General features: G+C 45.3%; 1 protein-coding gene across 2 annotated transcripts; it reads right to left on the reverse strand.

Annotated features, from left to right (window-relative positions):
• Nucleotides 1–9,842: 9,842 nt before the first annotated feature.
• PEG3 (paternally expressed 3) lies at nt 9,843–43,110 on the reverse strand. 2 transcript variants are annotated; one of them, XM_039219023.1, is made up of 10 exons: nt 42,963–43,110; nt 38,238–38,323; nt 27,640–27,716; nt 24,694–25,168; nt 24,027–24,116; nt 23,144–23,293; nt 22,950–23,059; nt 18,775–18,877; nt 17,681–17,773; nt 9,843–17,512 (listed from the first exon to the last, which is right to left on the reverse strand). In XM_039219023.1, exons 4-10 carry the CDS (start codon nt 25,085–25,087, stop codon nt 13,467–13,469), a joined length of 4,986 nt encoding a protein of 1,661 aa, XP_039074954.1. In that variant the 5' UTR covers nt 25,088–25,168; nt 27,640–27,716; nt 38,238–38,323; nt 42,963–43,110; the 3' UTR covers nt 9,843–13,466. The 2 variants fall into 2 exon arrangements, with proteins under 2 accessions (XP_039074954.1, XP_039074955.1); XM_039219024.1 differs by lacking the exons at nt 38,238–38,323; nt 42,963–43,110 and adding an exon at nt 30,077–30,108.
• Between the last annotated feature and the right edge of the window lie 28,979 nt (nt 43,111–72,089).

The raw sequence follows: 72,089 nt of genomic DNA on the forward strand, positions 1-72,089 counted from the left end.
GAGTGAGAGAGTTCTTGATTTGAGTGTAAGCATTTCCCGCGCTGCTACAACGGTTTGCCTGGGGCCGGGGATTCAGGAGCCTGTGTTTGCAGTTCCTGTTGTTTCGGATTTTCTGCATCTCTGTCCGCATCCCTGGGCCTTCCCCCCAGACCCTTTTTCCTGTACCTTCCCCTCTGCCCAGTGTGTGGTCCTGAGCCAGACCTTCCAGTCAGAAGGTGGAACCTAGATTTTGGTTCAAGTAACAGAGACACTAAGTCTGCCTACCCTGGTCACTTGCAGAAACACACACACACACACACACACACACACACACACACACACACACACCTGTGCAGAAACACTTCTACCTACGCACTCAGCTGTCTGTGCAGGATGGCTCCTCTGTTCATCATCATGGGCCTGAAGTCAGTTCAGATGGACCCCCAGCCATCCGAGGTACGAGACTTGGTCTTCAGTTCAGGTGTCCAGCCAGCTACCAATCAGGGCTTCTGAGACCAGAGAGACAGTGGGTATTGGAGGAACAGTGGTTTCTAGAAGCAAGAGTGGTGAAAACATCCAATGGGATAAACTACTGTCTGGAGAAAAGTATGTCTCTCTCTGTTCCAGGTCTCCCATATCGATTCCTCTCCTTGGGGTCAGTCCCTTCTGAGGTGGCCGGTGTCTTTTGTATATGCCCAGAGGTAACATCTATCTATCTATCTATCTATCTATCTATCTATCTATCTATCTATCGATTATTTAACTTATCTAATTATATTTTAAATTTATATGTATTTAGTGATATATGCTATATACATGTGTGTATATAAATATAGTTTTTTCCATCTGCCCCTCTCTGCCCCAATGTTTTCTTAACATAAATGGTATCCTATCACATAAACTCTTTTGCCTGTATTTTATTTTATGATTTTTATTCTTATTTATTTTTAAGTTTATGTATTCATTTTGAGAGAAAGAGAAAGAGAGCGAGCACAAGCAGGGGAGGGGCAGAGAGAAGGAGAGAGAGCATCCGAAGCAGGCTCCGGGCCATCAGTGCAGAGCCTGATGCGGGGCTCGATCCTACGACCGTGCAGATGCTTAACGGACTGAGCCACTCAGGTGCCCCTATTATTTTTTTCATTTAAGTAATCTCTATATCCAAAATGGGGCTTGAACTCACAATCCTGAGAGTAGGAGTCACACACTCCTCTGACTGAGCCAGCCAGGTAATCCCCCTCCCCCTCAGTGTTTTCTTTATTTAACTAACAAATGAATATATTTTGGAAATCTTGCCATATCAGTACATACAGCACTGCCTCATTTTCTTTTCTTTTCTTTTTTTTTAAACATTTATTTGTTACTGAGAAACAGAGAGAGACAGAGCATGAGCAGGAGAGGGGCAGAGAGAAGGGGAGACACAGAACTCAAAGCAGGCTCCAGGCCTGTCCAGAGCCCGACACAGGGCTCGAACCACACAAACTGTGAGATCATGACCTGAGCTGAAGTCAGATGCTTAACCAACTGAGCCACCCATGTGCCCCCAGCACTGCCTCGTTTTCCTAAATGGTGGTAGATTATTCCTCAGAATGACTTTATGGAATGACCTCTTTCACCAGTCTCCAATGGGCGGACATTCAGGTTGCTTCTGGTCTTTTCTTACTACCAGGAATTCTGGTGCTTGGGAAACGTCAGGATTTATCAAGCAGCGTTATCAACAACGGGTTGGCTCTACTATGCCCCAGGCAGGAGAGGGTGTCCTGTGGGCAGGATGCTGGCCGGGCCTGGGACATCAGAGTGGCCACAGAACCATCCGTGGACAGCAGCATAGTCTCAAAAGCCTCTGTTGGCAGTTGGACCCCTACTGCCTTTGGGGCACGGGAACAGCTCCTGTGCGGGTGGACTTGGCGCTGACTGCGGGGGCTGGAGCTGCCGGGGAGAGCTTTCTCTCCCACACTCAGGGCACTCCTAGGGCTTGCCTCCCGCACACATTCTCTGATGCCTCTGAGCGCTTGGCCGCCAGGGAAGGCCTCCCCGCGTCCTCCCCGGGCCCCTCCTGCTGCTGGCGAGGGAAGGCTCTCTCACCTGCCCGCCTTGCTCTGGGAGCCCCGCTGGTGAAGCTGCTGTGTTCCCACAGGTGGGAGCCCTTTCAGAAGTGCACCCCGCACCGTTTACAGGGGCGGGTCTGGGTCCTCTGATGGTGCTCGGGAGGGCGGGAGTTGCATCTGAAGGCTTTCCCACACACCTCCAGCGGCCTGGCTTCTCTTCCGTGTGGATTATTTCATGCTCTGTCAAGGGGGAGCTGCGGCCGAGGCTTTGCACACTCACTGCACCCGTCGGGCCTGTCCCCACAGCGCACCATCACCATCAGTGAGAGGGAGCTCCGAGCTCTGCCGGGGGGATTGCCCACACTCCTCACACTGGAAGGTTTCTCCCTCCGTGGGTTCTGTGGTGGCTGCTCCGGGGTGGGGGGGGGGAGCTGCTGCCGGAGGCTTCACCCCTTACATCTGTGGGGTCTCTCCTGGGCTGGGCCTGCTCGTACTCCATGAGGAGGAGGGTCTGGTTGAAGGTTTTCCCGCATTCTTTACATTTAAAGAACATCTTCCCCCTTGTGAGTCTTGGATGAGTGTGTCTCGTGAAGCCAGGCACCTGTGTTTTTCTATGGGTATCTCTTTTTGGGGTCCTTTCCATGAGGGTCCTCCTCGTTGTTGGAGGGTGACTCCAGCATCTCTTCAAGGCCATGGATTCATGCCTCTTCTTTCCAGGCAGAATTTTTTCGCATGAATCTGTGGCCTGTCCTTGGTTTCCAAAGCCTTTTCTGTCCTAGCACCCCGGGCACCCATTTTTGTTGCTTTCCCCCAGAATGGCCTCTTAGAAGTGTCTGGCTTTGCAAATGACATCTTCAGCACATCCCTTGTCTTCTGGTCTGAAAGGGATTTAGAATGTAAAATCTCTCTTTTTTTAATGCCATTGTGGTTTTTTTTTTTTTTTTTTTAAATCTTTGGTTGAAGGGTGCTTGGGTGACTCAGTCAGTTGAGCATTTGACTTCGGCTCAGGTCATGATCTCATGGTTCCTGGGTTCAAGCCCCACGTCGGGCTCTGTGATTCAACTTGGAGTCTGGAGGCTGCTTCAGATTCTGTGTCTCCCTCCTTCTGCCCCTCCCCTGCTCACACTCTGTCTCTCTGTCTCTCTCTCTCTCTCCCTCTCAAAAATCTATCAACATTAAAAAAATTATATCTTTGATTGAAAAGTTTTGCTGGAGTATAAAATACATATGAAAAAGCACGCAAATTATAGTATATGGCTTGATTAGAATTCACATTGTGCCACAAAAAAATGGTAATTATGTGAAGGGATGAACACATTCACTAACCTTATTGCTTTAACCACTTTGTAGTATATACATGTATCAAGTTATCATGTTACACACCTTAGGCTTCCAGTGTTATATCACAATAAGCTCACACAACTATATCTTAACAAAGCTGGAAAAAGGAAAGAAATCTGTGGTATTGGTGTAGTGCTGACTTCGTAAAAAGAGCTCAGAAGGGTTTTTACAAGTTCCTTTGTGTGTGTGTGTGGGGGGGGGTGGTTTAAGAAGGATCAGTGTGAATTCTTCTTTAAAATTTTTCTTAATGTTTATTTTTAAGAGGTAAGAGGGGCAGAGAGGGAGGGAAACACAGAATCTGAAACAGGCTCCAAGCTTTGAGTTGTCAGCACAGAGCCTGACGCGGGGCTCGCACTCATTAACTGTGAGATCATGACCTGAGCTGAAGTTGCTCACTTAACCAGCTGAGCCACTTAGGTGCCTCCTATGTTAATTATTCTTTAAATGTTTGGTAGAATCACCAGTGAAACCATCTGGTTCTGGAGTTTCCTTTGTTGGGAGGTTTTTGATTAGTGACTTTATCTCCTTATTCATTACTGGCCTGCTCACATTTTTTATTTCTTCATGATACAGTCTTGGTAAGTTGTGGGTTTCTAAAAAATGCATCCGTTTCTTCTAGGCTGTCCAATTTATTAGCCTGTGATTGCTCATAGTGGGGTCATAATTTTGTTTTGTAATTCTGTGCTCAGTTGTAATGTTTCCTCTTTCCCTTACAGTATTATTTACTTGAGGCTTTTCTTTTTTTCCCTTAGTCTAGCTAAAGTTTTGCCAATTTCGTTTATATTTTTAATTACTAGCTCTTTGTTTCATTCATCTTTGCTATTGATTTGTGTTCGGAAAAGATATGATGGCTTCTACCTTCCTAAATTAGTTAAGCCTTGTTTTGTGATCTAACATATGAAGTACCTGAGGAGATGTTTTGTGTGCACTTGAGAAAAGGGTATATTCTACTACCGCTGGATGAAATGTTCCCTGTGTCTAGGTCCATTTGGAGATTGTTGAACCAATCTGCTGTTTCTTTATTTTCTGTTGGATCGATCCACTGTTGAAAATGAGGCACTAAAGTACCCTACTTTTATTGTATATTGCTGTCTCTTTCTTCTTTAATTTCTGTTAATATTTGCTCTGTTTTTAGGGACTTTCATGTTAGGTACATATATAATTATTATATTTGCTTGGTGAATTAATCCCGTTACCATTATGTAATGACTATCTTGGTCTCTTGTAACTGTTTAACACTTTGTTTGTTTTGAGAGAGAGAGAACAAGCAGGGGAGGGGGAGAGAGAGGGAGAAAAAGAATCCTAATCAAGCAGGCTTCATGCTGTCAGTGCAGAGCCTGATGCGGGGTTTGAACTCAAGTACCATGAGATCATGACCTGAGATGAAACCAAGAATCTGTCATGTTGACTGAACCACCCAGATGCCTCTCTTATAACAGTTTTTGACCTGAGGTCTACTCTACCTGATAAAGAAATAACCACTTCTACTCTCTTTTGCCTACCATCATTTACATGAAATAGCTTTTTCCAACCCTTCAATTTCAGCCTATGTGTGTCCTTAAACCTAAAATCTATCTCTTGTAGGGAGCATATATGTGGATCATGTTTTTTTTGTTTGTTTATTTTGCTTTTGTGTTTGCTTTTTTACCCACTCAGATATTCTATATCTTTTGATTGGAGGATTTAATCCATTTACACTTATTGATAGGTTAGGACATATTATTGTCATTTTGTTAGCTGTTTTCAGACTTTTAAAAAATAGTTCCTTTGTTCTTTTCTTTGTCTTTTGCTGTTTTCCTTTGTCAATTGATAATCTCATGTGGTGGTATATTTTTATTCTGTTTCTTTATATTTTTGTGTACCTGCTATTTTCTTTAAATTTTGTGTTTATCATAAGACTAAGAAGCAACATCTTATAGTTTTAACAGTCTACTTTAAGCTGATAACAGCTTAATTTTGATTACACAGAAAAACTGTATGCTTTGACTCCCTCCCCCACGCATTTTGTGACTGATGGCACAATTTACATCTTTTTATATGGTGTATTCATAAGTTATTATAATTATAATTATTTTTAATGCTTTTAACTTTTATACAAGAATTTAAAGCGATTTCTGCACCACTGTAACAGTATTTGAGTATTCTGTATTTAACTGTATACTTCTCTGTACTAGTGAATTTTAAATATTCATATGTTGGGACTCCCGGGGGGGGGGCGGGGGGCTCAGTCGGTTAAGCAGCCGACTTCAGCTCAGGTTACGATCTCTCAGTTTGTGGGCTCAAGCCCGGCCTCAGGCTCTGTGCTGACATCTCAGAGCCTGGAGCCTGCTTTGTATTCTGTGTCTCCCTCTCTCTATGAAACTCCACCACTCATGCTCTGTTTCTCTGTTTCAATAAAAAAAAAAAAAACATAAAAAAATTAAAAAAATATTTGTATGTTTTCATGCTAATTGGTGTCTTTTTTTCATTTCAGCTTGAAGAACTCTCTTTGGTATTTCTTGATTTATTTTTTAGTTTTTTATTTTTTAATGTTTATTTTTTAGACAGAGAGAGAGAGAGTGCCAGCAGGGGAGGGGCAGAGAGAGAGGGAGACACAGAATCCAAAGCAGGCTCCACGCTCTGAGCTGTAAGTACAGAGCCCAACGTGGGGTTGAACAAACCGTGAGACCATGACCTAAACCAAAGTCAGATGCTTACCCGACTGAGCCACCCAGGCGCCCCTCTTTGGGCATTTCTTGTAAGGCAGGTCTAATGGTAATAAACTCTCTCAGCTCCATCTGGGAAAGCCTTTGTTTTCCCTTTCATTTCTAAAGGACAGCTTTGGCAAGTATAGTATTCTCGATTGGCAGTTTTTCCCTTTTAGCGCTTTTAAGCTGTCACCCCATTCTTTTCTGGCCTGCAAGGTTTCTGCAGAGAAATCTGCAGACAGTCTTATCAGGGCCATCTAGTTTGAGTCAAGTTTCACTGCTTTCAAAATTCTTTTTTTCTTTGGCTTTGGACAACTTGATAATTTTTTTGTCTTAGTGTCAGTCTTTTAAAATTCAACCTATTTAGGGGTGCCTGGGTGGCTCTGTTGGTTAAGCATCCGACTTTGGCTCAGGTCATGATCTCACAGTTTGTGCGTTCAAGCCCCACGATGGGCTCTGTGCCGACAGCTAGCTCAGAGCCTGGAGCCTGTTTCAGATCCTGTATCTCCCTCTCTCTCTGACCCTCCCCTGCTCACGCTGTCTCTCTCTCTCTCTCAGGAATAAGTAAGACATTAAAAAAAATTAAAACTCAACCTATTTGGAATTCTATGGGCTTCATGAATTTGGATGTTTATTTGCTTCCCCAAATTGGGGAAATTTCAGCCTTTATTTCCTTAAAATGGCTTTCTGCTCTCTCTCCTCTCTCCACTCCTTCCCCGACTCCTCCCCTTCTCCCCCCTTCCTGGGACTCCCATAATGTTCATATTTGTTCATTTTATGAAGTCCTATAAATTGTTTAGGTTTTCATCACTCTCATTCTTTTTGTTTTGACTAGATCATTTTGAAGGACTTTGTGTTAAGTTCATTGACTTATTTTCTTCTGTTTGATTAAGTCTGCTTTTGAACTCTACTCACAAATTTCTCAGTAGTTTTTGTATTCTTCAGATTCAGTATTTGGATGTTGGTTGATTTGTTTTTATGTATTTGCTGATGTTCTGCTTGTTCATGTATTGTCTTCCTGATCCCATTGAGCTGTTTGTCCCTGTTCTGTTCTCACTAGGCCTTTTTAAAAATTATTTTTTTCCTGTAATCTCTATCCCCAGTGTGGGGCTTGAACTCACAACCCTGAGATCAAGTGTCACATGCTCGTCTAGTTTCCCATTCCAAGGCCCAACATTGAATCCAAAGTATCCTACATTTCCCGCAGGTTTATTATCTCCAATGCATTCTCTGGCATCAACTTCTATTCCAGTTGCCCTTTTGGATTGCAAATAACTAACGCTGGGCAAAGAGAGCAAATAAGGAATAGACTGGAAGGATACTGGGTAGCCCAGACAATCAGCAAGTTCTCAAGAAGGACAGTTATCGGAACAGCTATCTCTGTACAGGAAGTAATAACAGCGCTACCATTGGAATGACTTCTGCATATCCTTCTGCTCTGGGAGCCTAACAGACACCAGGGTCAGCCTTTGATTGAGGAAGGGGCACTATGGAGAGTAGTCTCTAGCAAAGGGAAGGGATTTTTTGTTTGGTAAAGAAGGTTAAAAATACAGAGGTTCTTAGGGAACCCCAAAGTAGGCAGTTTGGCCAGGATCCACAAAGTACTGGGGTGGGGGGTGGCATCAGGAGCCAAGTTTCCCTCCAGCTGTATGAGTGTACTCCATGCCTGCTTGTCAGCACATCCAGCCCCCAACCTATGACAGTGGGGAATAAGCTTAGGAATTCCCTGGGCCTGCACCAGTGGGTTAACAAGCCATAAAGAATTACAAAGCCATAGGATGCTCTCACCCAAGCTTGGGTGAACAAGATTAGGACTCCAGGATAGAGCAGGGTGGGGGCAAAGGTCCCCAGGATAGAGGGGGGGCAAAGTCTCTTCAATGGGGGGGGGCGAGGCCCAATACAAAAGTATAGGAGGTAAGCAAGATTAGGCATTCATGGCAGAAATGCCCCCCACCTTAGTACTATAGCAGAAAGCTGCTTTCACAGGAAGGAAGGACCAAATTAGACAGACCGCTGCAGGTGATGCTGCCCAGAGAGGAGCTGATTAGCAAAAGAAAGATGCCTTGTTGACCCCGAGGTTACTGGCTCTGCCTTCTCCCCTAGGCCAGCTAAGATGAACAGACACAGCGCCTCCTGCCTGCTGTTAACAACCATCTGCCCATCTGCCGAGCACCAGGATTTAGTTTTACATTGACCCAAACCCCTAACCGTTAATGTTCACAGATTCATTGTCTCTTTGTGCACGCCCATCACGTTTGTAAGCCTTCTGATCTTAATAAACATGGAGCAAGGACCCTTATTCGGGGCTCTTGTCTTTTCCCATCTAAGGGACGTTAGCCATCTCTTGTATTTTAACCCTGCATCTGCTTTCTTGCTGGACAAAATGAACTTTAGACTTAGAGTCTACAACATATGACCAATGAGGTAGCCCTTGGTCTGACTGCACACTGGGAGCCCAGGAGCACCAATCAGCTGAGACCAGGGGGTGAGAGGAGTCAGATTTCCTGGGATAAACATGGTGGCTGGGATATGGTTACTTCTACAACTAACAAGCAGTGGAAGAATTCCTAAACAGTGTAAGTGCTGGTCAGGCAAGCCCAAATAACCACTTAATTCCCTTCTTTTACTTCCTTTTTAATATACTCTTCAGGAAATCAGTCTTTCTTAAAATGTTTTATTTATTTCTGAGAGAGAAAGAGACAGCAGCATGAGCAGGGGAGGGTCAGAAAGAGAGGGAGACAGAGAATCCAAAGCAGACTCCAGGCTCTGAACTAGCTGTCAGCACAGAGCCTAACACGGGCCTCGAACTTATGGACTGTGAGATCATGACTTGAGCCGAAGTTGGACGCTTAACTGACTGAGCCACCCAGGCACCCCAGGAAATCACTCTTAAAGAGAACTGACCCTCTCACCGTGAACTACACTGACCCCTCACCATACAATGGCCATCGACACTGTGACCCATGGGTCAGACATCACAAGAGATAACCATAGTTCAACAGGCTTTCATTTTAATATAAATAAGTTTCTAATAATATGAAAAAACCCCGAGATTTTGCCACTGTCAAATTCTACAGGTAGAATTAAATGAAAACTGTATTTTTATATTCTAAGAGTAGAATCCAATCATGTGACATGCAGATTAGAAGGGATCAAGTATTTAACTATCTCCTGTGTGTCATGGAGTCAAGGACAACAATTCCAAATTGGGCATGATGCAAACCACCGTTGTAACCAGCGGCGATCCAGTCAACAACCTGGCCAAAAATCTCTAGTCCTGGTGGAATTATAGCGTGCTTAAAAACTACCTCCCCAATTTACCGGGGATGATACCCTACCAAACTGCCGGAGATGTTTCGGTGGTAAAGTCAGGTTCAAATAAGGGAAGTGACTTCCCTAAAAACTTTTAACCTCAAGGAAGAGCTGGGAATAGACCCTTTAAACAGATTCTAAACCATGAAGTTAACATTTTTATGTTAAGGAATCACTCTTGTGTTTTTTTTTTTTTTGAGAGAATCTCTTTTTTGAGATTAAAAACTAAAAATGCTGACCCAAGTAACTGAAATAGTTGTGGTTATCAAATTAAAAAACATGTAAGTGCAGTTAAAAATGTGGAATCATGTACTATTAAAAGGAATTGTTGATATATGCAAAACTTAGAAATGGAGTATGATTTGTAAGCCAAACTTAAAGGCCTAAGGAGGCACTAAGCTTTTGGACTTATAACAAAAAACTGTATTTACCAACCCCAAACACTTAAACTTGACAAAAGAGGGGACTGACCAATATCTTATTTTTAACTTTATTTTTATTGTTGACACTATTACAGATAGATATAACAACCACAACCATATTAACAAACCAAAAACCTGTGCACAGAAACAAGATGAAGAAAATATATCAAGATGTTAACCACAGTCTTTGGATGGTGAAAATATGGGTGAGTTTCTCTTCTACATTTCTGTAACTTCAAAGTTTCTATAATGAACACATACAGTGTTTATAATGGTATATATGTAATAAAGGTGGATTACCAATAACACTGTGATAAAGACCACTGGAGGAAACCAAGACAAAATATTCCACCATAATCCCACAACAACCATACAACTATTTAATTGTTTTCTGTATTTCTTCCCATCTTTGACTCTATGTATACCTATCATCAACACCCTAATTAGAGACTGGTGCACAGACCAAGATGTTAACAGCAACTGTTGCTGGCTGTTGGGAATATGGGTGAATTTCTTTCCTTCTAATTTTACTGAATTTTCCAAAGTTTGCTATGAGTATGTATTATATTTGTAATGGAGAAATACATACACAAGATTTAATACCAAAACACCAAAGGCCATTCAAGGAATTTGAGACAAAATATTTAACCATAATCCCACAATTACAACACTATTTTAATTATTTTCAATATTTTTTTCATTTTAGACTTTATGCATACATATTTAACACTGTTATAATCACAAGCTTGTGCACTAAAACAAGATGGAGGAAACAGATCAAGATGTTAACAGATCAAGTAGTTGTTGGGTGTTGGGTATATGGATGACTTTTTCCTCTTTTCTAATTTATTGTATTTTCCAATTTTTCCTCTGGGTATGTATTATGCTTGTAATGGAAACAAACATAATAAACTTTGTTATAAGAACATTATCATAAGGAATATTTGAAAACATTAAGATGAAAGTGTTTAACCATAATTCCACAAAGGTAACATAACAGCTATTCTGAATACACGTTTTGACACAGTTATAATCGTAAGCCTGTGCACAGAAATAAGAACAAACAAGATGCTGAAGAGTATGTATCTGTCTTTGGATGGTTGGAATATGGAATTTTTTTCCCTCCACTTTTCTGTATTTTCCAAGTGTCTGATGATGTGTTCAAATTATGTTCACAATGGAAACATGATTATAAACTTTTTAGTAACACTACCATAAAGAACATTCAAAGAATTTGAGAAAATAATGCTCAACTATAAGCCTACAACAACAACAACACAACAGCATTTGACTATAAGCATACATTTTTAATCAGTTATAACTGTAGTATAAATATAATTCTGTGTCCTGCATTTTCCACTTAATATTCCGTAAATATATTTCCACATTGCTACATAACTCTTGATTATCATTTTTAAGCAGCTGCATACAGTCCATGAATACCTTCACGTAATAATCCTCCTACTGTTTTGGCATTTATTTCGTTCCCAATTTTTCACTAACCTGAGGTTGGAATGGACACCCTGACATTTGACAAGTTGTTTTCTGAAAAGGTTCTACCAATTAATACCTCCAACAGTGATCAACCTAAGTGCTCCCCAATAACATCAACGCTGGTTCCCATCTAAAGGGTCCCCCTCCTGTGCTGCGGGGCCTCGATTCTCCTCAGTTTTCTTGGATGTCCATTCCAACCTCACGTCCTTCTATGCAGCTGGCCGTCACCTACACCAAAAAGGCCCCTTCTTCACTGCCCAGGACATCCTGCTCACTTCACTCCCACCAACCTGGCCTTCCAAGCCCTGCTTCCCACGTTCCCTTCTGTCTGCTTCCTCATGCTCCTAGATCTGGAGATGTATTAGGGCTTCTTTCTTTGGCTTCCTCACCTCTGCTTTGTGCTCTCAACCTATAGCCTCCCTGGACTTTGGCATTCCCTACAGCTGTGACACACGATCCCAGAGCCCCTAACCATGCGGATCTAGGAGAGGAGAGGAGGATTTAGACACGTTCCCCCAGCACGTAGATTAATTTTGCTTGCTCAAATTATCTGCTCTTGTCTTTTGTTCACTTAATCTACAGATCCGCTTTTAAGGTTTTTTTTTTTTTTTTTTTTTAATTTTTTTTTCCAGCCAACTCAAAGCCAAAAAATTTAATAGTCACTATGCAAGGGGAGGGGAAGCAAAAGGAGCACAGGTGGTCCACAGAACAGGACACAGGAAACCTCAAGCTATGAGGTCAATTTGTGATTGAATGGAAAACTGAGGTGATTCGACAAACATGACACTAGTGGATAGCTCAGAAATACTTAGAAGGGCTGCAAGAGGGAGGAACAGATGGTAAGGAAACAAATTAAGGCTGCTGGGGAACCTGAGTCCATGTTAAGCTTAAGTTGACTGTAAAGAAAGCTTTTTTGTTGTTGTTGTTTTTGTTTTTTAATTTTTTAAAATTTAAGTTAGATGGCAGGGGGAGGGTGGGGAGGCAGGGGGGGGGTGGTCTGACAGGTGAAGACAAGAATTCAGGTAAGTGATAGAAAGCTCTAAGGATACCAGCTCCTGGGCACCCAGGGTGCAGACTGACTTGTGGCAGTTCACACTAATGAAGCCACGATGCTACTTGTCACTTAAGGCAGGAAGCGCACAAAGGAAGTGATGGAAGTTGTTAACCTGCATCCTTATTTACAATATGAAAGCCTCTCCCTCTGGTTCTCAACCGTCAGTAGGCACAACTGTGATCTAGTGATGGTTGCAACCCACTCTTTAAAGGCAAAAATGTAGGGTTTATAGGGAAAAGCTTCAGCTTTTGTAAATTCATTATCAAACACACATCAGGTTGGTTACAAAAAAACAACAACAACAACTAGTATTTTAGCATGAGAACCACTGCAAGGTACAATATGGCAACCAACTACTTTGGGTCACAAAAGGCCAATCCACATATCGTAAAGGCTTACACAGCATTAGGTTCCAAAGTGTCGGTGTAGACAAAATGGCTGAAAAGGAAGTTCAAAGCACTTCCCTTTTCAAACAGCAAAGAATAAAAGACATTTTACCTTTCATGCTTACACTTTCACAGGAATACTTAAGGGTAAGGAACAACACACAATTACTCGAAACAATACCGATGGGGACCAAATAATGCACAAGAAGTCTTTCTCAGAATCTAAGATGCTTAGAAATATATTCTAATTTGTTGCTCTCTTCCTCCTCCAAAAAAAAAAAAAAAAAAAAAATCTGAGTACCAGATAAGGTACCTCTGCACAGTAAACTGTAGCTGTATATCATATTAAATCCAAAGGTAGGTGATTACTGTTTTGCTACGATATGCTATTTTATATACACTGCAGGGAGCATTATATATAGGTTACAGAAATGTCATTTACAGTGGACAGGGGCAATTTCTGTGGTCTCAAAAAACCCTAGGGTTTTCCCTCAACATGGTCACTCAGATGCAAAGTATGTGCTATAGCTCTCCCACATGCACACACTGGTGTCAAACGGGAGAGGTGAGACCAAAGCAGTTTCCACCTTTGGTTTCTTTTAAATCTGAGTTGTCTGATGTTAAAAGTCAGGTGTGTACGTGCCAAGGTAAGTTTCTTCTGACATTGTTATGGATTGGTTTGAACTGTCTGGTTTAGTAAAGGTCAAGTTCTAAGTGAAGGTTTCCTAACCTTTATTCTTATGTTCTCAGCCAGTGTGAGTATTCTGGTGTCTAGCGAGGGATAGGCGATCACTGAAAAGCTGCCCACAGACATCACATTTGAAGTACTTGTCATCGGCCCTGTCGTTGTCACTGGTGCTGGAGCTGGCATGTTCAGTGTAGCGTGAGCTTTCCCCATAGACACTTCCAGGCTCAAATATTATCACCCTGGCGTGGGTTTTCAGGTGCTCGCCATAAGCAGAGTTGGAAGCGAAGGTTTCTCCACATTCCCTGCAGTCATAGTATGGTTCCTCAACCTGAATCTCTTGATCTTCACCTTCTTCTTCTGGGTCTTCGATCCCTGCCCCATCTGGCTCATCGGCGTCTCCCTCTGGCTCTTCAGCTCTTTCTTCTGGGTCTTCGATCCCTGCCCCATCTGGTTCATCAGCATCTCCGTTGGGCTGTTCGGCCTCCCCGTTGGGCTGTTCGGCCTCCCCGTCTGGCTCTGCGGCCTCCCCATCTGGCCCCTCAGCCTCTCCATTGGGCTCGGCAGCCTCCACATTGGGCTCGGCAGCCTCCACCTCGGGCTCAGCAGCCTCTACCTCAGGCTCAGCAGCCTCTACGTTTGACCCCTGGATCCGCAGAACTTCTCGTGGAACGAGGACATTGGCTTCTACCTCTTGGGCTCCTTCTTCTTCCTCTTCTTCAAGATGAAGCTTCTGATGCTTGTTGAGAACGGTGTTATGAATAAAGGACTTCCCACAGTCCTTGCATTCATAGAATGGTGAATCTCTTTTTGGGGGCTCAGTAAGAAATGAGGTGTGAACGAAGGAGGCCCCATAATCATAGGGCTCATCTTTCTCATGAATTCTCATGTGCTCCCTAAGGTCTGACTGATTGAGGAAGGTTTCTCCACATGTTTTACAGTCATAGTGTTTCTCTTCAGTTTGACTTCTCTGATACTCAGTAAGGGCCAAGCCTGGACTCACCGCATCTTCACTTCTCTGGCCCTGCTCTGGAAAATCCTCTCCAGTGTGAATTCTCATATGCTCGCTGAGGACAGAGGCATGAATGAAGTCTTGTCCACACACGTGGCACTGAAGGGACGTTCCTGCAGTGGGATTCTTCTGTGGGGCATGAGGCCTCTGTGGGTTGATGACCAAGGGCTGCATAAAAGGCTCATCATACCTTCTTTGGCCATAAAATTGATCTTGCTCATGGATTTTCTGATGCTCAAAAAGGAATGAACTATGAACGAAGGATTCCCCACACGCTGGGCATTCATAGAGCTGCTCTCCAATGTAATCTTTCTGATACTCGCTGACAGAATGGGTGTGGATTACAGAATGGGTGTACTCACGACTATCGATGAGATACTCTCTGCCATGAACTTTCTGATGATCCTTTAGGTCTGCGCGGTCTGCAAAGCCCAGCCCACAGTCCTTACAGCCATAGATCGCATCTTCAGCCTCGTCCTGCTCATCTGGCTCATCTGGCTCACTCTGCCGAGGCTCTTCTGGCCGAGGCCCACCCAAACCTATGCCCTGAATAACGGTGTCTCCAAAGAGCTTCCGACCATGGAGTTCCTCTCGGGCATAGATTTTCTGATGTGCACCAAGGGCTTCAAGGGTAGCAAAGCATTCCCCACACTCCCTACATTTGTTGCGCACTTGCTGTTCAGCATAACTTGTCTGCGCTTGCTCTTCATCATAACTTATCTGTGTTGGTGGCTCCATGTAGCTCGTTTGTGCCATTTGCTGTGCGTAACTGATATGCACTGGTCGTACAGCGTAACTCATGTGCCCTCCAGAGTAACTTGTCTGCGGTGCTTCACTGGTGTAACTCATCTGCACTGGCTGCTTGATGTAACTTGTTTGTGCTACTTGGTCAGAGTACCTCATCTGTGCTGAGTATCCAGCGTAACTTGTCTGCGGCTGCTGTTCAGCATAACTGGTCTGAGGGTCAGTAGAGACTAAGCTGCGAATGACAGATCGTTCATAGTTTTTACTTCCAGAGGGCTTCTTTCTATCATGAATCTTCAGATGCTCAGTGAGTTCATAGCTACGAACAAAGGATTCTCCACACTCTGGACATTCGTAGAATTTCTCTCTAGGGCGAAATGCTTGATGGTCACCAAAACGCAGGGAGTGAATGACAGAGGTCTCGTAGTTCCTACGCTCAATGTTTTTCTTCTTTGAACGGGCCTTCTGATGTTCGCGGACAGTTGAGGTGGGAGCAGATGATTCGCCATCCTTCTTAAGTTCATTGGATCCCTGACTAGTTGGATTGTTCTGAGGTTCCATATGGGATACACTTTGTATGACAGAGTCCTTATAGTTGCCATTTGTACCTCCTTCATTAGGGTTCTCTCTGGCAGGAGTTGTCTGCTGCTTATTATGACGGTCTGAGACAGAAGTGGAGGATTCACCCTTCTCATCAACGACTTCATTTCGACTGAAGCTTTGGGGAGGTTTGAAAGCAGCTACACTATGGATAACAGACCTCTCATATTTCTTTCCTTCGGAGGTATTCTCTCCAGCATGGACTTTCTGATGTTCGGTAACACTTGAGCTTTGAATGGTAGACTCTGCAATCACTTTTGGTTTGCTGGGCCCCACTGTACTGTGACTCTTCTGAGCTTTAGCAAAGGCTAAGCTATGAATAACAGACCTCTCGTATGGTTTCCTCTCATAGACATTTTCTTGAGGGGGAACCTGCTGGTTGTCATCAGGGTTAGAGCTAATGGTGAATGCCTTCTCGTCCTCATCCTCTTCAGGTGGCCTCGTTATAGTATGACTCTTCTGAGATTCAGTGAAGGGCACACTATGAATGACAGACTTCTCATACCCCCTGCCTTCAAAGACATTCTTTCGAGAATGAACTTTCTGATGCTCACTGAGGTCTGAGCTTTGCCTAAAGGCATCCCCACCATCTGTAAAGTCATAGAGCTTCTCTTTTGGGTACGTCTTCTGACGCCTTTTAAGGGACTGACCAGGAATAAAGGTTTCCTCACACACTTTACCCTTACTTTCAAAGAGGTTTCCTCGAGTATGGATCTTCTGATGTTCTTTCAGGGATGAGCTATGATGGAAGGTCTCCCCACACACCTTACATTCATACATTTTCTCTTTACCATACCCTTTTGGAAGATCACTGGGTGGTGGGCTGGGTTTAAAGGCCTCCCCACGCTCATTATCTTTGTCATCTCTACCATGGGTTTTCTGGTGCTCAATCAGGGCAGAGCTATGAAGGAAGGTTTCCTTACACACCTTACATTCATAGAATTTATCTTTCCCATATATTTTCTGGAGCTCACTGAAGGTTGGGCTAGGCATAAAGGGCTCCTCATACTCCTCATCATTACATTCTGCAAGATGCTCTCTAGCATGAATTTTCCGATGTTCAGCAAGTGCAGCACTCTTATTGAAAGTTTCCCCACACTCCTTACATTCAAAGCGTTTCCCTCCAGCCTGACTTTTCTGAACCTCACTGACAGCCACACTATGAATAAATGATTCACCATACTCATAGAGGTTCTCTCTAGTATGCATGATCTGATGTTCGACAAATTCGGAAATCACATTGAAAGACCTCCCACATTCATCACACACATAAGCCATTGCCCCAAAATCAAGTGGGTGAGACTCGGTGAAAGAGGGGGCACTAAGGCTGCTCATGCTCATGGCTTTTCTCATTTCACTACATTCAAAAGGTCTTTTCCTTGCATAGCCTTTCTGCTCATGCGCTGAGCCCTTCCCATCTGTGTCAAACTGATAGCGCCTTTTCCTTTCAAGAACTCTCTTTTTGGAAACAACACTCGAGTTAAAATTAAAGCCTCCCCCAAAGCCATTCCCTTCATAGCCCCTCTCCTGAATCACCGACTCCCTCTTGTTGAACGAAACTTCTTTCCAATCATTGTCTGGCCTTCTGGGGAACCTCTGGGACCTATCGTTAGATTCCCTTGCCCGTCCTGATTTGGAGTTGCGCGAAACGTCCTTGATGAATTTTTCCATGATCACCCCGTGGGAAGATTCGTCTTCACAAATTCCCCGCCGATGGGTTGACTTTTTGGTTTCAGGCATAGATTTTAGACCTGAAAAGAAACCCCAAGGGTAAATACTCCCTAATTCCTGCACCTGTAATAGTGAGACTTCTGTGATGATGGTGTGAATATAAAACATAAGAGATTTACCAATATGTACGTATGGCTCCCATCTCACTAACTGAAGTGGCCACTAAGTACAATCTGCCTAGTGCTTACCTCGACTGGTGCTCGGGTAGGCACTTCTCTTTGACCTCGATGAATGGCCTTGTGTCATGTGGGAGTGGCCGTCATCTTCTGCAAGCTGAACACCTGTTCACAAGAATGATACGACAGCTTATGTTTAAGTTGGGCATAAGACTCGTCACCATAAGATGGTGCCTACCTTCCTTGGAGCCACTAAACAGGAGGTGATCCACACCCACCTCCTGGAGCGTCTTCTATGTGCAGTCCCATGTCCTTACTGTCCACCCCTCTGCCCATTCTAGCCTAAATTTTAATTAATTCTCCTGATTCCACCTAGAAATCTGCACAGAGACTACCACGAGTCCTGAAATTCAGTGCATCCTTTTTAGTCTTCACCTTCCTGTAATCAACACTTAAATCCTGACACCCTCCTTTTCACTGGCTTCCAGGATTCTCTTCCTCCTTCTTGATTCTTTTCCTCTGTTCTCCTAATACCAGAGCTCCTCAAGGCTCCACTGCCTTGCAAAGCTCTCTCCCTTCAATGCCAGCCAACTGCCCACTATGCTAGCCAACTTCGAGGAAAGTCCAAACTGGAACTCAGGATCCCATTCTAAGTGTATATGTAAAAATCTTCACTGCCACCTCTCCAGAAAAAGCATCAATTCTTGTGGTAAGAGACATCTCCCCAATCTTCCCGACCTTGTATAATACACTCAACATACCCAAAGCCAGAATGATTTCTCAAAAACACATCTCATCGTTTATTTCTCTGCTAAAAATATTTCAAAGGCTTCTTATCACCCTTAAAATCCAAATAGGGGGCGCCTGGGTGGCTCAGTCGGTTAAGCATCTGACTTAGGCTCAGGTCATGATCTCAGTTCGTGGGTTTGAGCCCCGCATCAGGCTCTGTGCTGACAGCTAGCTCAGAGCCTGGAGCCTGTTTTGGATTCTGTGTCTCCTTCTCCCTCTGACTCTCCCCTGCTCACACTGTTTCTCTCTCTCTCTCTCAAAAATAAATAAAACATTAAAAAAAATTAAAATCCAAATAGATTAACACGGAATCTAATGTCCTATAGCTTTAAGAGTCAGGTGACAAAGAGCTCCAGTAACTGGGTTTCTCTGCTTACCCAGAGACAGCAGCTTACTGTAGTTCTCCATGTTGTCCTGAATCGGGTTCTGAGGCTTCCTGTCCTCAGTCAGATTCACAACATCCTGGTATGACACGGCATCCTGAAATACCAAACACAGACCTCTTGATGGAGTCCTTCCAGGGGCGCCCGAGAGAGAACGCTGGCAACACGGGTGCTACACACACACAGATATGTAGAAAGTGCGCACAGTGTCTGGGGTTCTGAGTGATCCGGGGCAAGTTTTACTACGGACCTACTGCATACCTACCTTGGTGCTATACTGTGAGGAAGATCCAAAAGACGTATGACACACAATCCTTGCCCTCATGCAGCTTATAATTTGGTTGGAGAGAAAAGACTCATGAAACAATTAGAGAACAATAAACAATAAAGTGGGGTACAGATAATCAGTGCTAAATGGTAGAGGGACTTCGGCGGGGCCTTAAGTGGTAAGACTCTGATGCAGAGGAAAGGGGTTGGTGGTGTGAGAGCTTCAACAGGCCAAACATGGACTGTGTGGCATGTGCAGGGATGGAAGGAAAATGTGTTTCAGCAGATGTCTGGTCAGGAAGTGGGACTTAAGCCACCCTCAGCGGTCCCACTGTGTCATGTGTTCACCTTCACTGCACACCATGGGGACATGCTGTACTCTTCCAGGCACAGAGATATCCCAAATAACCCTGATGGAACCCCTGATGGAACCCCTGATGGAACTGAATGCCTTCATTTTACAGCTGCCTTTCCCACTTAGTGGACACGTCTCTAGAAGTCATTTTCCAAGTCCCTGGATTATTCATAAGAGTCTTCTATGCAGGATCTCACAACACCTTTTCTTACTGATGCACTAGGACATCAGCGGTATCAGGGAAGCGTGGTCCCGGGGAGCACAGCACCGAGGCCTGGAGACAGACATAAGGATGGACACAACCTATGGGACGCCCACAGGTTTGGGAGCAAGAGAAAACTCAAGGACCAAAGGGGGACTGTACCATTTCTGAGCCATGCAGCCTTGGGAACAGAAATCTTTCTAAGCCTCAGGTTCTTCATCCGTAAAATGGAGAGTCAGCATCAACCTGCCCAGCAATATCATGGGGATTTTCTGCAATGTGATATGTTGCTTAAACACCAAGAAGAGTTATGTAAAGAAAATGTAAATTACTACACTACTATATAAAAGACATCTTGATATTAAATTGATTACAGCTCCTTGCTGGGAAGTGGCACAGACATTACAGCCGTGTGAAATGCAGAAACAAGAGTGCACATGTGCACACACACTGGGATTTCAGAGGAAGGCCTCATTGATGCAACTGCCAACATCCAGTGATGGAACGCAAAAACCACAACCAAAACTCAGCAGACCTTCAAAAACGAAATTCTTTCTAGGTCTGGGCTGAGAAGGCCTAGAGCAGCGCACAAGTTACAGAAGCTCAGGAGGCTCTGCGAACTCGGGACAACGGGCACCCCGTAGAGTGAACGGCTATCACTTTAGCTGGTTGCCCAGCTCCTATCTGGCGACAGCGCGTCCTGAGTCCCAGCACTGGTGTATTCTACTATGAAGGGAAGACCGGGGGAGGGGAGGATGGGGGGACACAAATGCATCCACAGTTAAAGGAAGGAAACCTGGGCTCCTGACCTGAAGCATCAACAGAGAAGGTAGATGAGGTCAAGAACTTGGGAGGTTTAGGGAGTCAGAAGAGTCACCGTCCCTGGTGTTGACAGACCCCATAGGCAAAGGCAAAAGGGAAAGGCTACTTTTCATATTCTTCTCTCTGCCTGAGTAAAGTAAGAGCATGTTGAATTGTGAACTACACTGTTCTATGAAAGAAAAATGATGATTAAAGGTGAAGTTAATCTCCCTAAGTGGGTATCTCTACAGCAGCTGGTTACTATGGATCTGTAGCCAAAACGGCACCTCAACTTGCAGAAGCAGCCACTGAGTGTCCCTCAAACGGGTGCTGCCTGGAAAGCAGCACGACTCCGACAGGTAGTGCAGAGAGTTACGCACATGCTAACAGATGACTCCCTGTTCTGGGCGCCTCGCGATACCATTCGTCTGCGGTGGCCGCCAGCCCACAGGCCAGGTTAGTGGCGACCTGTGGTGTCCAGACTCTCCTCCGACTACAAGGACGAGGAGCCAACCATCACCGGGGTCGAGGAAGGGTGTTTAAAAAGCAAAATTAGGGGCGCCTGGGTGGCTTAGTCGGTTGAGCGTCCAACTTTCGCTTGGGTCATGATCTCACGGTTTGTGGGTTCGAGCCCCGCGTCGGGCTCTGTGCTGACTGCCAGCTCGGAGCCTGGAGCCTGTTTCAGAGTCTGTGTCTCCCTCTCTCTCTGACCCTGCCCTGCTCACGCTATCTCTCTCTCTCTCTCCCTCCTAGAAATAAATAAAAACATTAAAAAAAATTAAAAAAAAAATAAATAAAAAGCAAAATTAGCAACCTATCATCTTTATTTCCTGAGTATTTCAACAACCCCAAATAAGGGCTTGAATCGTTCACACCACTACAGATGAGTGGGAACGGAGCAGGGCTTGCAAGCCGCGGATGCACACCACACCGCACCACCTCCTCGGGGGTAAGGGCGTATCACGGAGACTTTTTGTTGTCAAAAATCAAGCTTAAGAGTGAGTTTGTTTAGTATTTTTATCTAGATTCCTAAAATTTTGGCCAATTTGGTTTCTTCAAATAAGGTATTAAAATTAGTAGCAAACTAAGTGTGTCACAAACTTAGTTTCCTCTGGCACAAGGGACAAGGACGTCTGGGACAGAGGGATGCAGTTACCTCCGACCCCACCCACCTTCTTCCAGTTACTACTGCTGCGCGTGCTCTGCTCGCCCCTCCCTCCCATACACCTGTGGTCCTTGCTGGTCTCCTGGACAGAGGACCAGTGACAGAGGTTTCAGGGTGGGATTGGAAGCCCTCCACCAGTGGACACCAACTTCTAAGTGCCACTGCAGGCGTGCACTGGGGACTGACCTGAGCTCTCCACTCAGCTGCAGGACACAGGACACCTGCGCCAGGCCCAGCCATGCCTTGAAGCTGTCTCAGCTCTTATGCCCTCTGTGTTCCGCCTGCTTGGCCTCTGTCTGGTTCCTGCCCCAGGGCCTTCACCTGAGACCTCCTGACCCTAGCTTCACTGCCTTCAAGAAGCTTCCTTTCAAATCCAAATCAAGATCTCTGGACAACTGTCTGTTATAACCCTCAATTTTTGCTTCCCAGCACTCTGTGAAATGAGGATCCCATACAGTATCCTACGAAGGCTTATTCAGGGGACTGCTGAGTGCCTTTTGTGGTTTTAAGGCTCAATGTTTCCAGGGAGTGGGGGATGCGGACCACCTCAGTCCCCTCTGCACTCTCTGACCTGGGCGAGGTCCTTAGCACTAAGAGGAGATGCAGGCATGCAGCCTCCAGGAACTTGGCTCCCCCTTCTTCTCAAAGCCCTTTCCAAGCTGTGGCCCTCCTTCACGAGTGACCCTTCTCTTTACAGGTCAGCCCAGATCCCAAGGCCTTTTCGCGTTCACTGATCTCCCCAGCACACCGCCTCCTAAAACTATTGCCATAACTGCCGACATGTAGGCTGTGCCCACCACATGCTAGGCATCACATTAAGGACTTCACATATACATATGAATTGCACTCACTCCTCACAGCAGCCCTGCTGAGCCAATCGCCACATCCATTCTGCAGATAAGGAAACTGAGGCTCAGCTTAGTTGAGCAAATGCTCCAAGGCTGCACACCTAGCAGGCGGCAAAGCTGGGCCTCGAACCCAGCCCTTGCTAGCTCCAGAGCCTTCACTCTCTTGCCTGACTGCTGCGTGGATGTGCAGCATCCCTGGCTCCATGTGGTGTGCTAGAAAGACCCCCGCAATGGTCCTGCTTCTCTGGCCCCATAGGGAACCACTGAAATGGCCAGCGTACCACATGCCACAGCTGCGGGTTGGCAAAGTGCTCCTCTGATGATGCGGGTGAGTCAGAAAGTAGGCAGGAGTCAACCCAGCCACTTGCCACCTCTGGGGACAGGCCTGGGCTCCATGCAGGGAAGAAGTGTCCCCTCTGAGCACTCAGGTGGGATTCTAGGGGCAGATGAGCACACCCCCCTGGGAAAGAAAGGCATCTCTGCCATGAAATGAAGATGGCCTTTCCAGAAGGAGAGGAGACCTAAGCATACCTGGGATCTTGACTCATAATCCATCACTGTGTCCCTACGTTTGCGCTCTCTTTCCGTCGCAAAAGTTGTTTTCTCCATCAGAGGAAGGGAAAGGTCCCGTTGAGGAAGTCCTGGGAAGAGAAAAGGTGTCACAGAGGCACAGGGTATGGTGTGGCCCTGCATGTGCGTCAGGGAAGTCCAAGCGTGAGACGTACTGCCTCTGGGGTTCCTGGGGTACAGCCAGCGTTCCCGAGCCTCCAGGTCTCTGCTCCTGCCTCTCCGCTCCCGGTCCCGATCCCAGTCCAGATCCCAGTCCCGGTCTCGCTCCCGGTCCCACTCCTGGTCCCAGTCCCGATCCCGGTCACCTGAAGAAGCCAGACATGGAGGAGTTAACACGGTGCTGAGACACGTGGGATGGGGGCCCCATCCCCGCTCATCCCTTGAGGAGGCAGATCCCACACTGAGGTCTCCAGACTCCCATGCATGATCTGGGCTCTTCCAATTACCCCGGACCCGGAACACCACTTCCGGAGGCTTTGCCCAAGTGCCGGGTACGGCAAAACAAGTGCCACAGCGTGGGCTAGAGGCCGGTCCTCTGCAGACACTTCTGTTGTTTCCTGGCTCCTACACGGTCAGCCCCACACTCCGGACTATGACTTCAGACCCACCCGCCAGTCTCCACGTGCACATGACACTGCCCCAAAGAGACAAAACACATGCCTTCCCCAAAATCAAGCTTCCTTTTAAAAAGTCCACTGAAGGACCTTTAACAAAACTGCTTTTAGAGGCCAAGTAGTGATGAACTCTGCCCCTCCTGGGGAGGCTGTGGGCACAGCTTTAAACAGCCCGCTGCCAATTTGAAACAGCTTGAAATACTTTCTCATTATTAAAAAAACATTTGTTTCATACTGGTACCTGCTCAGATATAAAAAATGTCTCATTGCATCATCAACTGACGTTCCCCTCAGATCTGCACTGCTGTGTCCACTGAGAGCACCAGGCCCACCATGCACTGCCAGGCACTGGGTCAAGCGGGTGGCCAGGGAAGCTGAGCCCAAGTCTACCCCAACAGTGCTGCAACCTGACAGGGTTACTCACTGCAGAAAGAGGCGGCGGAGCGTGGAGGTGGGGACTCTGCTCCCTTCCGGCTTATGCTGTCTTCGCTGCGCAGGTCACTGCTGTTGTCATCTGAGAGGACACAAACGCTGACTTAATGCTTTATCACCTCTCACCTGTGTTCTCGAAAAAGCTCCCCCACGTGGAGCCCACCCTTGCCCCGACCACACGATCCCCTCACTCCCATGGGAAGCTGAAGTGATCTGATCCCTGCGTTTCTCAGCTTCCTACCACACCCGGGCAGCCTATGTGGCTGCCACCGCCCTCCCCTCCCCTTTACACAGCAGCACAACTCTCTGCGGTAACACACCCTTTGTGTCATGAAAGGGGGCCTGGGCCAGGGCCATGAGGTACACAGAGGCCCTCACTGAGGTGTGCCCTTCCTGCCCACGCCACCTTAGGGTGGCAGTTCTTACTGGAGCACTCTACTCCCCAGAGACATGCGGCAACATCATGTCTGGTTGTCACAGCTGGGGAGGGGGTGCAACCAGCATCCTGTGGGTAGGAGAGAGGGGCCAGGGGTATGTCACTGCACATCCTATGACAGGCTGGCACCCCATGAAGAGAGTGATCTGGCCTTGACCACCAGTGGTGCCATGGCTGCGAACCCCAGGGAGATCATGGCTCTCCGACGACCTCCGTGCCTCACCTCCTGGCTCATACATCTCCTTGTAATTTTCCAGCAGAGTAACTAGCTTCTCACAGTTCTCTGGCTTTTTTGCCCGCACCCATGGCTTGATCTTTTCTGGAAGGATGGTCAGGTACTGTTCAAGGACCAAGAGCTCGATAATCTCTTCCTTGGTGCGAGTCTGTGGCTGCAACCAATCGAGGCAGAGGTTTCGGAGTTTGAACAGCGTCTTCCGAGGCCCAACAAATTCCACGTAGAGGAAATTCCGAAACCTCTGATGAAAGAATTCCGGGTCAGTTGCACCTTCTCTTATGGTGGCATCCGGCTCCTTAGTCAAGTCACTGTCTAGTTCTTGTACATCTGGGGCCCATGACTTCTTGGGTTTGGTAGCAGACAAGTACTTCGGAGGCAGCATTTTTCTAAGTGAAATCTTCACTGGAGGAACCAAACATGAATCAAAAGGAAAGACACGGCAGTCTGTGACGGTCTCGGGGACCTGTAGATCGCAATGAGATATACACATGTCCCAGAAGGTGAGATGAGGCAGCAGTGTGGGGCTGCCCTACATGGGCATCAATAATGCTCTGTGAACAAACCCCAGGGGCAGAGAGGCACAGTCTCGCACTATACAGATGCACATGTGGCACACAAACACAGCCTCTCATAGGGGTTCCAAGCATGACTTGCTTGAGAGTCAGCTCTGCTACTAACTGGTGTCATCCCTATGGGCAACTATTCAATGTCCTAGAGTCTGTCCCCTTACCTACTCCAGGGGAACAACAGTCCTCAACCCTTTTAGAACGTGAGGTGAAATAAGCTAATATCCTAAAAGGCCTGCCTACCCACTGCCCACACATGAGAGAGGCTCAAGGTGCTAGGCATCACTAAAAGCAAAGGTCAATTTTTTTCTCAGCAAAAATGGAAAAGGGGATACAGGGAACAAGGGTCAAATCTGCCATTTCTGATGATTTCTGAATGTCTCCAACACTGTGGAAAGTTCTACTGGCCAGAGTGGTAGAGTCTGCAGGTTCGCTCAGGACACCTTCTGTCGGCACTGCACACCCTTCTGACAAATGCCTGTCCCGAACCCCAGCCTCGGGCTCTGCTGACGCCTCCTCCTTGGGTAGGTTTCCTGAGCTGCACTATTCACCTCTCAGGTGTTGCAAGCACTCCTATGTATTTTTAACTACTGGAGTTAACTTGCCCCTCTCCACAGCCTCAACTATAAACTCTACTCCAGGGATTAGAGACTAACTTTTTCAGCCCTGTATCCTCTAGTGCCTGCCTGGCACAAAGTCAGGTACCAACCCTGATAGAACATACTGAAATTAACGGGCACAAACCCATTTTAAAAATTGATTTTAGAGGCACCTGGGTGGCTCAGTCAGTTAAGCGTCTAACTCTTGGTTTCGGCCCAGGTCATGATCTCACGGTTTTGTGAGTCTGAGCCCCACACCGGGCTCTGTGTTGACAGCATGGAGCCTGCTTGGGATTCTCTCTCTCCCTCTCTCTCTGCCCCTTCCCTGCTCATGGTGTCTCTCTCAAAAATAAACAAACTTGAAAAATAAATAAAATAAAATAGGTTTTAGACATAGGCATGCATTAAAACGTGGCTGAAGAAGCATAGCTAAGTTTCTGGGGAGAGAGAACATCCTGGATTAACCTCTATGCCCTTGCTTCCAAAGAACATTCTGGCGTGTCACCCACCCTCACCTGCCCACTTTTCTACCAGCCCCTCTAGGAAAGAACCAGCTTTGGGGCACCTGGGTGGCTTAGTCGGTTAAGCGTCCGACTTTCGCTTAGGTCATGATCTCGCAGTTCGTGGGTTCGAGCCCCGCGTCGGGCTCTGTGCTGACTGCCAGCTCAGAGCCTGGGGCCTGTTTCAGAGTCTGTGTCTCCCTCTCTCTCTGACCCTCCCCTGCTCACGCTGTCTCTCTCTCTCTCTTAGAAATAAATAAAACATTAAAAAAAAAAAAAAAAAAAAAAAAAAAAAAAAAAAAAAAAAGAACCAGATTTGATAATCCTCTGTATTGCTTCATTTATTTCCCATTTATTTCCCTTCATTTATTTCATTTCTTTTTTTCTTTTATTATCCGCCTCTTCATTTTAGAAAAACCTTTTAGACTGAGTTTAAAAGCTGATTTTCATTTTTTCTAATGCAATCAATTAAGGCTATACATTTCCCATTACCTAAACCATCTCCCCATGTGGACAGCCACAAATGGTATGAGAATGTAGACAATATGGGAAAAAATCTAGGTTTGGGTGAATTTAGATGAATTAATTCACCTGACACTTTGAACTTCTGGCTTCACTTCCAAGGAAGAACAAAACAATATGCAGTAAAAATTTTATGCTTTTGTTTTAAATGTTAAACCAGTAAGTTTAAAATAAAGGTTCTTTTTTTTTTTATAAAGAGAAAAAAAGGTGTTTCATATGTTATTTGTGAATAAACCTAGCAAACTCTGCCATGCCATTTCCCCCCTGCAGTGACAGGCTTCCACTCTGCTCATGCAGAAACACCCCTACCCCCGCCATGCTTTCTCCCACAGCTCTCCTCTGATGCATCAACCTTCACACACACACGCACGCACGCACACCTATCATGAAGACCCTTGGGAATCAAGTACTGCCTCTCTGTCTGCCCTGCCCTTCTTGAGGATGGGTGACAGAGGGGAGGACACGAGATGGCACTCTGCTTGGCAGAAGACTTCCAAAGTCAGGGAAGGAAAAGGGCAAGTGTCCAGGCTCTGGGGACTGGAGCGATGCCTGGCTAAGAGGGACAGAGTGCACTACCCTCATCAGGGCAGTGCTCTGCAACCCAGCAGGCCTGAATGGCAAAGACGAAAGGGCTGGAAGCCCAAGCCTGCTCTTCAGCACCCAGATCCCAGAGGAAACTCTAGTCCCATAGTAGACACTAGTCCAACTTCTCAGAGGAAACAGGATACCTTCAGGTATGTAAATCACCTGTTTGAGAAGAGGATCCTTTCCAGAACTTCAGAACAAGCAGCTTTCTGCAGGAACAGGGTCAAAATGGCAGGGACCTGCAGACATTTTAAAGAAAAAAAACCACATGGACAAATAAACATGGAAGAAATGCAAAAAGAGTGTCAGAGAATTAATTCTCCAAATGGCTGTGAACACAGATAGCATCAGAAGTGAGGCATTATATATCACCTTCAAGAAAAGGCCAATTCCAAGGTCGTAAACCAACCAAAGAGAAATAGAGAGGTTTCCCAATGTTTTTATGAAATCAGAATAATTTAAAAAGCCAATACAAAACTAGCACTAACAAACCACCGACCAAATTCAGTTATAAAAGGAGACAAAAGTCTCTAGCACTATCACTGTTGAACACTATTCTACAGAGTTCCAGCCAGTTACAACAAAGCAAGAAAAACCTGAGACATAAAGAAAGATCTAAAACTATCATTCTCTTTCATTTAAGAGTGTCCGCTCAGATACTGTGAATCAATGGAAACAGACCTTACAATAATTTAATAAGGAACTCACAACAGGCTCCCTAAATATGTATCAGCAATTAAAAATTCTAAAAAGTGGGAAGAGAACTGCCATTATAAAGACAGAAAAGATTTAATGAAAGACAACAGCATCCACATGGATAATGTTACAAACTATAATAATAAAAGGCAGTAACTGGAGACATGGGATAATCATGGGAATGTATGTATTTGGCATATTAAAGTTCTAAGACCTCCCCCAAGTTAATCTATATAATTTAATGGAACTTCGAAAAATATTAATGTTGCCGAACTTGGTGATGGTTCCAAAGTTGACCTGGAAGAGTTCCACTTGATCAATATTTTGAAAATTCATTTATCAAAAGGCCAACAAACCATACACAAAATTTAAGGAATATTTTCACATAATCTCAGGGTAAGAAAGTTCGTTTATAATCCACCTAAAGGAGAAAGACTACATAAGAATAACAATGATGGTTCTGTGTATACCATCAAAACCCAAGAAATAAAACAACAAAAAAGACCTACTTATAACTTATGACAAGAAACTGGATTCACTTAGGAATCATGGTCTAAGTTGACCACACAGTAGTCAGGTATCCAGCAGTGACCTGAAAAGTGGCATTTACAAACCAATAAGGAATGTACACATTACTTCAGTAGTAGGAAAACTAGCTGATCTTTCACCTGGGGGAAAGGGTCATACCACATATAAAAACGCTAAAATCCAAGTAAAAGACTACTTTTTAGAATTATAGAGCAGAAAAGGGCTCTTCTAACTAGACGATAAAATTGGGAGATAGTAAGGACAACTTTGACTTCATACATGCACTTCTTTACTATGGTAATTTTTCTTTCCAGTAGACATGTATTTGAAGTGTAAACCACCAGTAGGTGAAAACTCTATACAATAACTGTAAGATGAAAAGGTTTGACAGGGAATCAGTAACTTTTCTAAGAGAATACAGACAGGCAAACCTCAGAAAGCAGAGGAAAATCTAGGGAAGAAATTTAAAAAAATGAAATGATTTAAGGGGCAACTTCCATTAAGATTTCCATGAGCAATGAACTCACTATGTTATAAAAACCCTTCCAGAACACAGAAAATAGATGGAGGAAATTCTACTCATTAATAATCTGTCTGTTTAAATGCCCTTAAGAATCCTGTCATAAGGTACATGCCAAATTCTACACCAAAAATTCATTCATTTCTTTTCTCAAGAAATTCAGGACTAGAGCAAACAAATATGATCTTCTTTAAATGTCCTTAAGATTTTCTAACCAGGGCAACAGAACAGCCCTTAGTCAGCAAAAACATTAAATTTTTTTTTTAAATTAACAGGAAAACCTTAAAAAAAAAGAATCAGGCCCTAACAACTCCTTCCCACAAATGCAGAGGAGGTTCATTTCAGATCTGAGAGTAAAAAAGAACAGAGTAATCATAAAGATGGACAATATAAGTATGTGTATATTGTACTGGGCGTACCCACATAGTGCTTGTGGCAATGGAGATTTTATAGAGCGCAATTTGGATAACTCCTTGAAATTTTAAATGTATATACCCTGTCCTATAAATTCTATTGCCATGAATTTATCCCAGAAATACATAATGACATATGTGCAAGAATATAATCATTGAAGTAGTCCTGACAATGCACAAAATATGGTACATATTCATGATTATGAAACCTTTTAAAATAATGAGGCAATCGGAAATAAACAGATATGAGATGACCTCTAACGGAGTTAAGTGCAAAATGGGGCACGAAAATGTGTAGAGCACTCTTAAGAAACTATAAAAACAGATGTGTTTACTTAAACAGACTATTTCTGTAATAATATATATAAGACTAGTAATAGCGATTAATAGTGATCACCCGTGGGGAAGGGAACTGGAGGCCAGGGAAAGAAGGGAAACTTACTTTTTCACTGTATAGTCTCCTTTTGTTTTTTGTTTTTATTTACTTATTTTTTACCATGAGCATGTATTACCTAGTCAAAAAAATAAATTAAAGTTAAAACAAAACAATCAACAAAAGCACTTGTAGAGGCCTTAGAGACCGTTCCACCCACTAAGTGAGTTCGTGCAACCGTGATGCCTGAACACCGAGGGGGGTCTCTTCCCTTCCCTGCCCATCACGCCCTGCTGAAGCCCAAGGTCATATCCTAAACCAGGCAATTTAGAGAACCCCAAAGAATCAACTCTGGAACTCTGAAACCAAGAATCACATACAGAAATTGCAGCTGTAAGTTGACTATACTCCCCAGATCTCCAGCAATTATTAATACCTAAATGCAAGGTCATCCCTTATCCTAGGGATTCCACTGAATCTGAAATCTAACTGATAGACCTGTCTGCCCATGGGGACAGAGATACAGGTGTGTTCACAGAGGCACTGTGTGCAACAGCAAAGAACAGGGATGGGGAGAAGAATGCCCAAGCAGAATTCCAACAGCAAAGCCCACCGAAAGACCACTACTCAGCAGACAGGAAAATAAAAATGGGTACAAATTTTCTGCACTATAAAAAGCAACCAAAATAAAAACAAACCATAAAAGGAGGGGGAAAATATTTTGCAACATAGATGACAGTTAATATTTCAAATGTGAGAAGCTCTTAGAAAGCAATAAGAGAAACGTCACCCCGTGAAAATAAAAGATACAGTCCATAAAATTAGTGATAATTTCTAACAATCTCATCAGAAATCAAAGAAATGTGAAATATTATAGTGAACACTTTTTTGGCCCATCAAATGGGCAGATATTTCAAAAAGAAAAATCAAAAGGAAAAACTGATGTTGGTGAGAAGCTGGCTGGTACAGGTATGAACCGTAATTCTGGATGCCATTTCAGCCTATGTTTTAATAACATTAAAAATGCCCATTTCTTTTGAACCAACAAGTCACCATTTAAGGACAATCAAGTAGTAAGGAAAAAAAAAAAGCTAAAAAGTCAGGTGCCAACTACAATAAAGTCCTTATATATACATCTAGTTTCCAGTTTACAAAAGGTTATACGTGTAGCACTAAAAAGCTGCCACAGTAAATGAGTGAGTGATGCCATTTTACACATGGAGCCATGGGAAGGGACAAGCGCGTGTCAGAAAACTGTTATGTTGCTAACGTGTTCTTGTATAACCATAGTCCTAAAGTGGGACTCGAATCCTGTCCAAGTCCTCAAGAGTCAAACTCCGGAAAAGGAGACACTGATCGACAAACTCCTACAGGGGTACCTGACAGCAGGTGAGCCCTGTGAGATGAGGTTAGGTGCATCCTGACCAAGTGACCCAACCCTTGTCCCTGACTCACTCTGTCCTCCATTTACAGCCAAAAGGGCAACTCAGAGTGGGGCCGGATATGCTGAGCGAGTACTTGCCAGGGCCCCATACTCACCTTACCCTCAGGAAGACCCAGATTTCAGGTGAACTCGTCCTGTGACAGCGCCTCTGGCCAATCAAAAGCAAACTGCTCTACCCACTTCGCCCCCACTTCCCCAGTCCAGCTTCTGCCTCCATGGCAACAGCCACGCCTACCGTTAAAGAAAACAGAAGATACAGGTTTGGAGGTAGCTGAGACGAAAGCATCAAAGAGGAGTTGGGTAAAGGTTTGTCTGATACGATCACATGAAATGTTGGGGCTGAGGGGGAAGCCTGTCCAAGGACAACCCGGAAAGGCCAACAGTAACAATTTACCCATATGATCAGAGATGTACCTAAAGATGTGTGAACTCAGTAGATATGAGAGTGTCTGCACTTAAACCCAAAGTCCCTGAGGGCAAGGCCTCTGTTGCCTTTTCTATCACTGTATTTTTATCTCATAGGATTGGCACACAGGTGTTCAATAAAGTTTTTTGCACTTAGATGCAAAAATGTTTAATAAATCCAATCTAGAACACTATAAATAGCTCATTCCAGTAATAAAAAGAAGATATTCCAATTCCAGTGGACTGTTCTATACAATGGATTATAGAGGGAAGGGAGTCCCATGAGCATTGTTACGTGTTAAAAAGAGTTTGCAAACTTCAACAGCCTCTCCTTATACATTCTTAGCAAACAGTGCAACCAGGAGGCCACCTATGAACAATAAAGATTTACCTCAAATAAAAGCAAGCAAATATATTAAACACTAAAGGTATTCCAACTAAAAGTGGAGGCCAGGAAAGGAGGTCCTTCACAACCACCATGCAACACTATTCTGGAAAAATCTAGCTAACACAACTGAAGACAAAGAAATGAAAGGCATAATGTGGAAAAGGCATTATTTTGAGCTGACAAGCCTGTCAGTAAATACAAGGGAAAAAATCCCATTAATAGCAAAATAAATAAATTCCCATAAATAAATTCAAACTATCTGCAACTCCAAACAAATCTTTTTAAGCATATAGAAGGACATAAAACAAGTCCTATGTACATGAAGACATGTTTTTGGATGGGAATGTGGAAATTGTCAATCCTTCCTTGAACATACATACATTAAAATCCAATAAAAGGATGGGGAGCTTTGACAAATCGAGAATCCAGTTCCTCTAGAAGAATAAGTGTACAAAACTATCAGGACAATCCTGAATAAGGTATGTGTGTGGTGGGCGCAGTGTGTTGTCTGTAAAATGACCCAAACATATGGAAACGTACAGTATTCTTTCCACCACAATGACGCAAGTGTCAAGACAAATACACTAACCGAGCTAATACTGTCCCCAAACTGACTTGCGTGAAAGTGTACCCATACATGGGATTTAGTTTATAATAAAGAAAGGTTTTTAAATCAAGAGAAGCAATAACTTATTTAAAATACAAACTATGAAATTTCTGAGGACTAAATGGTAAAGAGTAATTTTAACAAAAGTGATGAGGGGTATGGCCAACACTTTAACTTCTGACCATTTATTTAAGTATGCATTTCTAAGAAGGGCTGGAGACAGACTCTGGCTTTAGGAAAGCACCACAAAACCAGTGCTGGGGTCTGGCCTCCTCCCAAGAAATTCTGTATTTCAACAATGCATCACTGGAAGCGTAAGGCCCCAAAGGCCAATAACCTACTTTGCTCTCGCTAAAGTAAGTCAGTGCGCTCAAAAAACTGCAATCCTCCAAAATTTTCACCAAACAGGAAGGAATAAAAACATAAAAATCTTTAATGGAATGCTATGTAGCCATTAAGTTTATGCTTTCAAGAAGTTTAACTTTATTTTGATTGCAAACATAAAAGGTAGTACAACGTTCAGACAGTACAGAATATTTAATGTAGAAACCACAAGCCACACCTACTGATCAAATCTGTTGCTATACTAAACCTTTTGACATCCACAGAATAACATTAAATTTTTATCGAAATGAGATCACATTAGGTGTTTTTCATGTGTGTGCTTTTAACTTTTTATTTTTTTAAGTAAACTTTATGCCCAACATGGGGTTGGAACTCACAATCCCAAAATGAAGAGTCGCGTGTTCTGCCGACCAAGCCAGCCAGGTGTCCCTTGTGTATGCATTTTAAAACCTAGTAATTTATGATGGTTATCATTCTACACTAGTACACACAGATCTATACCATTCTTTCTGAAGGCCATGTAGTATTCCATTCTACAGGTACACTTGTTTATTTAAGCTTGTTGGAAACCACTAACATAAAAAAACCTTTAAAGTATTAAATGAAAGTAACAGGGCATTAAATTGTACAGCATACATGGCCTTTATATATATATCTGTTTATACACACATAGAAAATGGTGAAAATGTCCACACAATGGAATATAAGGCAGTTTTTAGAAAGCAAACCTATAGATGGGAATGTATTTATATGGAAATTCTTGTAGATACTGTTAAATAGCTACAAAGTAGTACGTGTACACAGGCAAAGAAACATACCCATAAAAATGGAGACTAAAAACATGGTGGACACATTATCTGAGCTCTCCAGGTGGCATAATGCACCCTCCCTCCGCTCACCAATTACTTTCTCACATCCCAGGAACTTTACTCTTATAGCTTGAGTTTGAAATGTTAATGAACTGAAAGTGATCTTAGTGTGCTAAAAAAAAACAAAACAAAAAACACCACACAAGAGCAAACAACTCACAGGTATTTAAACATATGGAAGTATGTATAAACCAGAAGAAAACTTCCATTTAAACTTGTATAAACTATTCATAAAATGGGGAAAATAAAAATATAAATAATAAAAATCCTGCTTCTTTTTGTATTTTAATTTGAAATGTTATTCTAAGTTTACAATTGGGAAAAAATTTTTTGAATATAAAATTCAAAATAAATTCAAGTGCTGTTGATCTTTCCTTTTCCTTTCTGCCTATTACTGCTGAGCAGCACGTCCCCTGCTGTGGGGTCCCCAGGAAGTGGCCCCTGCTTACGTGACACCTCATCTTCCCCTCTGGCCATCTCGCACTGCTCCCATGGTGGCCTCCACTCGCTGTGTGTACATCCCCATCCAGCCTGTGCACCACCTGATGGTGCTCCACGCCCAGGCCCTCCCTCTGGCCTCACGATTCAAACTGAATTCTGGCCACATGGCAAACCCATCACCTTCATTTCCTGACTTGCAGGTGGACCCTTGCATACCCCTAGTTACTGAAGTTTCCGTATTTCCCTCTGCTCTCTGGAGTACATATCCTAGTGTGGGTTAAGTAGTAGCAAAGGGCAGGATCTTAAAAGGTCTGACCACATCTGGCAGGCAAAGGCAAAGGTGGAGACACAAAGGGACCAGGCCCTGCTCCTAGGGGCCAAGACCACCAATTCTAAGAGGAGGGAAAGAGAGGAGATGAATGATAGAAAGCAGACTCTCTCTCCACCCTGGGTAGAGGGGCTTATGGATTTTCAGCGTTAACCTCCAACATCACTTCTTGCATACGCTAGGTATCTAACCATGACATGTTATATGCATTATAAGCATTTTATGCAGAGTAAATTTCACGTGTGAGCTTGACCACTTAAAACCATAAGATAGTGGTGCCACCTGGACGACAGTGTGTCCACTGTGGTTTTGACTGTGGTATTTGTGCCATTCTTTGAATGTTTTATAGCATTTTACTTGTCTATTTCATAAAAATGAATAGAAAACAAAAGTATGGGCCTCACAATTAAGGTAACTGAAACAAGGATAGAATTCATCCTTGCTTGTGGGGTATCTTTGGCCTCGAACAACTGAATTGGGAAGAATTCAAAGAACACAGATCAGAGGCTGGAAAACGTTGACTGGGACATGTAAGGAGAGCTAAAGAAATCCTGTGACCCCACTGTTTGACCTCAGGTCCCCACATCCATTCAGTTGAGAAAGAAGCTCCATGAGAGCTTCTTCAACCCCATCTCTACTTACTTACTTGGGCCCCTCGTCACGGTGCACCTAGATTCAGCCCCCTCACTCATTCTACCTACCTCATCCGAGGGGGCTGGAATTGAGAACTTTAAAGTCAGGAAGCGAGGAAGTTACTTTCTTCGTTTCTTGGGGACAGCATGGTGTGTAGTCTCCTCTCTCTTCTCGTTTGCTCCATTCTCCTGCCTCTTTCTGCAGACCGACATTCTCTACTTCAGCATGCACGTGGTAAACGCTGCCCCAGTCCCAGTCCTACCTCACCTCCCGGTGACGCGCCCAGTGCTGACAGCCTCAGCAACCCAAGCTCGGAGGCTGCAAGCGCACACCACAGCTCAGGTTCTGTGGTGGTTCTCAAACTTGGGGTGCCAAAAGCCATCCGAGGTACTTGTGAAACATGTACCTGCCTTTCTAGGTGTGACAATCTAGAAGGCCTGTGGTTCTCTAGGAAAGAGGCATTCCAATAGGCACCCCAGTAACTATACTTTGAGAACCATGGCTCTAGGCTTAGATGTCCGGTCTTGTCTGATCAACCATGAACAGGAACATGCGGACAACAGGGGCTGCTGGGGGGCGAGGGGCAGTTTCACATGGGAATGTCAGCGAAGAGTAAAGGACCACTCTCCCTACCATACTGGCTATGACCTCCACCCTCTGGTCTTTTAGATGGCTCTTCTTCAATAATATCCACATCACCCTGGGCTTACCTCTATCACAAAGGCTTAGCACTTACCACACTGCAGCCAAATTTCCTTGTTGGTGTCCATTCTTGTGGGCTTTCCCCAGAAATTTCAGAAGAGAGGAAATAGTATCTAAAAGTTTTAGTTTAATGATCAGACCCCAATAGTTCAAGACGAATAAAGCTACTTTAAAGAGAACGTCTTCTGAGCCAGTATGACTTATCTGGCCATATTTTCACATCAGTTATTAGCTGATCAGTTTTTTCCCCCCAAAGGAGAAAGGACGTGACAAGACAGCCCACACAGCATGTACAGGAAAGGGGTACTCTAGTCAAACCTAATCTGAGTGGAAATTGGGGACTGTAGATAGGTGGCCTCTGGTGTCCTAGTTACCCTAGTACAAGCTTCACTGCAACTAGATGCTAGCACTAGGCTACCTTAAGGCCAGTGCTAGTAAACCTTCACATTCTCTCATTTTGATTCCATACTCACCAAGTAACTTTCTCATTATGATTTCACTGCCCATGTAGGTCTGCCTACAGGGAGAGAATCTGCTGAGCATACACACTTTTGAGTACTTGGGTCCCTGTTGTAGTTCTCTCCCACTATAGACTGACAAACCAGAACTGAGGAAACAGGAACACCGTACTTTAGTCACACTGGTTTTCAACATAAACTAGTATGTCAGTAGGGTTTACACAGGTCTCCTGAGCTTCATTAGTGTGGATCTACTAACACAGGATGAGTTCTTAGGCAAAATAAGGTTTCTGAGTCTCCACAGGCTTTAGGACCAGACAACGGATACTTGAAGCATTCACTGAGGCCAGGAATGAGCCAATCCACTGCCAGGGACCCACCAGGGATGGCACGTGAGCCTTCCTTCAGATGGTAACACACCATCAGCACAGTCACCTATTTTGGTAAGCATGTTTTCTTACTCCTCATTTAACTACAGTTCCCATTCAGCAGACGCTGAGGCCAGTGGTTACATCACCCACTTCCAGAGACACAAAGCCTGGCATGGTCCTATCCCAGAATGGGGGACAGTATCCATGTTTGCTGACGGAATCCATGTTTGCTATTTCACTCAGTTCCCCACATGATGTGATTCACTGTACCTCATCTGAAGCAGTCAGCAAGGTGTGAAAGAAGAGTACAGACCCCACTAAATCTTTCAGTAGCTCTTTCAAATCCATCCGCCTCACTTCTCTCTCTGCTCTGACCCTAATGCAAGCCATCATCCCTCACCCAGTCACTGCAGTCACTGTTTCCACCCTCCCTTCTGAACCCTACAACAGGTGATATTTTTAAAACACAAATCTGATTCCCATGTTACTTTTATGGCTAAAACATCTCAATAGTTTCCCACTGTGCTTCATGTCAAGCCAATATACTTACCACTCACTGAAAGGCCTTTCACACACAGCACCAGCTGACCTCTTCCCCACCTTGATCAAATGCCACTCAATTCTTTCTTTTGCTCCAGGCATCCTAGGCTTCTGGCTCTTCTCTTTGGAGCCCTCAAAAATGCCCCTGTGCCATCTGCTTGAGATTACCCTTCCCACAACACCCTACCATCCTCCCTTCTTCAGTGCTCAGCCTGAACTTCCCTGGCCTTCCAGGAAGGCCCTATGTGGCCTCTTTCAGGTTAACTGCCTACAATGAATATTCTCTCTCAAAACCATAAATTGCACAATTATTTTGTCAATATCTTTCATTATCCAATAGACTATGAACTCCAAAAATACACCTCTTTTCCCACTCTAGGCCATGTTTGCTAGAAGAACTGATGGATCTCTCATGCTTCTTTAATCACCCAACAAGAGATAAAGAGTAGGCCTGAAAGTACAACTGAGCGTTGGAAAAAAAAAACAAAACGGTAGGAAACTGAAAAGGATAGCATGAGGCCAAGGAGAATTTCTGGCAAACACACAATTCACCAGAAGAGTCTGTGAGTTTTCAGAAAGCACAAATGAGTACTTGCATGGCTGCCTGGAGTACATATGCAGTAGAAAAGTGTCAGGATGAGGAAGAATGTGTTCACTCCAAGGATGAGTGTGGCACTGTGAGAAGGGAATGCAGCTCACCTGGACCTGGATCCAGCCACCTAGTGTTTGGACCACTTCCTCTTGCCAGCTGTCTCTGAGAAGGGTAGAAGCTCGAGAAGGCAAAGCTGGTGAAGGAAAAAAAAAAAAAAAGCATGAGATATACCGAATTCACTTTGCAAACCCCAGATTCCTCAGACTAGAAAGGACTACACAACAGGTGAACCTTTATTTCCTCCAGTGGCAGAGGTCAAGTGAGACCGGAAGGAAGAGCCCTCCCTCTCTAGATGGACGGGCCATGGGCATTGCTCCCCGAGGTACAAGCTGTACTGTGGACTGTAATCATAGCCTCTTCCCTGTGGGGTTACCCCAGTGGCTGTGCAAGTCATTATCTGAACATCTTAGAAAGCTTTCTAACAAGCAAAGCAAAACAGTAAAGACACAGGACTTTGGATTAAGAAATCAATTCAAGAACCCGACTTTCCACTTATTAACTATGTGACACTGGTAGTCCCTCTAAAAGAAAAGGACACATGTAGGCAAAACTCAGGAGAAAAAAATAGCTGAAGTGGTATTATTATTTACTTATATATTTATGTACTTATTTACAAACCCCATAGAGTGCTTAACATCTTACTTTCACTGTCTCTGCTACTCCTCACCACAATACCGTTAATTTTCTAAGTCTCCTATTATAGAAAATCAGATGCTCAGAGAACTCAATCTCAGAGTTCATGGCAGACTACTATAGATCAAGCTAACATCACTTTGAAAAACAGAATTTCTACTGACATTTTCCGTGGAGACCATATGGACTAGTGAAACAGATACTCCTTAGAAAAGTACGTTAAAATTCCAGTTTTGCCATCTAATAGCTAGTGATGCAGGCCCATAAGTTTAAGTGCATTGTAAATTTAAGTAATACGAGGAGCTTATCTTTTATTAGGACCTTAGTACTACCGTCATTAGGTAATTACTTCATTCCTTAAGCTTATCTACCATTTTAGAGGTTATCACCCTGCTCCCAAGTGGGTTAATACTACATATTTCAAGTCCCACTGTGCCTCAGTGGGCGCATTCAATCAGTTAGGGGGTACTTCCTGGGGGAAGTACCTTCATGATTATGACTCTAACTCTATATTGATGATATTGACTGGAAGATGTGCATACTTAATTAGGTTTCTCTCACCACCTGGTGGGGAAGGAGACTTCCAATGTTACTTTCTCTACCTAAAAAAAAAAAAAAAAAAAAAAAGGAGAAGAAAAGGAAAAGGAAAAAAGAGGTGGGGGCTTATGAGATGCTTTGGTGGAGCTAGGACTAGAAGTGCCCCGGCTGGAGTCTGGGATACATGTAAGCAAACCCAGGGAGAGCTAGTTCAGTGCTAGTTCACCGTGGTCCTGCAGGGGACGCAGCTACAGGGCCACAAGATGCTCTCCGTGCGCGCAGCTCCCACACCCCCTCCAGCCGCCAGCAGGTAGCCCCACCCAGGAGCCAGGACGGCCCTGCCCCCTCCCCCTAGAAGGACTCTCCCAAACCACACCCCGATGTGCCTAGGGTGCCACGCCCCTCTCTTTTTTGCGCCCTAAATTGTCCAGTCCCAAGATCTTATAGATGTTTTCCTTTGCGTAAACTCCATACTGACCTCAAAGCCTCCACACCTCAAAACTTATGTCACAGCACACCTCCGTCTTCTGGAGACCTGGCCTTCCCCAAATCTATTAAAATATCGATACCTGAACCCCAGTTTTTCAAACAGACCCTCAGGGCTGCACAGATGAATCCTGTCCCTACATTCCCAAGACTTGGCTTTGGTGTCCTTCTGAGGAAAGGTCGTGCCTGCCACCCTGTTGCACAGCCACGGCAGCAAACACTCCGGTCTGGCTAAACTGGCGCCTGCACAGCAAACCTGACTCCTTTTCTCAGCCATGCAAAGGTGGACAGGCCTCTCCAGGACCCCTCAGTCACTTAGGACATGGCAGTCCCACCTTCAGGTCACCCCCTGCAACTCCACAGTCCTTTTTGATGGCGCCTCAGCTGTTAAGACTCAGTAGTCACCTACTGGCCAACATGGCGCAAGGGTGGGCAGGGTCTGCAGCCCCATCAATCTGGACATGAGAGCTCCTCCTTCACACCGCCCCCTGCAGCTCCGCCATCATTCAGATTGCGCCTGCGTAGCAAGCCCCGGCTGCTCCTCTGGTCCCGCCCCCTGCAGCTAAGCCGTCATTCAAGATGGTGCCTGCGCAGTAAGCCTCAGCAGCCAACTCTGGGCCCGCCCCCTGTTGGTCAGCCGTATTTCAAGATGGCGCCTGCGCAGTAAGCCACGGCAGCCACCTACAGGACAACAAACACACCGCTGGGATGGATAGGGGTCTGCAGGCCCTTCCCTCAGACTCACCCCCTGCCGCTCTGCCATCATTCAAGATGCGCCTGTGCAATAATCCTCTAGGGGCTACCCCAGGACTACCCACCCAATGGGTAGGGGTCTGCAGTCTCCTGTTATTCAAAACATGAAAGCCTCTATCAAGACTGCTCCCAGTAATACCACCATCACTAATGGTGACATTTATGCAATAAGCTTTAGCTGTCACCTACTGGTCTTACTATAATTCGAGTGGGTGGGGCTCTGCAGTCCTTCCCTCGCTCCCGCCCCCTGCAGGGCCCCTGTCACTCAAAAGGTGCCGGCGAATTAAGTCTTGGCTGCCACCTGTCGACAGAGTAGGCGGAACTCCTCAGCCCCTCCCCTTGGGCCCAGCCCCTGCAGCCACTCAACGGTAAAGACAGCGCCTGCGCAGTAAGCCTCAGCTGCCACCTGTCGGCCAACAGTGCCAGAGTGGGCGCTGCTGCAGCCCCGCCCCTTGGTCCCACCCCCTACAGCCAGCTCCGCGGTCACTCAGATGGCACCTGCGCAGTAAGCCTCAGCTGCCACCTGTCGGCCAACAGTGCCAGAGTGGGCGCTGCTGCAGCCCCGCCCCTTGGTCCCACCCCTTACAGCCAGCCCCGGGGGGGGGGGCACTCAAGATGGCGCCTGCGCAGTAAGTCTCGGCTGCCATCTGTTGGCCAACGTTAAAATGGGCCGAGTTATATAGCTCCTCCCTCCCCGTGGACCCGCCCCCTGCAGCTCGGCTGTCCTTCAAGATGGCGCCTGCACAGAAGTCTCAGCTGCCACCTGTCGGCCAACAAACAGTACTAGAGTGGGCCGAGCTTTGCAGCCCCTCCCCTTGGACCCGCCCCCTGCAGGTTTGCTGTCCTTCAAGACGGCGCCTGCGCAGTAAGTCTCGGCGGCCACCTGTCGGCTAACAGCACTAGAGTGGGCCGAGCTCTGCAGCTCCTCCCCCCCCTTGGACCCGCCCCTTGCAACTCTGCGTCCTTCAAGATGGCGCCTGCGCAAAAGTCTCAGCAGTCACCTGTCGGCCCAGGAATAGTCAGGAATAGTGCCAGCCTGGGCGGGGCCCAGCAGCAGGGTCAGTTCCCCAAAATGCCCGTGGCCCCACCCCCTCTGCCCCGCCGACAGAGTCTGCGCGGCACAGCTGTGCTACTCCGTGTCTCCAGCATTCCCCTAGCCAAAAGATAGGGCCAGACACACCGCGAGGCGACAACCATAAGAGAAAACTGTGCATCTGCCATGCCCAGATATAGCCAACGAGTAACAGCGGGCACGTCGACAGACTGTAGCCCTGTACTTCAGGACTAACGGTTCCATGGCGGCCGCGACCGCGGCAGCCGCGGCAAACTTAGCACAAGGCCTGGCTTCTCCAAACCACGTGGACCCTGCTGACAAAGCGGTCTCTGGGTCACCAGCCATGGCCCTTTCTCAGAATTCAGAGCTCAGCCCTCAAGCCAATCGGGGTGGCACTGTCACAGCAAGCCTCTGCAGCCAGACCTTTGATTAGCAAAAGTGTGAGGTGTTCAGGACCCTGTAGCTTTCAGTCACTGCATACAACACGGGGTCATCACGGTCCCCCACAGCCCTTAGCCCGGCCCTGCTGTCGCCAGCCAGCCACCATTGCGCCTGCCTGCGCGGCAAACCTCAGCCACCCCCATCAAAGATGGCGCCAAGGTAGGCGGGACTCAACGATAACGTCACACCTGGGCTCGCGGCAGTCTGGACCGCCCTTGGCCCCGCCCCAATCCACGGCCAACCAATCAGGGCAGCGCCTGTGCAGCGAACTTTATCGCCCACACCAAAGATGGCGCCAGTGTGGGCGGGCTCCCCAGTCACTCACAGTCCAGAGAAAATACTCCACAGGCATGAAGCCCTTGGCCCCGCCTCTTGCGGCCCTTAGCTCCTCCCACCGCCACTGCGGCAAAACAAGCCCCGCCCCCCAAACTCCGGCTGGGATGGAGGGACAGCCTGAGGGACGGACGTAGTGATCTGCAGCCCCCAGACCCAGCCAGCCCGCCACTTCCCCAGCACCCACCCTGGTGGGCCCTCTTGACAGAAGTCCGTGGTCATCCCATCCCCGTCCCCCACCTGCACCAGGCAAGATGGCGCAGCAGCCACCCCTACCCCGGTTCCGCGGCCACCTCAAAGGGGCAGCCCATCCCAGAGACCTCGGCTGGACACGCAGGATGGTGCCCACTGCAAGCGCGGCAACCCGCGCCCTGCACCCCTTGAGGACCCCGCCAGGCGGTGTCCGCCAGCCACCTCCCCCTTCCCCATCTGACCAGGGTCCCAGACTACGGCGTGTGACCGCCGTGCCGCCTTAGGCGGCATTCGGACACCGTCCTGACTCGGACGTGCAGGGCGGGGGTCCGGCTGGACTCACCTCCCCTCACCACACCGCCTCGGGCCTCACGGCTCGGCCCGGGCGCAGCCCGCGTGCACGGTCTAGCACGCCCACAGGGCCCCTGGCGCCCGGCGGCGCCACCAGCCCAGGGTGGACATGTCCGCTCCTCAGCTCCGACCTCGTTCTCCCGCGGCTCCCGGCGTCTGCACCGAGCCTCTGCGCGCGACTCCTTGTCAGGCTCTCCGCAGAGGCGGGGCTGCAGCGCAGGCCAATCAGAGGCCGAGCGTCCCACCCGGGCCCCCCTCGCCACGCCTCTGAGTGCTGTCAATCAGGCTGTGGTTGCTGTGGTGACAGCTTGGCGCGAAGGCAGGTTGACGTCAACGAAGCCAACACCAGGGGCCCCTGACAGGGGTCTCGATGAGAGGGTGTGGGGGTGTGTGAGACCCCCACACAAAGAAGGGGGGGTGACACAGAGAAGGGCCGACTAACGACTCCCAAACACAGAACCAATGAAGAAAAAGAAAAAAAAAAACATTTGTCCAAAAAATGGAAATCCTGCGGGCAAAACCATGTACATTGAAGTGTGAAGAACGAGAAAGTGGGAGACGACACTTTTCTGTCCGGGACGTGCAAGAGCCGCGGGGCTGGCCCCTCCGTAAGCCAGGGGCTGGTGGGCTCCGGGCGGTCAAGGCTGCGCCGGAAGCCCGGGCAGCGAGGGAGGCGGCTGGCGCCTCCCGGGAGCGCACTGGCGCTGGCGGACCCGCCGCGCAGTCGGGCGCCGACCGCACGCCGGGCAGGGCGGACCCCGCCGCGTCCCGCACGGAACCCGCGCAGACCCCCACACGGAACCCGCAGAGACCCCCACACGGAACCCACAGACCCCGCCGCGTCCCGCACAGAACCCGCGCAGACCCCCACACGGAACCCGCAGAGACCCCCACACGGAACCCACAGACCCCGCCGCGTCCCGCACGGAACCCGCGCAGACCCCCACACGGAACCCACAGACCCCGCGGCGTCCCTGCACAGATCCTCACACAGGTCCCCGCAGCATCCCGCACAGACCCCACACGGATCCCCGCAGAGTCCCTAACACACCCCTCAATCCGTCCCGCAGCGCCGCACGCAGCCCCTCCGTGTGCACAGGTCCCACAGTGCCCGGGAGACCCCACGAGCCGCCCCGCACACGGTCCCCCGCACAGACCCCGCGGGTTCCCCGCAGCGCGGGTCCGGCACGCCGCTGACCGCCGAGGACACCGGGGAGCGGAACCCCCTTGTCCGGGACTTGGGACAAGCTGTTCACGTTTGTGGGAACGAGCTGGTAAGTGTTTCCATTTGCTTGTTTGCTCAGGATGAACACATTTGCAGGTGAAACTTGTGCAAAACAAGAAATCGCAAACTGGTTACCTCCAAGGAAGAGGAATTGCGGGGGGGGGGGGGAGGATGAAGGGAGGATTTTCCCCCTGCTCCAACCCATACTGTGTGATATAAATACAAGTTTCTTTTCTAGTAGTAAAATCAATGAATTATACAAAGTTCATTAATGTACCATTGATCCAGCTACTGCACTCTCGAAGGTCGAAAGCAAAGATAAACAGCGAAGCGTCAAAGATTGTAGGCAAGCATTTTCGTGGAGCGTCATTTTTTATTAGAAAAGTGTACCCTGCAATTGATTTAAACTGTATTCTGGTCAATCCATACGTTGCAACTTTACGTGGCCAATTAAAAAAAAATGCAGGATTTTAATGTTCAAGGAACAAATTCATAAGATGGTTAATTATAAAGAGCAGGTTACTTATCAGCACACAGAATACGGTGCCCAAAATTAAATGTTCTATTTATACACAGTAAGTATAAATAGAAATGAGTGGTTGCTTGCTACGTTAGGAAGCCACCGGCTTGGGGTGCGGGGCGTTTAAAGCTCCCCAAGTCTGCAACAGTCTCGTCTCGGCCAGCAGCGCCACCGGGAACATCAAGTCGGAATGGAAACCCTGGGCGTGCCGCGCGCCTCCGAAACCTGTTCCCCCTCGGGGGGTTCCAGGGGCCCCGCGGCACGTGAACGTGGTGCCGCCCTTGGGTCAGAGGTGTTCACACCTGGCTACACCTCAGGGCCGGCCCGGGAGCTGCTCCCCCGGGGGCGCCCCGGGCCCCGCGCCGGGTGGCTGTGGAGCTCCCCAGGTGACGCTAATGTCTGGACAGGCTTCGGAAGGCGGTGATTTGTGCACGTTTCCCGACCCCGTTCTCGCCCCTCAAAGGCAGTACAAGTGTCGCTCTGGACCCGGGATCGCTGGCTCCCGGCAGATACCCCAGGCCCTGGGCGCTCCCGCAGAGACCCCCGCTCCGGACCGAGCGGCCTCCCGTCGCGCACTCGCCCGCCTGGCTGCACAGCCTCTCCCCGACCCGCCACCGTCACCCGCCGAAGCTGCGGGGCCGGCCCCTCCGCAGCTAGGAAACTTGACCTGAATCTCGCTCGATCCTTCCGTAACATTCGACATTCTCACTAAAAGAAACGGTAACAAACAAAACCCCACGCTCTCTTCCTTCTCCTGACACGACAGGTCGCCGCCCTGGTTTCCAGGGGCCTCTTCTCCGTCCTCTGAGCTGGCCTGTGCTCGGGTCAGCCTCTAACCGCTCGGGACTCAGTCGCTAGACTTCTCCACAAACACGCGCTTCCGAGGCACGGTCTAAATGTCACCTAGACGCCCACAGCTCCCCAATTTAAATCCTCGGCCGCAGAACTTTGCACAGAGGCTCCTGTATCTGACTGCTCTACCTGCATATCTAACAGGAACTCAAAGCATTTAAAATACTTAATTTCCCCTTTCCTCATTCTATAATTCTATATATTTCTATACGGAGCACCGGTTGCCATAGCCAAAAATCTCACAATTGCTTTTGATTCTTCTCTTCCTTACCGTCACCATCTATTTCATCAGCAAGTCCTGCTGACCCTACATCCAAGACATCCTACATTTGTCCAACGTTTTCCCTCTTGGTGACAGTCCTACTCACCGTGATTTCCCCTGGTTATTGGCCTACTCACTGGATCACCTGCTTCCACTCCCTCCCAATATTCTCTACACAGCATCTAGGGTGATGTTTAAAGACGGGTAAGGTGTCATGTTCCAGCTTGAATTACCCGTCTCCTACCCCTGTCTCCTACCAGTCGCACTTAAATAGAAGTCTAAAATATGTACCATAAACAAGTCAAAAGAAAAGCCATCAACATCCTTTGTTATGGAAGTGTTACATACTGGCACTGGAAAATTTAAGTCTTTTCCTTCATATTTCTGCTTTTTATTCCTTAAGAAATCCCTACCCACACCGAAGTCATAAAGATACAAGGGTATTAGCCTTGGTGGTGGTGGGTTTTTTTTTTTAATGTTTACTTTTCTTTTCTGTATGTTTTGTGGTAGGGATCTAATTTTCCTACTGACTATGTTTCTGTATATGAATAAGCCTGTTCCAAAACTCTCTAGTCTGTCCCACTGGCCCATTTGTCTATCTCTGTGTGTTAACACATCACAGTAATTATTACAACTTTCAGTATCTTGACATTGGAAAGGGCATCTGTCCTACTTTGCTTCAAAAGTGTCTTTCAAAAGTGTCTTTGGCTATTCTTAGCCCTCCATCTTCAAATGAGTTTTAGAATTAGCTTGTCAAATTTGATGAAATATGCTACCTGAGGGCACCTGAGTGGCTCAGTCAGTGGAGCATGTGACTTTTGATCCCTTGGGATTGTGAATTCAAATCCCACATTGTGTAGAGATAACTTAAAAAAGAAAAACAACCGAAAAAGATATCCTACTGGATTTCAATTTGAAGTCTTAGGAAGTCTTTTTTCCTATTACTTATCTAATATGTTATTTGAGGGTTACAACATGGTATAGCTGGTTTTTTTTTTTTTTAAAATAACTTCAGGTTTACAGGAAATTTGCAGATAGGATAAAGATTCCTTACTCAGTTTCCCCTAATGTTAACATCTTCCATAACCTTGGCACATTGTGAAAATGAAGGAATTAACCTTAGTACGAAACTATTAATTAAATTACAGACTTTATTTGGATTTTACCTGTTTCTATAAATCTCTTCTTTCTGTTCCAGGATCCTAGCCAGGACACATTATTATTTCTCCTTAGGCAACTCTGGGCTGTGATAGCCTCTTAGTATTTCCTTGTTTTTCATGGCTTTAACAGTTTTGAGGTACTAGTCAGGTTATTTTACAGAATGTCTCTCAATGAGTTGGTCTAGTATTTTCTCATGATTTCTCTTGGATTAGAAGTTTTTGAGAAGAATTATCTGCTCTTGCTTCTTTTATATTGATTTTGTATCCCGTGAATTTGCTTACCTATCTTATTAGTTCTAATACTTGTTAGTTTGTCTATAGATTTTCCTGGATTTTTTTATAATGTTAACATCTTTATTAATGACATTTTTTACTCTGACAGTCGTAACTCATTTCATTAGCATTAATGCATTGACTAGGACCTCTGAAGTAGGGATACTTCTTATCTCTCACCAACAAGTAAAAATGCTCACACGCTTTTTTTGTAGAAACCCTTTACTGGGGGTTAAGGAAATTCCCTTGACTTCTGGTTTTCTAAAAACTTTAGCATGAATAAGTTTAATTTTACACAATGACTTTTCTATATCTATTGGGAAGATTAGACTTTATTATTTTATATAATCTGTTAATGTGGAGAATTAAGGCAACTTTTCTGTTGTTGAAACATGTTTGCATTCCTAAACCATACTTGACCATGATTACGAGGGTCTGATTTATATACACATACAACTGGATACTACTGGTTTATATTCCATGTTTGCTTTTTGCATCTAATTATACTATGCTTGCCTGGTTTTAGTATCAAGGTTATACGGGCCTTATAAAATGACTTGGATTGTTATCTTGCTGTTATATTCTCCACAATTGTTTATAAAAAAATAGGTGCTTTCTGATTTTTTAAAGTTTAGTATAACTCACTGTAAAATCCAGATCTGATGTCTTTTTACATGGAATATTTTGGACTTCATTTCCTCGTAAGTTTGAGACTTATATTTCTGCTTTGACTTGAGTCATTTTGGTCATTTATATTTTCCAAGAAAACTGTCTATTTCACTTTACTAGCACAGAATTATTCACAGCATTCTCTTTGATTTTTAATATCTTCTGCATTGGTAATATGTCATCTTTCCTAGTATCAATATCATTTCATCTATTCTTGTGTTTTATCAGTTTTATTAAAGATTTGACACTTTTATGTTTTTAAAGTGGCTTTTGGCTTTTTGATCATATTCTTTCTTCTATTCCATTTAATTAATTTCTGGTCATTTTATTATTTCCTTCCTCCTGCTTATTTGAATTTCTCTTCTGAGAATCTTGAATAGCATATTTACCTCATTTATTTTTAATCTTTTGTGATTTTTAACAAATACACTGCATAGCTTTCTCTCCAAATACCACTTGAACTGGTCTCTATGTATTTCTGTTGTTTAGTACTGTGTTATATGGTTTCCATTAGATTTCCTCTCCATGAAATTAAAGAATGCATTCAGGTTCCTAAGTTCTTCAAAAGTCTTTTGATTATAGATTTCTAATTAAACTGCATTACAGCCAAATGATATAGCCTATGCATTATTATTTCATATTTGTTAAAACTTACTTTGTGATCTTAGGATGTAATCAATTTTTAATTGTTTAGTGCGTTAGAAAAGAATGAGTATTCTATAATCGTTAGCTAGCAATTTCTATGTGTGTTCATAAGACCAGGCTTATTAACTATGTGTTTACGTTACAGAATTCTTACTAATTTTCTCTCTGCTTAATGTATCAGTTCTAAATAGTTATAATAATATCACCTATTATACCTTTGGTTTTATCCACTGCTACTGGTAATTCTTTTAGTTTTTGCTTTATGTTTCGAGGCCATATTTTTAGGTAGAAACAAGTTCATGATTTCCTCTGTTAAGGTGAATACGTAAGAAGTTAATCTGGCAGTTTACTTTTAAACAGAGGAGTTAATCTTTTCCCATTTTAAATTTCTTATGTATTTGCTTGTTGAATGTGCCTTTTCCTTTGCTTCTTATTTTCTACTTTCTTGCCTTCCACTGAGTACGTCAAATTTTCTTTACTCCTTTTTCGCTCTGCTAATGTGGAAACTCTCAATTATATTTCAGTTACTTTATTGTCTATCTTTAAATTCTTGATTTATATGCAAGTTTATATATGTATATATTTTTCACAAATATATATATTTTTAACAAAGCATAAAACAATAAAGGATATTCTCAAATACCTTAGCAATTTATTGAATTTCTTATTCTTCCTTCCTAGTTATTATCTAGAATTTTAGATATACTTTTTATTAAAATTTTTAAGTTTATTTACTTATTGAGAGAGAGAGAGAGAGAGAGAGAGCGAGCAAGCATGCAGGAGAAGGGCAGAGAGGGGCGGGGAGAGAGAGAATCCCAAGCAGGCTCTGCACTGTTAGCACAGAGCCTGATGTGAGGCTTGATCCCACAACCCTGGGGTCATGATCTGAGCTGAAATCAAGGGTTAGACATTCAACCAACTGAGCCAGCCAGGTACCCCTTGGCTATACTTAAAAAAAAAAAAAAAAAACATTTTTGAGACAATAATTACTTATATTTATCCATATTTTGATAATTCATTCATTCTGATTTCTTAAACTTTTTTAAATGTTTATTTCTGAGAGAGAGAGAGAGACAGCATGAGCAGGGGAGGGTCAGAGAGAGAGGGAGACACAGAATCTGAAACAGGCTCCAGGCTCTGAGCTACCTGTCAGCACATAGCCCAACGCGGGGCTTGAACCCACGAACTGTGAGATCATGACCTGAGCCGAAGCCAGATGCTTAACCGACTAAGCCACCCAGGTGCCCCATCATTCTGATTTCTTAAATTTCACTCTTTCTCTCTAGATTCATCTTTTTGTTTTCTCACTGAAATAAATCCTTAAATAAACCTTTTAGTTACTGTATAAGGTAGTCTATTTGTATTTCTTTTTTAATGTTTTATTTATTTTTGAGAAAGAGATAGAGACAGTATGAGCAGGGGAGGGCCAGAGAGAGGGGGAGACATAGAATCCAAGGACAGGCTCCAGGCTCTGAGCTAGCTGTCAGCACAGAGTCCAACACGGGACTCAAACCCACGAACTGTGTGATCATGACCTGAGCCGAAGTTGGACGCTTAACCACCTGAGCCACCCAGGCACCCCTATCTATTTGTATTTCTAAAAATGGCTTTAAAAGACATTTCTAGGGGTGCCTGGGTGGCTCAGTCAGCTCGGCATCAGACTAAAGCTCAGGTCATGATCTCACAGTTCATGGGTTTGAGCCCCACATCGGGCTCTGTGCTGATGGCTCAAAGCCTGGAGCCTGCTTCAGATTCTGTATCTCCCTCTCTCTGACTGACTCTCTCTCTCTCAAAAATAAACATTAACAATAAAAAAAAAATAGACATTTCTAAATGACAGTTTATCTGGGTATGGAATTCTAAGGTGACCCTCATTTTCTCCCCTTATTTTGAAAATATGTTTTCCAATGTCTTTAGACACTACTGAGTTCTGGTGTCAATTGAAATGTACCCCTGGAGCTTTTAGAATAGGTGGTATGTATGGATTCATTTTTATCCTGCTCAGGACTTGTGGGCCTGATGAAGGTTTTACTTCCCTCCTGGAGAATTCATGCCCAGTATTTCTTGGCCAAAATAACTTTTTTCCCATTTCAATTGTATTCTCTTCTTTTCAGCCTACTGGAGCATATCGGCCCTTCTTCATCTATCTTCCATTTCTCTTAACTTCTCTATTTTTTGTATTCTTTTCTGGGTTGCTTTCTGAGTAATTCCTCTTCTTTAAAATATATATATTTTATTAAATCAACTCTATGCCCAATGTGGGACCTGAACTCATGACCCCAAGATCAAGAGTCGTATGCTCTACCAACTCAGTCAGCCAGGCACCTCCATAATTCCTCTTTTTAACTACATCCAATAGAGTGTTTCCCTTGATGTGTTTTACAATGATTATATCCAACTGGTCTCATCCATTTGAGAAAAATTTTATGAATACTGTTCTTTATCTTTCAAGAATCTTAAAGTCATACTAAAACTATCTGACTTGAATTGCATTTTGTCAGGAGTGAATTCATGTCCTAGCTGTTGATTTTGTTGTCTTGCTTATTACAGGTTTTCCTAAGTTTAATACAGTGCTTTGCAATTTTAGTTTCTAAGTGTTTCTCCTATGGTATATGTTTATCCCCTTCTCTCAGTACTTCTCTTTTCCACGTCTAGCTTTTTTTCTTCTCTTTCTTTTTTCTTTCTTTTTTTAGTTATCTCTACCTGCCCATGAGAAACTTAATCCTAAGACAAGTTTTATATTGTCAACTGGGGCCTCTTTGCCATGTGATAAGACAGAATATTAGCCACTGAACAAGACTTAAGCTTACTTAAGCTGGGTCCTCTCTACATGGCTGTCTCTTTACCTCTTTACATACGGTAGGTACATGAGTACTTACTGCCACTACTCACAATATAAGCTGGAGCCCTGAGTAACCATCAGTAGTTTTTTCCAGCCTCATCTCATATCAAGAGAGTCCCAGCCTGGCCCATCTGACACAATGAGCTTGGGACCTAAATATGCATCGGGGACTTATAGACCTCGTTACTCCTCAGCAATCCAATTGTGAACTTCCTCTGCCATTTCAAGATCAAAAGTCTGGCAGGTTTATGTCTTTGAACCCCACATATCCTTGCATTTTTCTGTTCAGTTTTTGATCTACAGAGGTGTCATAAACATCACTGCAAATTTATATTAAAAAGAGATTGAAGTGTGCATGCAAAAATTCACAGCACCATCCCAAAAACAGTATCTTCTAAATTATCTACAGCAGTAATCTCATTTCATTCCCAAGTGTGCAGTGGCATTCTCCTGAGGCTGACAGACAGAATGCTGAAGCAGAGGAGGATTTAGCTATTTTCATTTAAGCCAGATGTTGAAGAGATTTGCAAAGATGTAAAACAATGCTGGTCTCCTAGTCACCTTTTGTTTTGGGAATTAAGACATTTTCAGAAAAAAAAATGTTACTTACATTAACATGTAATGGATTTACTACTGTTATTTTTAAATGAGTTAATATAAATTTATAATTTTCATTTCAATTTCTAAAACTATTTAGATATATATAGAGATAAAGAGATAGATACAACTCACATAAACAGAATTCTTTGGAGTCCTCAGTCACTTTCAAGAATGTAAATGGGTCTTAAGATCAAGAAGTTTCAGAACCTTTGGTCTACAATAAATCTGTAATAGATTGGGCTATTGGGTGTAATGATTCCATGGCTTATCCCAGAGCTTAATACATGGAAATCTCTGAGTAAATACTTGCTCATTCATTCTTTCCACAAATATTTGATTGCCTACTCCGTATGAGGGCTGATGCTAAGGCCAGGTTCATGGTTCATTGTGAATAACACTGATATGGCCCCTGCTCTAATTCATTTATTTAATAAATATGTCTTCAAGCTTTACTTTAACTGGAAGATACATACAGTAAATTAGTTGACAAAATAAACCTTTAAAAATCATGGTGAGGGCTTTGAAGAAAAAACCAGGATGTGGAAATGACGAGGGATGTGTTTGTGTGGTGGTTACAGAGTAGTCAGGGAAGTCTTCTCTGAAAGAGAAGCAAATGGTAAGAAAGACTAAATGGTAAGAAAGAGCCAGGCCTGGGAAAAGCAAGGGGAATAATAATCTAGACAGACAGTGTACAAAGCAGTATACAAAGACCATAAGGGAAAAAGATGGGAGGACACCAGAATGGGTAGAGGGCAGGAAAAATAGGGTTGAGGGGCATAAAATGAGGTTGTACAGGTATGTAAGAGCCAGCTCTTTAGGAATGGTAGGCCAAGATGATCTTGAATTGAATCCTTAAGGTGACAGGGAGCCATTAAAGGTTCATACACAAGGTCTGTCTTAATCCATTGTAAGATGATTCGTGTTGCTGTGTGAAGAAGTGGAGATCTGGGGAAGAGAAGAGTCAGCTGTCCAGGCAGAGAAGGGCGGCGCTCCGAATGAACATGATGGCGGTGGACATAGGCAGAGGTGAAGACATACAGGATGTATTCTGGAGACAGAACAGAGACATCTTGCTGATAGAATCTGTGTGTGTGGCGAGTAAAAATAGTATCAGAAAAGATTCCTGTGTTCCTCGTTTGGGTAAATGGAAGTATTATTTAGTGAGTCTTTGAATCACATGTTTGGGTGGGGGAAGAGCCTAAAATCAAGAGCTTTCTTTTGGATATGTTACATCTGAAATGCTTACACTCAGATCAGGTATAAGGAGAGGCTGCGGAGGAATTCTGGAGAGGTCTCTGCTGCAGCTCTAACTCTGGAAGTCCTCTGCACAGAGCTGGGTTGTTGCATAGATTGGTTAAAAGCAACACTTTGTAAAAGAAAGAAAGAAAATCAGTTCTTCAGTGTTGACAACTCTTATGTATATATATATGTTCAGTGCCTAACGGGTAAATATTTTAGTATACGGATTTGTATCAAGTTCCTCAGTGATGCAGATCTAACCAGGTTTCCTTAAGGGGAAACTTCCTTTTGTTTTTTAACCCTCTCAGGGGATTTCAGGATAACAGAAAACTAAACATTTATATTAAAGGCAACCAATCCTTTCACATAAACTGCTACTAAATTCAAACGTTAATAACTCCCCCAAACAGTTAAATTACATATAAGATGAAGCCTTAGGCAAAGGACAACCTGTCATAAATCAGAGGTTCTAAAAGGAAACTATGTCAAGTCTGCCAGACAGTGTTAGGGCCAGAACTACGAGAGTTCCTGTACGCCGAGAAGGCTCGCCCACCAGCCAGTGTCCCCACATGTCCCCGGCTGAGAGGGCACTGGGCACCTTCCTTCATCGGAGGCAAAAGCATTCAGAAGTCAGGTTATCACATGCTAATCAAAATACTTATTTGGAAAACGCAGGGTTATTCACATACTTTTTTCTTGAATTGGTTTATCAGCGAGAAAGCTCTAATCCTGACCTGGCAAAATGGCAGATGCTCATTTATTTAACTGTTCAGGAAATACGTATGGAATTTCAACTATATCCAGACCCTAGGGATACAACAACAACAAAAAAGATAGTCTCTGCCTACATAGGACGTATGTCCATGGATGAAGCCAAACAATCAAATAACCACACAACGTGAGGGACAGGCAGTCAGTGTGCTAAAGATGCACATGTACAATAAAAATGCGACCTGGAGCTGGTGCTGAGGAAAGACACTTGATGCCTAATTAAGAGTGCGTGTACAGGGGCGCCTGGGTGGCTTAGTCGGTTAAGCGTCCGACTTTCGCTTAGGTCATGATCTCGCGGTTCGTGGGTTCGAGCCCCGCGTCGGGCTCTGTGCTGACTGCCGGCTCAGAGCCTGGAGCCTGTTTCAGTCTGTGACTCCCTCACTCTCTGACCCTCCCCTGCTCACACTCTCTCTCTCTCTCCTAGAAATAAATAAAACATTAAAAAAAAAATTTTAAAAGAGTGCGTGTACAAAGATTAGGAGGCAGAGAGGAGTATGCAGAGCCACAGAACAAGACTACGAAGTGGCATAAATCAAACGCTGCAGAGAAAAGTCAGACCCTGTAGGGTCCTGAAGGCCATTTAAGGACCAGAGATCCCTGGCAATCACGACCTCCAGGACACTGCAGAAATTCCTCCTAGGGGCGACCACCACTCAGATCTCACTCAAGTTCCCTGGAAAACGGCACGATTTCCACACATACTCACCTATCGACATCTCAGGACATGACCAAGAGGATATGGAAACGTGATCCGGCTTCCACTGTGTATACGGTTAGGCTAGGAGAGAACATGCACGCTTACTTGGTTGGTTTTGCCGAAGGCCCATCAGAAGATACATCTAAAGAGAACAAGAAAAAGGCAATCATTCAGATAAAAGGAACAAATGACTCATAAAGCAGAAAAACAGTTGTAGATAAGAGATACAGATTTTACAAGTTGTATATATTACGTATAATACAAAATTTCCAAAGAATGAGAAATATCTCCTGGAATGATCTCCAGGACACATTGTTAAGTGAAAAGCCAAGGAGTTGAATACTTCATTGGTTAAATAAAAGGGAAACAAATATATATCTATGTTTGCTTTTTTGAGAGAGAGAGAGAGCAAGTGAGTGCACGCATGTGTGTGAGTTGGGAAGGAGCAGAGAAAGAGGGAGAGATCTTAGGCAGGATCCACGCTGTAAGCGGGGCTCAATTCCATGACCGTGAGATCATGACTTGAGCTGAAACTAAGAGTCGGACGTTTAACTGACCGAGCTACCTGGGTGCCCCCTATGTTTGCTTCTATAGGCACGGAATAACTTTGGGAAGATTATTCACAAAACTAGTGAAACTGGCTATTAAGAGGGAGGGAAGGAAACCAGTAGCTGGGGACTGCATGTGAGAAGGAAATTTTCACTCCATACCCCTTTCTCCTTTTTGAATTTTGAATCACAGAAATATATCACCTATTAAAAGTTATAGCAAACACATTAATATTAAGTAAGATTTGACTAACACATATGAAAATTTAATGAAAAGGAACATTTTCAAGGAAAATGAAAGTGACCAAAACCGACTATCAAAGGGATAGGAAAAAAGAAGTTAGGAAAAATCTTTTCTACAAAGAATTTCTGTGTGTTAAGACTCTCCCCAATACATTTTAATTACCCTAATTACATTTTAATTAGCACTGGGATTTTCAACCGCACAATCTCTAGGAGATTAAAAACTAATATTTCTTGAGAGATGCCTGTCTGGTGACCAGAAAGATGGCTCTCTCATCCCTCCCTCGCTGACCCCCTCCATCCTTCAGGGACCCTTGGACCCTTGCTGGAGCCAAAGTCCGACACCCAAATTTTATGAGTCTAAACTATACTGTTTTTGATGATGCAAGCCTCCAGGTTGGGGATGCCCATACCCAGAAAGGAACCAAGACCCTCATTTCAACTGCCCATGAAGAAAGGAATCCTGCCTACAACCAGTTCCAGCTGCTTCCTGTGGATGGCCCTTCACAGAGAACATGCAGAAAGTGACCCAGAAGGCTCCATGGTTCTGGGGCGCCTGGGTGGCTTAGTCGGTTGGGCGACCGACTTTTGCTTAGGTCATGATCTCGCGGTTTGTGGGTTCGAGCCCCGCGTCGGGCTCTGTGCTGACTGCCAGCTCAGAGCCTGGAGCCTGTTTCCGAGTCTGTGACTCCCTCTCTCTGTGACCCTCCCCTGCTCATGCTGTCTCTCTCTCTCTCTCTCTCTCTCCTAGAAATAAATAAAAAAAACATTAAAAAAAAATTAAAAAAAAAAAAAAGAAGGCTCCACGGTTCTGCCAAATATCTCATCAATTCCTAATTACAATCTGTTTGATTTTCTAGAGGCGGTTACTAGGGCCTCATGTAGAATTCTGATTCTAATTAAATTATGATGAATGTGAATAAAAGCTTAAAATTAAAAAAAAAACTAATATTTCTTGAGCACTTCTTGCATGCTGTGGACTGCATCAAGCATTGCATGTTTTTTCGTACCTCATCCTTCAAACGGGTGAGACAGGTGTCCTCATCTCTTTTACATACAAGGAAACTAAGGTTCACAGCGGCTCACTCAAACTTGCATAACTCGTAAATGAGGTCAGATTCTTCAACCACTATGCTATGTGATTCTATGCTAACAAATTGGAAAACCTGAAGAAATGCATCATTTTCTAGGGAAGCAGAAAATACTTGAAATCTCAGTTTGACTGGAAGTGTCCTACAAATGCCCGAGGAACAAATTATTCTTAGTCTGCACAAATTGTTACAGGGCATTAAAAAAGGCAGACGGCTTGCCAATTCCTTTAACTAAACTGGGAGAGTGGCTTTCGAGAACATTTTTCTAACAATGACAATGTGTTACCAGAACAGCTGTCTTGTTGAGGTACTCACTCTGTGTTGGGGACCAGGTGAAGCGCTTTAAAAAATGATCTGGGGGCCACTTGGAAAACAGTCTGGTAGTTCCTTAGAAGGTTAGACAGTTACCAGAGGGCCCGGCAATTCCATTTCTAGATGAAATGAAGCCATACGCCTATATAAAAACCTATACAGCATGTTCACAGCAGCATTATCGTAATAGCCAAAACGTGGCAACAACCCAAAAGTCCCTCAGCGGATGAATGGATAAATAAAATGTGGTCCAACCATAAAACAGACTATTTAGCAGTAAAAAAAAAAAAATGAAGTGCTGAGACATGCCACAACGTGGGTCAACTTTGGAAACATTACACTAAATAAAGGGGCCAGTCATGATAGCTTATGTGTTGTATGAACTTGTATATACGTATGACAGCTTGCATATTCATATGAACTGTCCAGAATAGGCGTGTCCGTAGAGATAGAGAGATTGATGGTTGCCTAGAGCTGGGGAAGAGAGGAAGGGAGTGAGGGTTTATTTCCAGGGTAATGAAAATGTTCTAGGGGGCACTTGAGTGGCTCAGTCAGCTAAGTGTATGACTCTTGATTTTGGCTCAGGTCATGATCAGATGGTTTATGAGTTCGAGCCCTGCATTGGGCTCTGTGCTAACAGCACAGAGCCTGCTTGAGATCCTCTATTTCCCTCTCTCTCTGCCCCTCCCCTGCTCGTACCCTCACTCTCTCTCTCTCTCAAAAATAAAAAAATTTTTTAAAATGATCTAAAATTGCTTGTGGTCCGCAATTCTGTGAATATATTAAACACCAATGAATTGTACACTATAAATGGGTGAATTGTATGGTATATGAATTATATCTAAAGTTATTAGAAAAATACATATCTGGATGAATTCTCCCAATAATCTTAAAGAAATCAGAATATATTTATTTTATAGAGGAGAAATCTGCAGCTCAGAAAGGATGTCATCCCCTCAAAGTCACAATCTAATTGGTTGAGAAAGCCCGGACTCAAACCTAGGTCTTTCGGTCGACACTGCTTATTACTACTTCCCAATACAATCCTCTTCAAATATAGTGAAGATCTCCAAGAAATGGCCCCCTTTTTTGAGAACAAATAAACTGATGACTAATGGATTCACAAAGGCAATCTCCTCAGAACAAATAATTCCTACAGCAGTACTAAGTGTTCCAAACCAAGAGTAGGAGGGAAGGCTGCCCATTTAAGAACCTAGCAAATGGTTTTCATTCTCAAATGGGTCTTCCTTTAAGAGTGCCCTGGAGAATACTAAAAGTAATAGCTATCATTTATTCAACTCTTCCTACGGGCAGAGGCTGGCACCCAGCCTTTATGTGCATTACGATGTTAAATCCACACAACTCCGTGAGGCAGGTAATATTATTATCATCGTCTTATAGTTCAGGCAAGCCCTGAGAGTTGAGAGGTTAGTTATCTCATACCAGGTACATGCTAGTAGGCGTTAGAGTCAGGAATCAAACCCAAATCTGTGAGATACCCGAGCTCCCAGCCACCACGGGGTACATCGCCAGGCTATTAAATCTGAAAGCCATAATGAAATGTTATCATTCTTGAAAGGAAGGCAGATGATAAAAACTTGGTAAATGCCAAAGAACTGCTTTCTTGAAATAGTTCTCTGAGCCTTTGCCATTTTGGGGCAACTTTCTTCACACTTCCAACAAGCAAATAATTCCTCTGCTTTGTAAATTGTACCACTTCAGTGAAGTAAAAAAATCTCACAATTATACAACACAGCACAGGGGTTTTCAGCCCCAAATATTTTATTGTGACATAATAATAGCTAATGTTGATTGAGAATTAATATGTGCCAGGAATTTTTCCAAGCACTTCATAAAGTGTTAGCTTATTCAATCTTTTAGACAGTTGTCTAAAGTGGGTACAATTATAATCTCTACTTTAAGGATGAGAAAAGGGAGGGAGGGTGGTTGAGTGACCAGCCCAAAGTCACATGGCTAATAAGTGGCCAGGATTTAAACCCAAGTCACCTAGAGCCACCCTCTAACACTTCATTGTATTCAACTCTCAGAAGAGAATGGGAGATACAGAACACGAGGTTCACCAGATGCACAACACTGAGCAAGACCTTCCGCATGCATCATCTCAACCTCATGGCCCAAAGAGGTAGGAATGTCAGTAACAATGCCTAGCTGCAAGCTGAAGAACACGAGGCACAGAGTGCTGGGTAACATGCCCAAGTACACACAGTGAATGTGTGTTGGAACCAAGTCTTCCCGACTCCACATCACACCACGAATCACTACGCCATGCATGCAGTTCTATGGTGGAGTCAGCAGACCGCAGCCTGCAGTCCAAGTCCGGCCTACTGTCTGGTCCTGTCCCATCCACATACAACATGGTTGAATTCAAAAGTGGCTAAATGGCTTTAAAAAATCTAATGGATAATATTCTTTAAAAATTTTTTTAAAAATGTTTTATTTATTTCTGAGAATGAGAAAAACAGTGCGAGCAGGGAGGGTCAGAGAGACAGGGAAATACAGAATCTGAAACAGGCTCCAGGCTCTGAGCTAGCGGTCAGCACAGAGCCCGACGTGGGGCTCGAACCCACAAACTATGAGATCATGATCTGAGCCGAAGCTGGACGCTTAACCAACTGAGCCACCTAGGCGCCCCTGGATAGTATTTCTTGACACAGGAAAATTACATGCAATCCAAATTTCAATGTCCATAAATAACATCTTATTGGACACAGCCACACCCATATTCACATACTCTCTATGGCTTTCATACTATAGTGGCTGATTAATTTCAATAGACACCACATAACCCACAAAGCCTGAAATATTTACCATTTGGCCCTTCACAAAGACTGTTTCCTGACCTCATTCTTTAGTATTAAATTTAAAAGTATTAGGAAGGGGTGCGTGGGTGGCTCAGTCGGTTGAGCGACCCACTCTGGATTTTGGCTCAGGTCATGATCTCACGGTTTCAAGAGTTCAAGCCTCATGCTGGGCTCTGCTGACTGACTGCACAGAGCCTGCTTGGGATTCTCTCTCTCTCTCTGCCCCTCTCAAATAAATAAACTTTAAATAAAAATAAAACTCTTAGCAAAATGGAAGGGAAGAATATAAACAGTGCCTCCCAAAGGAAAGAAAAAGCATGACCCCAAAGGGTGACCGGAGTAGGAATGGAAGCTTCCTTCCAACTTTCAAGGAACAAGTAATTTCTGTTCCATAATGTGTTCCAAGGCCTAGAGAACAGTGGAGGGGTTCCCAGCTCCTTTTAATTAACTAGTTCACAGAGGTTTACAATCCCTAAGCTGTTTTAATTGGAAAGAATGCTGCAGAATGAAAATAACAGCTGAGAGTTATGGAACTTTCTCTGTGCTGCCAGGTGCTGTGTTAAGTCAAAGATTGCCATTTAATCCTCTTGACAACAAGGGAAGGTAGGGTCCTGTTGTTGCCCAATTCTGGGAATAAAGTTAGAGCCTCAGGAGGTCAACCACATTGCTCAAGGCACCAAAGCTCTTGGTAAGAGCCTAGGCCTCTAACCCTTGTTTCCGCCTTCAGAGGCTACACTCTTAACACCACGCCATTTAATTTTAACCTAATAAATCTGCAAATATTAGCAAATGCACAATTTCCTGACAAAATATAAAGTACCCAAACTATCAAATAATACTGGTGGTTGGGGGAGGGCAGGGGTTATAAACTTCCTACCAACTCCCAGGGAGCAAAGAATTATGAGCCACCAAATGGTCTCAGTCATAAAAAACAGGTTTCCCAAAGAATTTTGTGCCCTACTCTGTGGGTTGCAATGGCATCCATTTCTTGACCCATCACCCTCTCTGTCCAAAAAACGAATCCCTACAAATTAATAACAGCTAACATTTTAATCGGGACTTTGCGCCAAGGCACTAAGGCTTTCTATGCAGTAACTCCAACCTAGGAACAATGATCTCTGGCAAACAGAGACAAAGAAAGGCTGAGCGGTTGTCAACAGCCTCACAACGTGCGAGAGGACCTGGATCCAGGGCCAAACGAGGCAGTAAACAAAGTCGGCATTTTTTTTTTTTTTAAATGTTTGACAAGAGAGAAGGTGAGCACAAGACGCAGAGAGAGAGGGAGACACAGAATCTGAAGCAGGCACCAGGCTCTGAGCTGTCCTCAAAGAGTCCGACTACAGGGGCTCGAACCACTAACCGTGACATCATGACCTGAGCCAAAGTCGGAGGCTTAACCGACTGAGCCACCCAGGCGCCCCCAAAGTCAGCATCTTTAATGACTCCCTATGATCCTACGGTAATGAATCTGAAGGAAATCCTACCGGTGGCATTCCCACCACGCCTGAACAAGTCTGGACAATTCGTTTAAATTCCCAGCAGAGGAGTTCTGGACTCAGAAGATCTTCCTTGAAAAGAAATGGGGTCCCTTGCCCTGTAAACGCTAGAACCCCAACAGCGTTACGCCGAAGACCACGCTGCACGACCGCGTTTGCCCGGAAGGCCCAGAGACGGAGCACGGAGCACGGGACGAGAGCGCAGGGACAGCAGGGGTGGCGCGGGGCGGGGCGCCACCGCGGGAGGAGGCACCCGGGGTGCGAAGGGATTCCGGAGGGGTGTGGGGGTCTGCCTAAAACGGGCTGTGCACAACTCTGCTCACGTGCTTTCAGGGACAGCCGGGCTGTGCACTTACAGAGGGTGGGTTTTCACGCATGGACACACCAATCTCCGCGAAGCTGCAGAGGAGACGCCCGCGGCCGCTCCTCTTCCAGGACACCCCACCCAGGCCTGCTCTCCCTCGGGTCCGCGCCTTGGGAGTCGCCGAAGGGAGAGGAAACCCAGGGTCTAGGAGGCCTCGCGGGCTCGAAGTAGAGGCCTAGAGCGACGACCCCAGAAGGCGCCACCCCCCTCCCCGGGGAGGGGCATAAAGGGCTCTCTGCGCATGCGCCCTGGGGCAGGCCCAATCCAGGCCGTTGGAGTTCCCTGCGTTCGCCCACGGCTACGGGGTCCCCTGGCTACGGGGTCCGCTGGCTACGGCCTTACAGTGAGGGTTTCCAAGCGCTTTCCCGGCTCGGCTCGTAGAGGAGGACGGGGTGGGACCCAGCAAACGGGCATAGCCTGGTCAGGCAGTGGGCACTGAGTGCGCACGCGCGCCCGCTGCCCTGGCGCGAGGGCACCTGGGAAGCTCTCGGTGGCTGAAGACCAGCCCTGGGGGCCGCAGGGCTCTCGGGCGGGATACCGCGACGTCCCTAATTGTGCCCAGGGGCTTCGGGTGATGTGTTTTCAGACCCGTTACCTTTACGTCCATAAAAAGTAAATTCCGGGTTTAGAATGCTATCAGGTCACATTTTTGCCGGATCCATTATATTCCGGCGGGAAAGATAGCTGATTCCATCAGTTGAGTGAAACCACAGGCCCGTCAGGACGAGCGTCCACGGTGCCTAACCGGTGCCGAGCGCAGAACCGAGGCTGCCTGACTGCTCCCCAAACGGCCGAGGTCCCCCCAAACGGGCATGCTGTGTCTGGACTCAGTTGCCGGTAAGCGAACCACCCGTTAGATGGGCCGATAAAACCAACTTTTTGTTTGTCACAGATCAGCCTGGGGTGAGAGGTAGGCATGTCGCATTCATGCAAACGGGTTAACCAGTTAAATCTGAATTTTGGGTAGATGACAACCTACCTATTAGGCAGGTCCCACTTGGGCACACTGGGCTCCTATGTTTTTATCGGGAACCCTAGTGAGAAGGCAGCGTGGGCCGGTGGGGAGGGGAGAGAACTGCATTCCTTTAGACAACTGAAGAAGGAGAAGAAAAAGGGTATCTGGAATTTATAAATAATTACAGAACAGGTCTGAAGACCGTCCTTAAGACGCTTTGATTCATAAACTGCCCGGCCCTCTGCTAAGGGTTGTATTTACCTTATCTTAAATGTTTATTTTTGAGAGAGCGTGAGCGGGGGAGGTGCAGCGTGACGGAGGATCCGAGGCAGGCTCTGTGCTGACAACAGAGGGCCTGGTAGGGGCTCGAACTAATGACCTGAGCAAAAGTCAGATGCTCAACGACTGAGCCACTCAGGCGCCCCCTGTGTTATTTCAGTTGAAATCTCGTTTGCAATGGGATAATTCTTCTTCACCAACCAGGCAAGAAGCTCAGAGATAGACAGTCACTTGTCCAAGCTCCCACAATTTTTCAGTCACCCTCAAAATACGTACTGAGAGCTGACTGAGTGCTGATCTGGTGTTTTGATTCCACACACAGTCAGCCTCCTGAGCTGGAAAATTCCATTCCCTGCCCACTCCTCAGCCTCCCTCCCTTTCCCCACTCCAGCTGCAGTTTCCATGGTAACAGTGTGACTCTGCCCCCATAGCTTACAAGCACTGAGAGCTGTTGAGGGGGAACAAGCCAGAACCGTTGACGTCAGCCTAGCCTGGCTGGGGGATGGGGAGGACTGCTTGAAGCCCTAAAGCCTCCTCAGTCAGTGGTTTATGCAAGACTTTTGTCTTGGGGCGGGGGGTTATGCAAGTATTTATTTGGGGGCCTCTACAGAAGAACAGAATGTCGGCCATGCGAACCTCTGCAGAGTCCACACAGTTCGGAAGCTGCTACAAGCAGCCATGACGTTAACGTTATGCGTATTTACCATGTATTAATTCAGTTAGTCTGTCATTCAACCAGGAATAACTGGAGGGGTGGTGGCATTCTATGTGTCAGACGCTGCTAGATCCTGAAGATAGGATTGTTCTCAAAACATTCATGGTCGGGGCACCTCGGCGGCCCAATCAGTTAAGTTGGACAACTTCGGCTCAGGTCCTGATCTCTTAGATGGTAGTTTGGGCCACATCTGTCTCTGCTGTAAAGGCAGAGCCCACTTTGGATCCTGTCTCCCTCTCTCTGCCCCTCCCCCACCTGCTCTCCCTCTCTCTCTCTCTCACACTCAAAAATAAATAAACAAACACACATATACAAAACCCAAAAAGCCATTCATGGTCTCTATCTTCCTGTTGCTTACAGTCTAGCAGGAGAAACATGTGTTTATTTGCTCATTCTTCAATATATTCTGAGAGACCATTATGTATGAGGGATAGATTAGAATCTGGAAGACAGAGAGGTGAGTTTTAAAAGCAAAACAGGGGCACCTGGGTGGCTCAGTCGGTGAAGCGTCCGATTTCAGCTCAGGTCACGATCTTGTGGTTCCTGAGTTTGAGCCCCATGTCAGGCTCTGTGCTGACAACTTGGAGCCTGAAGCCTGCTTCAATTCTGTGTCTCCCTCTCTCCCTGCCCCTTCCCCACTCATGCTCTGTCTCCCTCTCAAAAATGAATAAATGTTTAAAAAAAATTTTTTTAAACAAAAAACACCGTGCTACATGGAAATGACTGGTGGGATCAAGACTAGCAGTTAAAACAGATCATCACAAATATGGCAAAATATTTACAGAGTACCTCCTATGGCATCAGGCACTGTTTTAGGTGAAGGGGCTTTAGCAGTGAACACAATAGACTAGATATCTATTCTTACCGAGCCTGTACTCTTATAGAAAGAGAGGGAAAATATGTAAATGAGTCAGGGTACTTTCTTGTAACAAATAGGAGACTCAACTTAAATTGACTTAAATAAAAATGATTTATTGGCCCAATTAATTGAAAATGCCAGAGGTATAGAGGGCCTCATCAATATTTATAAACATAATTTATATTATTGCAGACATGTTATAGTTTTTCTGCCCAGTACTCTTACTCCCTGCTTCTTGCCAGAACCCCCCTTTGTATGGGGAACTGATTGATATCTGACGCAGGTCTGGCCAGTCACCCTGCTCCGTTGCTATGCCTGTAGTGATTGGTTCAGGGATGAGCGTGTGACTCTGCGCCACTGGGACTTACATGGAGCTTTTCCCTGGGAGCTATGAGGAATGGCATTCTCCTTGCTGGGGTGCTCAAGTGCGCCTGGGCTGTGGCCATCTTGTCTGCCTCTCAGGGAATAAAGCAAAAGAGTTAGAGTCCCCTACTCTCTCTTCTGCTGCTTGGGTTAGAAAATGTATGCAATGTCCTTAGCACAAAGTAAGCTCTCAATGAACGTTAGCCAGCGTTGTTAGTGATTTACAAACGGGAGCAGCGAGAAGAAATTCTTTGTAGGGACTGGAAAACTGTGGGTTTGTTGACCACTTCAAAGTACGTGCAAATCAGGTGTCTTGGAGCGCATGGAATGAAAACGAATGGAGGCACCCAGTATAGAGGAATGTGTCGTCCAGCCCGTGGTGAAGTTTTATGAGCTATCCAGGATTCACTGCACAGCCCAGTTCCCTGGACTCAGAATGCTTAGACCAGCACTTCGAACTTGCACTGACAACGGCCTTGGTACATCCAGACTGCTATAATGGAAGCATGATAAACCGGATGGTTTAGAAACAACAAATATTTATTTCCCACAGTTCTGGAGGCTAGGAAGTCCATGATCATGGTGGTGGCAAATATGGTATCTGGTGAAAGCCAACCAAGGGGGGGCAGTTTGACCCAGAACAGCAAGTACACCTACTGCTGGTTCCTCTGCTTTTGTGTTTCCTTCCTTCCATTCATTTCCCAACCAGCGTGAACTTTCTAAAATGCCGATCATACCAGAGGCCTGCTGTGAGTCTGGGTCTCATCTGGACCTGGTTTTTTGTTTTTGTGTGTTTTTTTTTTTTAATGTTTTATTTATTTCTAGGAGAGAGAGAGAGACAGCGTGAGCAGAGGAGGGTCAGAGAGAGAGGGAGTCACAGACTGAAACAGGCTCCAGGCTCTGAGCTGGCAGTCAGCACAGAGCCCGACGCGGGGCTCGAACCCATGAACCGCGAGATCATGACCTAAGCGAAAGTCGGACGCTTAACCGACTAAGCCACCCAGGCGCCCCGTGTTTTGTTTTTTTTTTAATTCTTTCTGTATTTCAGAACAAAGGCAGGGCCACCTCAGTCCCTCTCTGCCCTTTTTGGGTGGTGGACGTGGAAGCCTGGAGGAGCCTTGAGTCAGAATGCTTCAGTTAGAGCTTGTCTTCTTTCTTCTCCCCTAGCTCTTTCTCAAGGACCCAGTTCTTCTTGGAGAGGGGAGCACAGGGGATGAGGGGAGGAGATGTATTGCCAACATCATCTGCCTGAGGTGCCTTTTTCTCTTCCAGTCAGGGCCAGGGTAGGGGGTGTAATGGTGGCCCCCAGAAAGATACATCTCATCCAAATCCAGAGAATGTGTGAATGTTACCTTATTTGGAAAAAGGGTGTTTGCTGGTGTGAATGAATGAAGAGTTTTGACATGAAATCATTATGGACTACTTGAGTGGACCCTAGCCATGACAAGTGTCCTTATAAGACAGGGCGGAGAGGGGGCCTGGGGGACTCACTTAAGCGTCCAGTTCTTGGTTTCCGCTCAGGTCATGATCTCACGGTTTGCGAGTTTGAGCCCCACATCAGGCTGTGCGCTGACAGTGTGGAGCCTGCTTAAGATTCTGTCTCCCTCGCTTTCTGCCTGTGCCCCCCCCCCCCCGCTTCAAAATAAATAAATAAACATTAAAAAAAAAAAAGTGAGGCAGAGAGATTGGGTAGAAGAGGCCGTGCGGAGGTGGAGACAGGTGCAGCCAGTGGGCAATTGCCGGGGGCAGGACTTTCACCCCGCCTGCTTCAGACCTTTGGGAATCGCTCATCCGCCCAGTGTTGGGATGTGACAGGGGAATACTTGGGTTGCTTCCCTGCCCTGACTTGGGCATGATGCTTCACTCGAGGAACCTAGCAGCTAGTGGGGTCTGCACTCACCACACAACTGTCCCTGGACAAGGAAGCATGGCGGGAATTAGCAAAGGAAAAGCACCTGGACAGGTCATGAGGGAGACTGTGGAAGGAAGGAAGAAGCGTTACATAGTTCTGTGCCTTCCCTGTGCTTTTTTTCCTGTGTTTTGAACAATTTTCACTTGCACTGGGCCCTGCAAACCGTGCAGCCAGGCCTACCTTCAGGAGTTGACACTTCCACCCCCCCAACGGGTAGACACAATCAACTTTACCTCCTTTGAGAACCCCTCTTCCCAGAACTGTCCGCCTGATGCAGCCTGTCAGTCACCAGCCCTGCCAGGCTGGCCTCCTGAAATAGCTCTTTTCCTCAGGCCTGATCTCACTGCATCTAGTACAGAGAAGGCCACCACTACCTCCGCTTGGATCCTGCAACCAAGTCCTCAGCCCTTTGCACTTCCACCCCTTTGAATCCATTCTCCTTGCCTTTTAAAAATGAAAAGCAGACTGTCGTTTCTCTACTTTAAATCCTCCAAAAGATTCCTGCGGTTCTTCAGCTGAAGACCCAGCTCCCTGCCAAGGCTTGTATGGGGTGGAGACTCCCAAGTTCTGTTTGGAAAGTCCATGGAGTGGCAGTCGGCTTAGAAAACAATGTGTCTTTAAGCTATATTTGCATCACCTTATGAACAACTACATCATGTTACTGTTCCAAGAAAATAGACAATGTTCATCAATACATGCTAGTATTTTGGGATGTGTGTGTATATATGTATGAATGCATATGCCTTGTATAGATACAGGAAGGTGACAAATAGTAACAGTAAAAGTATTCCCATTCTCTTATGGTTACATTCAGGATATATTTTGGAATTTAGTTCAATGGACAATCAGGGCCTTACTCCCTACTGGTCATTGTGAAGGGGATTCAGGACACTGAACAGTTTCATTAGAACACAAAGGGGAATAGACTCTCAGACCCTGAAAATGGGAATAACATGGGTGAAAACCAAGATCCAGGGATAATCAATAGGAAAGATCATTACCAGGGAAATGTTTTTCTGGCTTGGAAATATGGGTGGAACATTGGAAGATGGGAACTTCCATCCCCTATCCTCCACACCCACATGTCCCATAGATTCACTGCATGTATTGCTTGGCCCCTGCCTGGCCTTTGGCTCAGGAATCAAGGGAACATTCTGAGGTGGGGCATTGGCGGGAGTCCCCGTATGAACTTTCGGAAGCTCCCTTTCCTCAGAGAGCACAGGCTTCATCCAGAAAGCTCCCTCTCAATCTGGCTCCAAATTTCTGTGCCTGTCCAAAGGTTGATCCCCTCCCACCGTCTCAGAAACTCTCACCTGGGTCCTTTTGTATCTGTTCCATCACCACGTCTATTTTGCCAGCATGTCTATCCAGACAGCTGTCTCCTACGTGTTCTCCCTCCTCCTGTCACCTTCCACCCATTCCACCAAACATCCAGAGTGACTTCTTTGGCCCTTATGATGAATTCCAAATCTCTCAACCTGGTCACATGAATCCTTCTGACCTGGCTCTTTGTCCCAGACTTCGGCTTCATCTTCATTCTTGTCTCCCAGTTCCTCATGCCTTCAGCTGTAATGAGTTTTCTTTCTGTTCTCTGTGGAGCGCACACTTTCTCTCAGGATTTGTCTGGGCTCCTTGCCCATGCTCTGTTCCTCACCTTCCATTTTGTATTAACCGTGTTTCCAGCTTCTGTAAACATGATGCTGTCATATCTGCCCTACATGCCTGTGCAGGGTAAGCCAGTAGTGTACCTGTGTCCCCTTGCCGTGGCCTCCTGCCTCGGTCACTGCACCCCCCCTCCTCAGGATAATTCCTCTTCCTGAGGGTGTGCTTTTTTCTCAAATGGGAGTTCATCAATTCCCAGTCTACACATTCCTAACCACACCCTTTGTCAGCCTCTCACTCTCTGGACCACCATTCCTGTGCTCCACTCACCCTGGTACCCAAGGTACCAGGTACCAGAGGGCCAGGGACATCACCTGTGCCCCACAACCCACTGTAACTACTCAGTCTAGCCAGCCCTAACCTGACTTATTCTACCTCACCTGTTCCTTCTCTCAGAAACCACAATAAAGGATCTCACCCACATTCCCCCTCACCCCTCTCCCCCCCGCCTCCTGACTGCTCCTTGTAGCCCTGCATGGCATGGTGTGTCCTTCTTGGGAATTATAACAAACTATCTTTTTTTAAGCCTTGTTTGTTTGTTTGTTTGTTTATAATAATCTCTACACTCAATATTGGGGCTTAAACTCAACCCCAAGATCAAGAGTTGCGTGCTCTACCAACTGGGTGAGCCAGGTGCCCCAACAAACTATCTTTTTAATGACAGTCATCTTCTGATCTGTTGACCTTGCTGCACCTCCGATTTCCTATTGATACACTATATTTTAGAACGCATTCTCTCACCGCTTCCTTCTCAATAGGCTTCCATTCACCCCACACCCCTGAAATGGCTCTGCCCAAAGCCTACTATGTTGTTACATCCAGTGGTTACTTCTGTGTCCTCAGGTTATGTGGCTTCACCATGGCCATCTACACAATTGACCTCTTTGTCCTTAGCACTTTCTTCTAGTGCCTTCTTTGACCCTCTGTTCTCTGGGTTTCCTGGCCCCACTTCCGTCCAGCTCCTCCTCTTTTGGTTTTAGATATCAAAGCTGAAGATGTGCACATCCTTTGACCAGGCCATTGTCCCATTTTTGTTCAAAGAGCCTGGATGGTGACTCCCAGGAAGGCACCCTGAGCGAGGAATAATAATCATTTCCAACATTTGTTGAGTGCTTAGTCTATACCAGTCATGTTCTAGACACCAGGATGCATTTACATGAGCAATTCAGATCATGTTCCTCTTTTCATTGAGCTGACAGTCTTGTGGGGCCAGAGTCGTCGTCAAACAAGTTGAGAATAAGGAAGTTCCCACAAGTTGGGAAAAGACGCGTTGGTCCCCAGCCAGGGAAACAAAGAGCCACCAGAATCAGTTTTAAATCCATTCAACCGATCAGTTACAACTCGCCTCAGAGAATGCACTTTTTGCGAGCCAAACAGTGTCAGCACTTTGCTTTGGAAAGTCAGCCCCTGAAAAAGCCCATCAAGGATGGACTCACTCTGATAAACACGCCTCTAAGTGCCAACCAATCAACAGGGGTCTCACTTGAGAGGCCATGTTCCTATAGATGATGTCAACATGCTTGTGACCTAGAAGGCCTGCCAAACCCTGAACTCCGAATTCTGTGTAAAGTCAGTCCATTCTGTACAGAGGTGACCCAAGCAGCACTGTGCTCCCTCGTTATGGTAAAAAATAAGTTCAGCATTGACCGTTTATCTCAGATACTGAATTGTCTGCTAGGGTTGCCATAACACAGCACCATCATGGTAGAAATCTATTTTTTTTTAATATTTTTATTTATTTCTAGGAGAGAGAGAGACAGCGTGAGCAGGGGAGGGTCAGAGAGAGAGGGAGATACAGACTCTGAAACAGGCTCCAGGCTCTGAGCTGGCAGTCAGCACAGAGCCCGACACGGGGNGTGAGCAGGGGAGGGTCAGAGAGAGAGGGAGATACAGACTCTGAAACAGGCTCCAGGCTCTGAGCTGGCAGTCAGCACAGAGCCCGACACGGGGCTCGAACCCACAAACCGCGAGATCATGACCTAAGCGAAAGTTGGACGCTTAACCGACTAAGCCACCCAGGCGCCCCGGTAGAAATCTATTTTTATGCAGTTCTGAAGACTAGAAGCCCAAGATCAGGTGTCTGTGGAGTTAGTTTCTCTTGACGCCTCCTCTCTCCTTGGCTTGTAGACAGGATTGCATTAGGGTTCATTCTAATGACCTTATTTTACCTTAACTATCTCTTGGAGGGTCCTGTCTCCCAATACAGTTTCACTCTGTGATGCAGGGGTTAGGACCTCAGCATATGAACTAAGAGGGGATAAAATTCAGCCCATAACCGAGTAGTAGTCTCATTGTGGGTTTTTGTTTTGTTTTAATTTTTTTAATGTTTATTCATTCTTGAGACAGAGAGAGACAGAGAGACATTGTGAATGGGGAGGGACAGAAAGAGAGGGAGACACAGAATCCAAAACAGGCTCCTGGTTCTGAGCTGTGAGCACAGAGCCTGGTGCTTGGCTCCAACTCAGGAACACGAGACCATGACCTGACCTGAAGTTGGAGGCTTAACCAACTGAGCCACCCAGGCGCCCCTCATTGTGTTTTGACAAAGTAAATACAGAGCTTCATATACTACTATAGGTTATTCCTGCATTTCTTTTTAAAAAAAATTTAAATGTTTATTTATTTGATAGAGATAGAGAGGAAGGGAGGAGCAGAGAGAGACAGAGGCACAGAATCTGAAGCAGGCTCCTGGCTCTGAGCTGTCAGCACAGAGCCTGATGCAGGGCTTGAACTCACAAACCATGAGATCGTGACCTGAACTGAAGTCAGATGCTCAAGCAACCGAGCCACCCAGGCACCCCTATTCCTGCATTTCTAAGTTTTCTGTGCTTTCCTGGGAATGTGTCTCTTTCCTCCAATAAGAGCGACAAAGTCCTTATTACCCCTGATTTTTTGACATATGCCACAAGTTCTCCATATGAGCAAAATTCATTTCACATAAATTCTCTATATTCTGGGATGCCTGGGTGGCTCAACTGGTGAGTGTCCAACTCTTAATTTAGGCTCAGGTCGTGATCTCATGGTTTGCGGGATTGAGTCCCACATGGGCTCTGAGCTGACGTTGTGGAACCTGCTTGGGATTCTCTCTCTCCCTCTCTCTGCCTCTCCCCTGCTCATGCTTGCTTTCTCTCTCTTAAATAAATAAACATTTAAAAAAAGGAAACATTGTAAAAAAATTTTCTATATGTCGATTGCCCATTCATTGCTTGCCTGCCCCTCCTACCTAACACAGTATCAGCTTGGGGAACTTAATGTTCCTGGAGCAGAGGTGGACTGGAGAATAGTGAGCCTATGGAGAAATTTAGCCTCAGATTGTTGGTGTCACTTCTCTCTACTGTCCTGTCCTCACTCATGAAAAGTGAACGCCAAGATGGTGAATTGCATATGGCCAGGAAAAGTGCTCTCCACTTCTCACAGCCTCAGGGTCTAGGCTTGCCTAAGGTGAATCCCCCCAAATTTAAGCAGACACCAAAAAACTCAGTGCTAAAGATAAAGAACAGTTGAAGGCAATGTTTTATTTTTTTAAAACAAAAATTTTTTAAAGTTTATTTATTTATTTTGTAGTGGGAGGGGCAGAGAGAAAGAGAAAATCCCAAACAAGTTCTGAGAAAATCCTTACGTGGGGCTTGAACCCATCAACCATGAGATCGTGACTTGAGCCAAAACCAAGAGTCAGACACTTAACCGACTGAACTACACAGGTGCCCCTGAATGCAATATTCTAAAGAATCAAAACGAATGCA

The sequence above is a fragment of the Hyaena hyaena genome, unplaced genomic scaffold (assembly GCF_003009895.1).
Source record: "Hyaena hyaena isolate Hyena2069 unplaced genomic scaffold, ASM300989v1 scaffold_787, whole genome shotgun sequence".
Lineage (NCBI taxonomy): Eukaryota > Metazoa > Chordata > Mammalia > Carnivora > Hyaenidae > Hyaena > Hyaena hyaena.

What these genes read in the sequence shown, in the direction of transcription:
- PEG3 (XM_039219023.1), bottom strand. Translation starts at nt 25,087, where the DNA reads ATGCTGCCTCCGAAGTACTTGTCTGCTACCAAACCCAAGAAGTCATGG. An exon ending in GGAGATGTATGAGCCAGGAG is followed by an intron (nt 24,117 to 24,693) that starts GTGAGGCACGGA and finishes GTGTCCTCTCAG; the next exon opens with ATGACAACAGCAGTGACCTG. An exon ending in CAGTAAGCTGCTGTCTCTGG is followed by an intron (nt 17,774 to 18,774) that starts GTAAGCAGAGAA and finishes TCTTGTGAACAG; the next exon opens with GTGTTCAGCTTGCAGAAGAT.